This window comes from Muntiacus reevesi, chromosome 4 (genome assembly GCF_963930625.1).
Source record: "Muntiacus reevesi chromosome 4, mMunRee1.1, whole genome shotgun sequence".
In the NCBI taxonomy this organism is placed as follows: Eukaryota; Metazoa; Chordata; class Mammalia; order Artiodactyla; family Cervidae; genus Muntiacus; species Muntiacus reevesi.
This window is the reverse complement of record NC_089252.1, coordinates 2867569-2939183: the sequence shown is the minus strand read 5'-3', so window position 1 is coordinate 2939183 and position 71615 is coordinate 2867569. Positions and strand designations below refer to the sequence as shown.

Below are 71615 nucleotides of genomic sequence, written 5' to 3'. Positions count from 1 at the left end.
GTAAGAAAAGGAGTTGTCAGGATATGGATGAGTCAGTGTCATAATTAACAAGTCAAGACATTTTGTTGATGAGGAGAGCTGGGTACAACTCTTTTCTAGTGACTTTTTATTGCATAAAATAGACATAAAATTTTGTTACGTCTATTTTTAGTATTTTAGTCTATTTACGTCGATTCAAAGTACATTCACAGTGTTGAACAACCATCACCACACCACCATCCATCTCCAGAACATTCTTTCTTTTAAAACTAAAACTCTGTCCCCATCAACCACTCCCCACTCCCCTCCCTGCAGACCCGGGCCAGAACCCTTCTACTTTCTGTGTCTATGAATTCAACTCCTCTAGGGAACCTCCTGTAAGTGGGACCTCAAACTATCTGTCCTTTTACGTCAGGCTTACTTCATTGAGCATAGCATCTTCAAGGTCCATCCATGGTGTAGCATGTAACTAGGTGCAATTCTGCCTTCTTTATAAAAAACGTAGTGTTTATATATACAGATGGGCAAGAACTTTGCCAAATAAACCAATTAACCAAGTGACTATAATCTCAACAAAAACCATTCTAGAAAATTTATCTTCTCTTATCTGGCTGTCTTTGCTTGTCTTTGCCTCCTTAGAAGTTTCAGGAGAAATACAAAAGGAAGCTGCATCCTCTTACCAAACAGAAACCCATGCAGCGGAAACTACACAGAGCAAACCTGAGACTGAATTGAGGTTAACTACTCTCTGGTTAGTATTTTCATGGTTGACTGATGACTTATAACCAGACTATGTTCCCCTTAACATGGAGGAAGCATATTAAAAATCAGAAAATTAAAAATTAAAACCAATCAAAAGTAAGAGTGAAGTTGATATACCAGGCACCTGAGATGAGTTCATGAAGGCAGCCAGGCTTCTGGCTTGAAGGAAAACCACTGGTTAAGAGGGTCTGTCTTTCTGGGGTTGGAACCAGGGCTCCTGTGTGTTTCTGGGACCTCAGGGTGGCCGATATTCAGTTCTGGGACACATGGAGGTGTTTTGGTATGCCCTCCCAGTAGATAGAGAACCCATGGCATTCATTTTAACCTGGGGGCCAAGACGAAATTTTTGAGAGAGACAAGTGGTTGAATCTCTTATTGAGTCACTAACCTGTACTCACTGAGCCAGGGGAAGCTTCTGTTCTTTACAGCGGCATCCTGGTGATCGGGTCGAGTGGGGACATGGGGGAGTCATGTCAGATCGCTGAGACATCTTATACAATGAGCCATTTTAAAAATATTTCAGGTAGGCAGGCATCATTGAAAGCACATGATGACAGAAGTTAAAAAATTTTTAATTCTGGTTAATCAACAGTGCCTTCCTTCCTTCGTTCATTCCACATTCCCTACTCAAAGCCAAGTACTAGATTAAGTGCTCATTTAAAAAAGAATATTTACTACAGGGGAACTTACATTTTATGTCTTTTAATCCTCACAAGAGCCCCACAAAGTAGGCGCCACTATCATCCCATTTCACAGATGCTCAAGTTCAGAGTTGGTGACCGCACCCAGTTGGGAGGGCTGAAGAGCCCAGGGAGAAGGGGGGAAGGCAGCAGCCCCGATGGCGTCGCTAACCCACCCACCAGAGGATTCTAAGGTGGAGCTTCGTAGCCCCAACACAAAGAGGGGATACTATTCTTCACAAGATTTCCACGATCTAAAAAATGAGAAGTCCATTTTTCCTCCAAAAAGCATTATGTCCTAATACTCGTATCTAAGTGAAATTTCTCCTACACTCTCTCAAAAAGAAGAGATTTCAGTCTGTAATGGACTGCATTCCCAACAATAGTTTTACCAAACAAACAAAGCATCCATACAGTGTTCCTCACTGTATTTCGGAAGTGAAACTATCAACCTATAATTTAGGAAGAATTTACATGAATTACCTGATATACAAAGTGGGAATTCCATTTCAAGTTATTAGGAACAAGAAAAATGTGCAATCACTTGAAATTGTTTTAATAGTTTATTCATGCGGACAAATGTAAGTTCTTTTCTGACTATGTGTGTTCTTCCTCATCATACAGCTGCTGATGTAATCAATCTTATAAAAGTATACATTCCTTTAATACATTGTTTTAAAATAGCTGAAGGAAAAAAAATAAAATAAAATAGCTGAAGATATCAGAAATGTTATCCCAAACTGTATTAGTACTCTAGGAAAGGGGATCATTTCTAGAACCATTTGTTTTTTCCTCATTGATTTTCCTTTTTTTCTTTCAACTGTCCAAGTCATTTTATTTTTTTGTTATTATTGTTGAGGTACAGTTGATTTTGCAATATTGTGTTAATTTCTACTGTGCAGCAAAGTAATTCAGTTTTATATGACTCAGTGATAAAGAAGCCACCTGCCAATGCAGGAGATGCAGGAGACTTGGGTTCGATCCCTGGGGTAGGAAAATCCCCTCGAGAAAGAAAAGGCAACCCACTCCAGTAGTCTTGCCTAGAAAATCCCGTGGACAGGGGAGCCTGCAGGCTGCAGTCCATGGGATTGCAGAGAGTCGGACACGACTGAGCGACTGAGCTCACACACACATATATGTGTGTTTATATATTCTTTTTCATAGTATTGCCCATTATAGTTTATTCCGGAATGTTGGATACAGCTCCCTGTGCTATGCAACAGGACCTCGTTAGTTACCCATTCTACATGTGTAGTTTTGCATCTAGTAACCCCACCCTCATTGATTTTCAAACACTTGTTTCTCTTCATAAAATTCCACTGGTATAGTTGAGCCTAGCCAAATCTTGGATTTAAACCCTAAACTGCAAATGTTTAAGAAACACTTCCATTCAATACCTGATCTAGAGGTTTTCCACTTGTTGGGAAACATAGGCTCCACCCCCATCAGGCTCCTTGCCCATGTCCCCGGGCAGAGAAAGGATCAGATTCCCTGGGGCCACAGACCCTCTGGCTGCAGAACTTGTCAGCACTGGCTTCTCCCTGGCAAACTCCGAACTACCCAGCCCTGCCTCCTGCTGCCGGCCAGGCCTCCCCACGGTCCTGGGTTGGCAGAAACTTCTGGGGCATTTGAGCAACACAACGCACACTTTCTTCTTTATTTCCTACAGCTTAAGCCCTTTGGTTTCTAGAAAGCCTTTATTTAACATAAATACAGAAAAGATGTGTTACACTGTGAGTTACAATACAATACAATCATCCATTAAGTACCAAACTCTGTTCAAACAAGGTTCGTGGACAGACTGACAAATTTACAAAAGCAAGGAAATTCAGAGAGGAGGGGCCGCCATTCAGCGGGGGTCTCCCCGGTGTGCAGCCAAAGTAGGCCAACAGACAGCAGCTTGTGGCTTTCTCTTTTTCGCTCGAGGTTATCATACTTCAGCAAAGTGGGGTGGAGGTAGAAATAAAGCAGTCCTTAAAAATGAAACAGTTTTCTATATGTCATGTCTTTTTTCAAAAAAGTAAGTTATCCCATATTTTCTGGGCAGAAAAAAAAGTAAGTTATCCCATATTTACTGGGCAGAAAACAATATTCCACTTTTCAACCCCTCCCCTACACTTTTTTGAGTTTATTTTTGCAATTGAGCTTATCTAGTTGTTTATGCTGGGGCTTTTTAGATTGAAGCACAGAAATAACTTTTAGGCAAACTGATCATAAACTTCCATCCTAGGCCTTCTGTTCATTAGGACGCATCACTGAAGCATGGTTTTAGCAATATTTCTTATGGTAAAAGACATTTCTTTAGAACAACACAAAAAAAGTCTAATGGGAAAAAACAATACCTGTACTTGTAAAGTATTATATAGATAACTGTTAAATTTCATCTTATATTTTTATCTTATTTTTGAATGCAAAGATGTGCTTACATTTGATGAAATTTTCTTTCAATCCCAACACCACCAAAGGATTCCGAAAATTCAAGTCTGTGCTGGAAGCAGCTATAATGGAATCAATGTCTCTCTGCCCCATGACACATCATTGCGCTGTCTGACTTCACCCTTCCTTGCTGTGCAAAATTACAGGGAGGTTGATGGTGTGAACACACGACTTACTCATTTCAGTACTATTTTAGTCTTGATTAACCAACAGGGAATAAACACTGAACGTCTACACAAGGGACTGTAGAAAGTTTGGTCATCTAATACCCTGAGAAAAAATATAGAAACCAAGTAAAAAACAAAATTTTACTCAATAAACACTGCACGAAACACTTATTTCCAAAATGTGATGGGAATCGTATGTATTAGTCTGGTCCATGTTCAAATGGAGTCATAAAAACCTCATGACTGCTCTCTTTCGTGTATAAAGATACCTACCTTCGAACTCAAGAGTTAACAGGTATTTCTGTGTCTCTTTTTCTGTTTTGCATATAGGGTTATCGCCACCATTTATCTAAATTCCGTATATATGTGTTAGTATACTGTAATGTTCTTTATCTTTCTGGCTTACTTCACTCTGTATAATGGGCTCCAGTTTCATCCATCTCATTAGAACTGATTCAAATGAATTCTTTTTAACGGCTGAGTAATATTCCATGGTGTATATGTACCACAGCTTCCTTATCCATTCATCTGCTGATGGGCATCTAGGTTGCTTCCATGTCCTGGCTATTATAAACAGTGCTGCGATGAACATTGGGGAGAACGTGAGGGTGGGATGTTTTGAAAGAACAGCATGTATATTATCTATGGTGAAACGGACCACCAGCCCAGGTGGGATACATGAGTCAGGTGCTCGGGCCTGGTGCACTGGGAGGACCCTGAGGAGTCGGGTGGGGAGGGAGGTGGGAGGGGGGATCGGGATGGGGAATACATGTAACTATATGGCTGATTCATGTCAATGTATGACAAAACCCACTGAAATGTTGTAAAGTGATTGGCCTCCAACTAATAAAATAATATTAAAAAAAAAAAAAAAAAAAAAAAAGAGTTAACAGGTAGAGAACGCCATAGACAAGAAGGTAGGAACCATGAATTATAGATGATTCTTTACAAGTGAAAAAAATGAGAGTGTTTATTGTGGGATGTCTAATCTTCCAGCGACTGAGGAGGCATGTTGTTGTTTTGAGTCTGTGGTCCCCGTGCTAGCTGTGATCAGAACAGAAGACCATCATTCCTTCTGAAGTAGAAGTAGAGAGTTTGTCTATGGAATTACAATAATTACACATGCTACATTTTGTAAAGTTTATTCCATTTAGTTTAACTCTGCTCACAGTGGCAAAGTGAAATGAATCATAACTATTAACTCCCTGAAAAGTTGAAAACTCATAGCAAAGTGGTTATGCTTCTTTGTGGCGCAGTCATTTAGAAGCAGAATTGTTTTGAATTCATATAATGTGTTAAAGAATTGTGTGTCTACAAGTAGAACTCTTAAAATCCATTTGTCCCATGGACACAGGAAAGGTTTTCCTCCAGTTGTGTTGCTCTGCCCTGTTATGAAAGTTTAGGGCAGAATAATATCCTTGTTCTGGGCGCCCCCCCCCCCCCCCCCCCCCCCCCCCCCCCCCCCCCCCCCCCCGGTGACTGAATCCTCCTGCCAACACAGGAGACAGGTTTGATCCCTGGGTCAGGAAGATCCCCTGGAAACGGAAATGGCAACCCACTCCAGTATTCTGGCCTTAAAAAAAAAAAAACCCTTGGACAGAGGAGCCTGGTGGAGTACAGTCCAAGGGGTTCCTAAGAGTCAGACATGACATGAGTAACTGGGCACACATGTCCTTGTTGTATTCTCTATAAACTGGACACAGAGGAATTTTATTTTATTTATTTATTTGGAGACAAAGGAATTTTACTAAGAGTGGTTGATTCTTTCTCTAGACAAGATTTTCTTGCAAAATATGGCAGTCGGTGATGAGCTGCAAATTTGGAATAATTCCTGGTAGGGGTCAACTCTCTCCACCAGTGTCCATGCCACACATGATAATAACCTGAACACTCCTCAAAAAAGAAAAGAAACGGAAAGAAAGAATGATGGTCAACAAAGTTGAAGAGGCTAGTGGAACACAAGGAACAGCTGACTTTAAATCCACACACTACCAGTGAAACCTCATGCAAGCTGAGAGGCCCGGGACACCGGGACTGCAGAAGGAAGGTGGACTTCACCCAGGGCGCTGGTAGGCCACAGAGCACTTTCAACAACAGAAGGACACGATCAGACACGTTCCCAAAGACGACTGATCCAGTGGGAAGGAAGATTTAGTGGCAGAGAGATCCATTAAGAGCTAAGTTCTCCCCAAACTTGAAAATCAAAACCCCGAGGTTGGGCAGGAGATGGGGGTCCAGAAAGGGCACTGGGAAGGAGAGAGAAAGGCCTGCGGAGTGCTGTCTCGGGGTGGGAGAGGCCGCCTGGGGAAGACAGAAGGGCCGAAGGGGCCAGACCGCGCCCGCCGTCAGACTCAGAGGCCTGGGAGAGGCTGCCGGAGAGGCTGGCGGTGAGACCCTACGGGGAAGGGCGCTGGGGTCCAGGCCCAGGCCTCTCTATCTCTGCGGTCCTGAGTGTGTCTGACGGGACGCAGAGGTGTCGGAAGAAGTGACGACAGGACTCTGGAGGCTGAAGACACACGGCAAGGCCCCAGGCTGCTGGAACACCACCGTGTGTATGGCTCCCCGTGTGCGGCTCCCGGAGCGGACGCGACCCGTGAACACGGTCAGCGTCGTGCCGGCGTGGGAGCACCAGCCCGGCTCCGCCGGCCGCCCTGCGCCCCGCGCGCCCCGGGACCTCTTCTCCAAAGGCGCGTCCCGAGGCTCTGCACGTCCTGGCTGCTGCGCCGCCCGCCCCAGCGTTTGTCCTTCTGTCCTTCAGCCCCGAGACCCATCCTGACGCTCACTCTAGACCCTGCACCTCATTCTGTGGATGTCCCTGCTGCCTCCCTAGTGAAAATCCCCCCAAAATGTAGAATTGGAGCTGGATGTTTTCCTCCCACTAAGCTTTGGCCAAGCTCAGGGCCTGGATTCTTCTTCTCAACCACAGACTACAGGAAATTAAAAAAAAAAAAAGTTTAAAAGAAGATGAGGAAGAGAAGCAGGGATGCCTAAAGAAACCAGAAATAAAACATGTTGCTACATAAAGTTGTAAAAAAGTATTAAAAAACCTGTCTGCAATAATAATCTCCTCAAATGTCAAGACCAGGGGAGATAGATTTAAACAAACTTGCTGGGAGCCCCTGGCAGTCTGGGGGTTAGGACTCGATGCTCTCACTGCCCGGGTTCAGGTCCAGTTGCTGGTTGAGGAACTAAGCTCCTGCAAGCCACGCAGAGTGGCAAAAAAGGAAAGGAAAACACATGTCAAGATTTTTGTTTATTTTGGACAGAAAAAAGAAGCATTCATATATGTGTTCAAAATTTAGGAGTAGCAACTTGAAAGGGAATCAAAAGGAGGAAAATTTGCTAAAAACTAACAGATATTTGGAGAAATCATGATAAACAGAAAATACACAGAGTAAAAAGGGTTTGTATTAAGATTGAAAATAAATGAGAAGTGAGAGTCTAAGATCTAGCTATATGCTATATCATGAGAGACAACCATATAACAAAACGGAAGAATGGACATCCAGCAAGTATTAATAAAAATGAATTAAACGTAATAATAGAAACAGTAGATAAAATAGAATTTATGATGAGAACAAATAAAAGGGATAGTTCAAACTGGTAAAAGTAACAAGAGGATTAAAGTCATGGATATTTAGATACCTAACACTATAAAGCAAGTACTGAGAAATATCAAGAAAATAGACAAATCATCAGTTATATTAAAGGACTTAACACACATATAACAGCAATCACAGGGTGAAGAAACAAAAATAGTTGAGAATGACACAATTCATAAGGTTGAGCTAATATGGAATGTTGTAGCTAATGAAGGGAGAAGATACCCGCTTTCACATAGTTAGTTGTGAAGTCATAAAATGACTTCAGACAGTCATTTTAAAGAAGAGAAAAAAAAAGCCAGGGAAAACTACAGATAAATTCCAAATTGCAGAAATCATACATTTTTCTGAGCCATATGCAAATAACTTTGATGATACAGAGCTAGCCAACCACCTAGTATAAAAAAATAATTAAAAATTGAACAAAAATTTAAAATACTTTATATAACATAAATTTAAACATTTTTAAAAGAAAAACCAGTTGAAAATTACTAACTACTTAGAAAAAAAAAGAAATAACAGCTCTGCATATCAAAGTCTTAAATAGGAATGCATTTATTATAAACTACATGAACTAAGGTTTCAACTCAAGAAGCTGTTTAAAAAATGAAATAAAATCAATCTTAAAAAAGTAGAAGAAAAAGAGTAAAAGTCAAACAACTTAATGAGGTAGATAAAAATAATAGTAATAATTGAGTTCAACAAAAAAACTAAAAAATTTAACAGATAAACATTGGCAAGTCTAATCAAGAAACAGAGAAAATACACATAATCAACCATTTGGAATAAAAAATATGAAAATAATTTTAATTATTGAAGAATAATGTGTTTATATCAATAAACTTAACAATCCAAAAGAAAAAATTTTTAAGGAACGTAAGTTACCAAATTTGGCTTAAAGAATAAGTGGAAACCTTCAATAAATAAGTGATTACAGGAGAATATGGAAATAAAGTCAGATCTATTTTAAATGCATAAGATTAAATGATTTTAGGGAGTTGGCTCACTTAAAATTTTTAATTTTTAAATTGCAGAAATAAGAGATGCCCATTTGAAATAAAATATTCAAGCATAAGTAGGTATATATAGTAAAAAGATTAGCTCCCCACTCCCTCCTTTATCCAAACGCCAAAGCCTAGGATTAACCCTATTAACTGCAAACAAGCAAATATGTCTCTCACTATATATATGGTCTTGCCTGGCGGCTTAGATGGTAAAGACTCTGTCTGTAGTGCCAAAGACCCAGGTTCGATCCCTGCGTCAGGAAGATGGATATGTTTTTTACAAAAAAGAGATGTTGTAGCACATGTAGTTCCACACTTACTGTTTAACTTCAACCACATATCATGACATCATCCTTGTCATAACATACACACAGAATCCATCTGTATGGATGCACCACAGTGTACTGTGGAATACTTATGTTCAGTGCTCCCTGGCTTCAAAGATGTAAACATCCACAGACGGTCATTCAACAACCTGGAAAAATCTCTCCCACCAGACTGTTTGGGAAAAGTCTTCATGTGAAACAAGAGAACAGGTTCCTTCTTTTGGCTGCCCACAAGCACTGGGGGAATGATCAAGTCCAGGGTTCAGACTAATAGTGAAAACCAATTTGAAGTAAAAACTCTCCAGGTTAGCCTGACCATTTAAGAAATATACACATACCCGCCCAAACCCTGCCTTTTTTTCTGTATAAAGAATTGCTGATCATGTTTCTCCTTCAGGTCAGGACCAACCTCCACCTCCTGCTGGGAGGACTTAGGCAAGTTCTCCCCCCCAAGTGTCTACCATGATGCTCCAAGTTCAACCACTGACAAGTGTTCACTTAGTCCTTCTGTGTGTTCTTTCCCCGCATGTCATTCACTGAAGTGCAAACACCAAGAGAGTGTCCAGCCATGTCTTGATGAGCCATGATCCCTTTCTGAGGTCTTGGGCTGAGAACTAGAAACAATGAGATCCTTTCTTGAAAGGACACATGTGGAAAAAGAAGACATCAAACATGGAAGTGAGGCTGGGTCCAAACTGTGGGGATTCTACCAGCTGCCTATGGAAGGTCACGAACAGCAGAGCCACAGGCTCTAGGAACACTAAGAATAGGACCAATTTATCTGACTCTTTGTGACCCCATAGACTTAGCTCACCAGGCCCCTCTGTCCATGGGATTTTCCAGGCAAGAACACTGGAATGGATTGCCATTTCCTTCCCCAAGAAGACTGATTAGTTAAAGTTTCTTTACATTTTCTTTACAATATCCCCAGATTTATTAGAAGGGATATGAATCATGTGTGACCACTGCAGTATTATTCCTACTTCAGCTTTACATTCTCTTCTTTTACCATTTTGTTGGAGGGAATTCCCTGGCCATCCAGTTGTTAGGACTCTGTGCTTTCACTGCTGGGGCCTGAGTTCAATCCCAAGAAGGGGAATGAAGATAGTTCCTGGTAGCTGAGTGGCGCAGTCAAAAAAAAAAAAAACCCAAACAAACAGAAAAAAACATTTTATTGGAATCATCCAAAAGCCATGCTTCCCAGCTTCATATTGAAAATGTTAGGATGGTTTCAACAATTGGATATGAACATTCTAAAGAATGAAGGTAGATTTCTTCCTTAAGTATACCCCAAAATTAACTCAAAATGGATCATAGACGTAAATGTGAGTGCTGAAACTATAAAACTCTCAGAAGAAAATATGTATTAAATCATCATGAACTTGAGGATGGGCAGTCTTCTTAGATATGACACCACATACAAAAGCACATACAAAAGCAAAAACAGGCTAATTAGATCCAATCACAATGTCAACAGACACTGTCAAAAAAGTGAAAAGAACTCACAGAATGAGAGAAAATATTTGTAAATCATATATCATACTGATAAGGGACCTGTGTACGGTATATGTAAGGAAGGCTGACAACTCAGTAATTCAAAGACCAATAACCCTATCTTAAAATGGGCAAGGAATATGACTAGATATTTCTCCAAGGAAAGTATGCAAATGGCCAAGAAACTCAAGAAAAGATGCACAACCTCAGTAGACATTAGAGAAATGCCAATCAAACCCACAACAAGATACCATGCCATACCCACCATGAGAGCTAAAATGAAAAGACAGATAATAATAGCAAGTGTGGGCAAGGATGCGGTGAATTCGCACTGCTGGTGGGAATGTAAAACGATGCAGTCACTTTGGAAAACAGCCTGGCAGTCACTCCAAAGGTTAAACACAGAGTTACTATGACCCAGTCATTCCACGTGGATGCTCAAAGAGTCATTGCTCATAATAGCCAAAAGAGGGAACAGTCAAAGGTGTTCCATCGATGAGTGCATAAACAGTGTGTGATATAAAAACACAGTGAAACGCTATCCAGTCATGAAAAGGGAATGAAGCTGACATTCACACCATAGTCTGGATGTTCCTCTGAGCAGCGTATGATGCATGGGGGAGGCCAGGCACCAAAGGCCATATAGTGTACGATTCCACTCACGGAACATCTAGAATAGGCAAATCCATCGAAAGTGGATGAGGGGTTGCCAGGGGTGGGGGATTTGGGAGAAAAGGGGAGGGGATACTGATAGGTGTGGGGTGATTAACAGGTTTGGGTTCCAGACAGAGGTGACGGTTGCACTCCACTGTGTACATGACAAAATGTACCGAATGTACATTTAAATACTGCATGTACATGCAGTGTACAGCTTAAATAGCTGAGTTATGTGACATGTGAATTATATCTCAGTAAGGTTGCTAAAAAAATGTCAGGGTCATTATCAGTGGTCTTGGTCTCTTATGTACAAAAAGGGATTTAATGGCCTGATAAACAATGTATCTTCCTAGGTATTATATTATATTACAAGTCATTTTTTCTCATGTGCCCCACTTCCTTGATCTTCTGGTCATTTAGAGAAGGACCAATGTCACAGTTGTGAAGAGAGACAGCCTGGCACCTGAAGGAGAGAGATGGAAGGAATGGCCTCTTGCCCTGACTTTGCCATGACCAGCTGTGTGACCTTTGGCAAGTCACTTAACTTCTCTGGGCCTTAACTCATCTGAAAAATGAGAAGCCTGAACTAAATAAATTCACCCACATTAGAATTCTGTGATTCAGATTTAAAAGGGCATATGTAAATATAAACATAATTATGAAAGCAAACCATATTGTATTTGTTATTTTTTTAATATGTAACAACGTGTGAATCAGTGTTTGTCTTGTATGATGGGTTATATTAGTGTTTTACCCTGGTTTGTTTCTCAGTTCTTCCAGAACACAAGAATATTTAATTTTATTAAATATTTAACCCCTTACTATTATTATTTTATCAATAATTTAATTTTAATATTTAATCCCTTGAAAAATATTTTAAGTGTTGAATTGCGTGTATTAAAATGTGATAACTTGATTGAAATACAAGTCTGTTAAGTCTACAAATACAGATGCAAGACATTTGTGATTTTTCCAACCCTTGGGTCTTTTTAAAGTTGGAATTTTCTATAGCGAGTTAAGCTTTCTTTGTTTAAATGTGTTCTTGGTTTTCAGATTGATTATAGTCCTTGGCGCATAGCTTTGATTCTCACAATGTCTATGCATGTGCTAACTTAATTTACACAGACACAGAGAAAGAGGGACTCTTAGTACATCTTTCCCAATAAAAGGGAATAAGTAGAAAAATACTTCATCCTGCACTTTCATATGCAAAACCTGATTATATGCAATAGGTCTGCACTAATGACAAGACGAAAGCTGTGGTAAAATAATTTATGATATACATTCAGTCATGTTCCAATGAAGGAAGTAGTCAAATGGTGATGACTACTTTAAGTTTAAATTTCCAAACCAGGAAACTATGATCTCCATGAGGCAGAGAGAACCCTTTAACAGAAAAGATTTTTTTAATTGAAGTATTTTTAGTGTGTACGTTTGAAATGACATTATATCTCCATGAGCTTGAAACAAAAGTCATATATTTTAACCTTAGATACAAAAGAGGAAAAAGATATGTCCACATAACCAGTTTTCCTAATTAAAGACCAACTGATTTGGGGGGGGGGGGGGGGGGCGGTGGGGGGAAAGCCATGTATTAAATAAGTGAATGAAAATATAGTTGAAGATCTAAAAACTGTTAACCACAGCAAGAGTCTTGGTGGATTTGGGACTGGAGGACATCAAACATCTACCCACATGTGCCTCCATATGTTTGTTCATTAGAATGGGAAAACTGATCTGGAGGTCATAGAGGGCCTCAGAAGCAATGCATCCACAAGTGGCTTTTCCTCTAGGAGGAAAATAGCCCCTCGCAGCTTGAAGAGGCCAGATAAACACTGGTTACTTGGCTATCACTGTGTGCAGTTATAGGCAATCACTGGTCTAAAGACGTCCTTGTGTGTGCTAATTATTTCTGCAACTCAGAACACATAGAGATGGGATTAGGAAAGGAAGAAATGCACACGTGATGTCAGGAGGGCCATAGTTTTGCCTGGCTTCTTCATTGTCTTTGTTATTTAAATATCCTGTTGTGTAAGTATAAAGACAGGAAGTGAGTTATACAAAACCCTACAACGGCAGTGTTAAGTTTCAGATAAGCAGATCGCGCCCGGGGTTTGGGAAGCTGATATATATTTAGTTTCTTGAAAAATGCTAAAAAAGTACTGCATTTATCCCTGGGAACAGCATTTTCAATATTTCAAAAGAAGCTTTGACAGTCCTGCATAAGTATTCTCTGGTTAATAATTGCCGCTTGGGCCCGAAACAGCAGACTTTAATTATTTAGCTTCTGCTTTATTTCTGTTTCTTTCTGTTTTATTTGTGTTTCTTTGAAAACACTTAAATCTTGTCTTCAACAGTAGAGAGAGAGAAAGAGGTGGAATAAATGGGCAACACGAAATATACCGCGCATTGTTTCTGCCCCGGGGTTTCCATGCTGATCAGGCTCTCTGGGTGCACAAGGAGATCCCCTTACATCCACCCACCACTGGCGGCTTGCCGGCCAAAACAGCCGCCGTGTGGGAGCGTTTCCTCTGGTGCTCAGAACCCTCAACTCAACTCGAGAGAGAGGAGTGTTGAGAAAATCTTCTTCCTCTTTTAGGGTCAGAATCAGAAGAGCCCCCATCTGAGTCTTTTTCTGTTTGTTGGTTCGTTTTTCCATTTAAACGTCCTTGGCAGCATCTTGAATTACATTCCGATTTTCAAAATCTATACGTTTTCTTCAGTGGAGGAGTATGAAATAATTGTGGTTGAGAGAACAGAATTTAGCTTCTCCACTCTTGTCTCTGTAAGATAAACCGGATGAAGTATAGCAAGATGGCATGGGAGGGGGTGCACTGATTTTGTTAACACACAAAATGTAAACAGTGCTCTTAATTTATAAGATATAAAAGCAGCTCTTCTCATTGTCCCGAGTGAAACCCTGGACCCAGAGGAGGAAGTGGAGGGAATTGGAAAGGGAGGTTTTACGAGTTTCCCTTGGTTTCTGAGTTAGCACTCTGCTCCCCACCCCCTCCTTCCACCGGGTCATGAGATGAGGTTCATTTTCTGCTGCTGAAATGCTGCATGCAGTCTCATCCCAGGATGCTTTATCTCTGCAGCCAACTCAAGTGATGAATAACTGTGTGTCCCCGACTTTAACACCATGAATGTAACTTAAGCTTGAACAAACAACCTGTTTTCTTTCAAGTTTATCTTAGAAAGATCACAAAATTCTGATGAGATTGAAAAGAATGTAAAATCCAGCATCTGGGATAGGAGAGAATTGGATACGTTTTGCTGTCCTGGGTACAGGCTGACCGTTTGCCTTCAGCCAAGAATTAGTTTGTCAACAAGCTTTATTTAAGACCTACTACCTTTTAAAAGTCATTTTAAGATTTGAGGAAGAGATCCAAATGTCCTATTTCAAAACAAAAGCAACAACCTAATTTCTTGCCACTGGCTCCCCTGCCCTTTTCCTTTCCTTTTTGTGTTACTGGGTAGGAAGACTGTTATTTTGAAAGCCCTGTGCACATCTATGAACAAATCTTTTCAAGCAGCCATTTGTATGAAACGTAAACTTAATAAGCTTAAGGACAGCATTGTCCCATATTTGGCTTGAGAGCGGCCCACCCCCCTTCAAGTGGCATTAGTGAAGCCCAGCTTTAAAAGCTTAATGAGCAGGCACATAACCCGCAGTAGGTAGCCTTGTTAGAAACTACAATTTGGTACAAAGACTGCTTTTTTATTTATTTGATTTGCTGATTTCTCAGAATTAGGTAAGCTGTTGCTAGTCGTATTGATTTTATGCTAGAATCACTTGAAAACACTGGATAGCTGTGTTCCAGGCATCTTAGCTGGATCTCTGTTTCTGGGTTTTCTCAAACATTGGGGAAAAAAAACAAATCAATGGTCCTTTGGCCACTTGAAATCTTATCTTTATTTCGCTTATATAACATGAAGCTGCAGACAAACCCTGCAAACCCTGAACTATGTGAATGTGAATACAGATGTAGAGGCATTACATTTACAATTGGATTTTAATAAACACTCCCTTCTAGTTATGATTCCACTTTGATTACAGTTTGTTCTAGGATGCCTACCCTTAGTCTTAATGAGATAACAAACTTATCCTTTAAGTATTTATTTAATGGCCTTTAGGTTTGATACACAGACTATTCTTGTGTCTATTCACAGGCTTTGCAACAGAATAGTCGAGTTTATCCCTAAAACTGTCAGACTCCTCAGAAAATAATAACTCCTGACATTTGCAGAGTGAAAATAGAGGATTAAAGATCAGCTGTTAACTCCCAAATTGAGTATTCAGTGTTAAGAGTATTCAGCGATTCTTTTATCCATCTTATTTAACTTAAATTCTCTGCTAAAGTCAGAAGGACAGGTTGAGTCTTTCCCTTTGGGCCAGGGTAGAGGGGTGGGGTACGGGTAACATTAGGATGACGTTGCCAACTAGATTTTGGAGTAAAATCAAAGATTACAAGGATGGCTATCTGGAAAAGTGGTGGACTTGTAGTTCCACTGAAATGCCATTAAGACTTCAGAGAAGTTAATGATTAACTTTAAGAACTACAAGGCCCGAATCTCAGCCTAAGAAGTACAAAAGCTGAGACTCACCATGAAGTCTGGACCCCTCTCTACTGTCGGGCCCCAGCCTCTACATGGGAGCGCTGGGGGCTCGACTCCAAGGCAGCCATGTCCCAGGAAGCAAAGATCATCTTCTCTCTGTTCTGAGTAACACTGGGAAAGATGATTTTTCCTGCAAACCTCAGAGTGGTTGCCGGCTTTCATCAAATGCTCCCTAACATTCTTTGTCAGCAGATCTTTCACAATTATTTAATAGTTTTCACTCATGGCAACCTGTTAAGAGGCTACTTACACACACCAGATGACACGGCTAAAAACTGCCATTTACTTTTGCAACCGGAAAAAGCATTTTAAACTCTAAGGCTAGAAAGAGCTGCGTGCCTATTGTCTTGGCCACAAGAGGAGATATTTCTTTTGCTAGAGGTCCTTGCAATGCACTAAATGGCCCAGCTGACATTTCTCCTGCACAATAACGTCCCTTCCTTCCTTGAAAAAAAAAAAAATGATTTGCTGTGTTCGAAACACCTCCTTCCTACCCTTTTGACAGGTTTGAGGCATCTTTGACCGATTTCTCTGCTATAATGTACACAGTTGGTTCCAAAAGCTTAATTTTTCCTTGCTTACTGTCTCAGAGGGTATCACGGGTTTTTTTGGCACCTCTGTCCTGGGAACAAGAGCGCTCGAGGGGGCCTCCCCGGAGCTGCACGCCGTGGGGCAGGGTGCACACACCTCTCGCCCTGCCAGGACGGCAGCAACATGGAACACACATGGCACCCTGCACACGCCCCACACTCGCAGTCAGCACGGCGTTGTGGTCATTCTTCATACGCCCGTGTGCAGGCTCACAGGAAAAGTACACTTTAGCCATCAGGAACTGTGGTCATAACAAACTGCTTCTAAATGACTCCCAGGGCATTTCTTCTGTTATTTCAATAACAATGCCAATGATTTCTAAGAATCTGAACTCATATATTGCTTTATTATTAAAAATTTTTTTACATGTGCACACTGCTCTATTTCTCTCTCTATGGCCATGCTGGGTCTTTGTTGCCGCAGGCGGGCTTTCTCTGGTTGCCGAGAGGGGGGCTCCCTTCCAGTTGTGGTGTGCGGGCTTCTCTCCTTTCGGAGCACGGGCTCCGGGCACACGGGCATCGGTAGCTGCAGCTTGGGGGCTCAGTAGCTGTGACTGGCTGGCTCTAGGGCGTGTGGACTTCGGGGCTCAGCAGTTGTGGCCTCACAGGCCCTAGAGCAGGCGGCAAAGCCGTGTATTGTTAACAGCCTCTGAGAAGTGTCAGCTGCTTATAAGCTGACCTCTCAGAGTCACTTTTCCAGGCTTTGAGAGACACAGCTTTCATGGAAGCTGTCGCCAAGTGAGACCAGGTTATTAACCCGGAGACACACATGTGAACATGTTTGGACACAGACACCTCTTCTTGTAGGAAACATTCAGCCAGAGTTCTCTGAGCGCTGATTCATGGGCCGGGGGAGTCCTGTGGGGAGTGGGAGAAGCAGAGGTTCGGGTGGCTCCAGGCGCAGAGGAGCGGCTTTTGGAGCGCATCAGGCCCATGACCCGTCACATGAGTCGGAGGCCTTTCCCTTCACAGAGCTGCTCCTGAGCCAGGAGGAAACTGCGTTCGGCTTGGCTCAGGTGAGAGCTCCCGGTCAATAGTCTGGAGGGTTTTTCCCGTTTGTTTTGAAGGCAAGCAGATTCCTAGAATCTTACGCCTGGGAACACTGTGATAGGCCAAATCCTGGAGGCCACGTCATCCGTATAATGCTTACCAGAAATCCTTCTGAGCGTGCTCGAGATCCCCGAGAAATTAGAATGATTGACAGTGAGGCAAACAATTATTTCATAAGGACCGTTGTGACAGAAGCTGGCAAGGAGGATGGCATGTCCATTTTCTCCATCTATATTCTAATTTCTGTAGTGCGTATCTTACCAAAAAAAATTACCAACAGAAGAGATGGGGTCTTCCTTGTTACTAGAAAACTGGAGATGAATATTTGGCAAATGTTAGTAATTTTGGTCACCCTTTCTGCATCTTTCTTCTCCCCTACCCCAACTGATGACACCTGCTCTAATATCATGATCTGTCACCAAGACCAGGCAAAGAGTTCTCTAATGAGGCTTTCTTTTTTATAGATAGATCTCCAGGCATGTCAGTTTTACACCATCAAAATTCCTGAAATGCTTCCAGAGAAGCAGATATTTTCAAAGGGCTGACTTGAAAGAACCAATTTTGACCTGTGGGATGAGCATCTTATCAAGACAAACTTGGTCTTCATATCCAAGGGGACTTGCCTGAAAGAACCTATGTTAAATTTGGAAGAGGAATATTAAGTGGATTTTAGCATGTCTCTTTGGAGTAGGAAATGACAACCCACTCCAGTATTCTTGCTTGGAGAACTCCATGGACAGAGGAGCCTGGCGGTCTCCATGGGGTCGTAGAGACTCAGACATGACTGAAGCACAGCTCGTCTTGTACTGTGATCTCTGTTACCGGGAAACAAGCTCTAAGGGACGGGATGTTAAAGTCACTTTAGTGCTTTAAAATATAACTGGAAAACGGGGTTAAAAGCAATCTTTGGGCATGAGAAAAATTGCTGTCTTAAAAAAAATCCAATATCCAGAATTATATTGAATAAATACCAAAGGATACTCAGCTACTGTCAAGACTAATAGGCCAATGAATACCATTTTTAAAAAACATTGGGTGGTCTGTCATAGGGCACCAGACTCTCAGCCTCCAGGTCCTGTTGACTTGAGGTTGCTGGAGACAGCTAAGGGTTTTCACCTTAAATCAGATAGAAATGAAAAATTGACAAGCACACAGCAATATGCACACACATGATATAGAAGTGACAAGGCATGCAGAATTCAAGTTGATTTTGCAAGAAAAGTGCCCAGACATGTCACCAAAGTTGGACAAGAAAGATGATTTCTCAACTAGCATCACAGTTCCTATGTCAGGCTGTGATCAGTTTATATTTACCAAAGTAACAAAATAAATGATTAATTAACCCTTAGATGTTACTATATATTTTTTGTATTTGGAAAATCTTTGCAGATGGCTAACCTAAAAAAAAATCACAAATGCCTTTAAATGAAAATGCCCAGTTACCTCTTTATCAGAGGTTTATATCTTTCCATTTGTTTTCATATCCCTTGGAGACTGATCAGTGATGCTGCCACCAAAATACAATATATCATTAAAAAGGATTGCAAACACAAAGAACGAATACTAATAAGAAGAGCAAAACTCAGAAGCCTGTTCATCTGATTCTCAGGTGACTTTATAGGCAGTTTTCTTATTTTAGAAACCATGCTAAAGAACCATTTATTAATTAATTTGCTAACTCCTGAAACAAAATTCCCTGAGCAAGCGGCTGCCTGGCAGTATTGCTGAGAACACAGTTGTTATTCATCCACACAGGACAAGATGGATCGTCTATGCGAACAGGCTTCTCCCGGGGTCCCTGCTGCTGGATCTACCTCTTTACACACCAAGAAGACCCCGATGTGGGTTCTAGGACATCAATATCTTCACTAAAAGAGATTTACACCCTCCACGTTGTCACCGCCCACTGCAGGGTCTCTGCCGGCTAAGTGTCCCTGTGCCTTTAAAAGCGCAGCTGCGTCCTCCCCTCTCCAGTGTTTGCACTTTTACCTGTAATCTGATTGCAGGGAGGAAAGGAAAACCCAGGCGCCCCTCCCTAGCACCCCTCCCTGGCACCCTGTAACCACGACCGTCTGTTTGGTTAGTAATTCTACCTAGCTAGGACTTCTCCCTTCGCTGGGCTTGCAGCTCACTCCTCCACCGAGCTGCATCTCCATGGCAATGGAAAAATACGATGCTGGAGAGGACTGGGAGGGCCCGCAGCCCTCAAACCCTGCCCTCAGCTCCCGCCTGGCGGGAGGGGCTGGGCTGATGTATTTGTCGAGTTTAGGGGTGTTGGGATTCAGAGATCAAAGGAGGTCAAAAGGGGGCTGTTGGAATGGGAGACATTTATTGTGTTTAATATAATACAAATGTGTTAAGGAGAGAAACTAAAACCTTGAAAGTCATGTAGATTGTGGGGAGTAAACATAAACACCAGGTCTGAAAGTGGGCTCAAATGAACTGGCTGCTCGAAAGGCTGCCATATTTTAAAAATTTTAAACGGAGGGTAAATTAAGACTGTAACCATCTCAATGAAAACTGAAGATACAAATCTGTCAAAAACATTCGTTAAGATTTCTAACTCTGCTTCAGACCTGCTTTGTAATACCTTCTGGCTGTAAATGCCAGGATGACCCAGAGCACTTGAGAAATTTCTGGCTACACTTCCTAGCAACCTGTGTTTTGTTCTTAAGGACATTTGCTTCATACTATTAACTATACAGTTAACTTTGTGCCAGTTAAACAATGTGAATTTGACAAATTGTGGGCTGGGGGTGTGAGTGCCCGTTGGAGAAAGGGGCTTTGTGCCTGGGGGTCTCCATTAATGAAACAAGAAATAAGCCTCTAGTAAAACTGATATGATGGGGAATGACTTCTATTCAGTTAACTCAATTATTAGTGCTAATTGGGGCCAGGTGAAGCATGGATAATTGAAATTCACAGATAATCCAAAAACCTCTATTTAACCAATAACTTCAAACTTCTTGCCCATCAAACCAATTACTGGAGGACCTAACAAATAGGAAAAATGGATTAAATTGAATTTCACCTCCCCAAAGATTCCCACGATGATGTCTTTTTATTGATGAATTCAGGATAAGAGCCAAAGATTGACTATATTCCAGACTAAATTACAGACAGTCCTCGACAATTAAAAAGGAAAGGATTTTTATCCCCATAGTTTGTTTGTAAGTCAGCTATTTGAACCTCGGAATGCTGTTTCTCATGGAACAATGTTATTTATTCACTGTGGTTGGATTCCAAGGCAGTCCAGAGAGGCCAACTGGTAACCTAATGACACAGGAAATATATTTAGAATTCTAAGTCCCTTAATCAATCCCTTTTGAATCCTAAACCCTTAGCCTCCAACCCCTAAATCTCTCTGAGCCTTAAATCTAAGGGTTTTTTAAATTGAAGTAAAATTCACATAACATAAAATGAATCACTTTAAAGGGAACAGTTCAGTGGCCTTTACTGTGCTCCTGTGTTGTACAGCCCTCTCCTCTGTCTGCTTTCTGAACATTTTCATTGCCCCCCAAAGAAACCCCCTTTAAACCCATTATCAACCCCTCTGCACCCTCCCGGCCCCTCTGTCCCTGAAAACCACCGATCTACTTTCTGTCTCTGTGGATTTCCTGTTGCGGACATTTCATATAAATGCAATCATACATGTGGTCTTTTGTGTCTGGCCTCTTTCGCTAACGTAATATATTTAAGTTCATTCATGCAGTATCATGTGTCAGTACTTCATTCCTGTTTATTACCAAATAACATTCCATCGTATGGATGGGCCACATTTTATGGGTCCATTTACCAGCTGATGGAGACTCGGGTTGTTTCCACCTTGTGTCTGTGTGACGAAGGCCACCATCACCCCTGAGAACACATCCTGGATCCTCTGGTACCTGACCAATCAGGAGGTGGGGTGGAGAAGGATGGACAGAGCTTGGGCGGCTCTTTCGGGTGTGACCTGGGCTCCAATCGTCTGGGTCAGGTATCTGGGGCAGGCATGGCCCCTCCCACAAGGGCTATGTCGGCAGAGAACATTTCTCAAGACACGCCCACAGGGAGGGGTAGCTCGAGACAGGGACCACCACTGCGGAGGAAGGGCTGGGGAGGCAGGCAGGGCGTTCAGAAGAAGGGTACCTCTCTCAGGCTCAAGTAGTGGCCCGGAATGAAAACAGAAGCCCAGCAAGAAGTCTGCCAGATGCTCCTGGTCCTTTCCCGCTTTTCTGAAAACATGGGTGCCAGAAGAGATCTCCACGGCAACCACCGCATGTCACACTGAAGTCCACCCTGCGGATAATTCTGTCACTACCGGAGTATCCCCTGCCCACAAAACCCACGCAATCTCCTCCCCCTGAAGCTCCAATCCTTGGCATCAGGCCTCAATGCAGCTGTTTCCTTGTGAGGATGGGGGGCTGTCCGGGAACATTCCAGAACTCCAGATGCCGATCCTGTCTGCCTCCATGATGCCCATTTGGCATTTTCAATGATTAGTGCTGGTCAAAATAGAACCAATGAGCGCCTTAACTTCTGGTTGTCTCCAAAACGCAAAGCTCTGTGAAGGCAAAAGTCAGGTGGTCTCAGAGCCCTCCACACCTGACTTGGGGAAGGGAGCTGCCCACCCCCCCACACTCCCTCCCCACACCTCGTCCCCCTCCCGTGTCCACCAGCTCAGGATCAGCCTTTTCAGAGTCGCCTGCTTCTCTCCCGCCTGTGACCACGTGCTGTTTGTACAGCACACAGTAGCTTGTGGAATCTGTTCCTTCCCATCCCGTCCCAGACCTGCATGCTCTCCATGGCCAACCATTGTGGCTACAGCACTAAGATCTTCCACTGGGATGAAGAATGATGCTCTAGCCTTAGGTCTTTCATGGGATACTATTTGGCTGAATTCATCTGTGCTACTAAAGTCTCAGATTATCTCCCAGGACAGTACAGATATCTAAATGAGCATTTTTGACTTTGTAAAAGGGTTAGTCGCTCAGTCGTGTCCTACTCTTTTGTGACCCCATGGACTGCAGTCCTCCAGGCACCTCTATCCATGGGATTCTCCAGGCAAGAATACTGGAGTGCGTTGCCATGCCCTTTTCCAGGGGCTCTTCCCAAACCAAGGACTGGACCTGGGTCTTCTGCACTGCGGGCAGATTCTTTACCATCTGAGCCACCTGGGTAGCCTTTGTAAAGCCACACAAAAGCAAATTAAAATTTCATATGAAGCACCCCAAAGGAAGGTTTCTCAAGTGATATCTGCGGTGACACCTCGGCCATGGATTTTGCTTTGATCTCTGGCTCTCCCGTGAAAGGTCCCTGCTGAGGTACAGTCAGTTCAGTTCAGTTCAGTCGCTCAGTCGTGTCCGACTCTTTGCGACCCTATGGACTGCAGCATGCCAGGCCTCCCTGTCCATCACCAACACCCAGAGTTTGCTCAAACTCATGTCCATTGAGTCGGAGATACCATCCAACCATCTCATCCTCTGTCGTCCCCTTCTCCTCCTGCCTTCAATCTTTCCCAGCAGTAGGGTCTTTTCAAATGAGTCAACTCTTCGCATCAGGTGGCCAAAGTATTGGAGTTTCAGCTTCAACATCAGTACTGCCAATGAATATTCAGGACTGATTTCCTTTAGGATGGACTGGTTGGATCTCTTTGCAGTCCAAGGGCACAGTCAATGTGGCTTAAATGGCATTGCAGAAGGACCTGTCCAGAGCGGTGACTCTACTGCTTTCAACAGCAAGACACAAAGTCCGGGGACTCCCCAAGGACTTGGGGTCTTTACCAGGTGAAGCAGCACTTTTTGGGGCAGGGACACAGAAAATAAAAGTGTCCCCCTCTCACAGAGCCGGCCACCTGGGAGGGGAGATGCCGGTCCTGTGGAAGGTGATGCTGTCGGGAGGTGAGGGAGCAGGAGTGGTCCAGAGGCAGAGCCCTGCCATGTGGGAGAGCAGAGAGTGGGCATGGAGCCACTGGGGCAGGCCCCTCCCATCCTGGTGACTGCGGGCATTAATGCAAGTGGATCTGTGTCCCACCACACAGTGAGAGGGAGGCTGCCGTGGGGCAGGGCGGCCAGAAAGGGCTGGTTTCCCTGGTTGGGCAGCTGAGGGGAAAGCTCCATCAGTGGGTTCCTCTCTGTCCCTCTCTCTCTCCTCTTCTGCCCTAAGACCACTGTCCTCCCCATCCCGTGAGTTCTCTTCCTCAGTCAGTATAGAGCCAGAGTTCTTGTGTGCCAACTATGGCTGTTGTTCTTCTGGCTCTTTGCAACCCCGTGGACTGTGGCCTGCCAGCTTCCTCTGTCCATGGGATTCTCCAGTAAGAATATGGGACTGGGTTGTCATTTCCTTCTCCAGCCACCTATGGTGCTGTTTAGATATATACACACATATGTAGTGTCATTTCACTGAATCCTGAAATGTGCTAAGTAGGGCTATTTTCAACCTTCAGTCAACCAGCCAAAATCTGAAATATTGTCTGTTCACTTTCCCTTCTCCAGTCCTAACTTGTCAATAATGAAACTTGTTTATATGGGCTTCCCCAGTGGCTCAGTGGTAAAAGAATTTGCCTGAAATGCAAGAGATGCTCAGGAGACCTTGGTTCAATTCCTGGATTGGGAAGACCACCTGGGGACGGAAATGGCAACCCACTCCAGTATTCTTGCCTGGGAAATCTCATGGACAGAGAAGCCGGGAAGGCTACAGTCCATGGGATTGCAAAGAGTCAGACACAATTGAGTAACTAAACAACAAACAATTCTCACTTTGGTTCTGGCTCTGTGTGAACTTTTATGCAACATCAAGAAATAGCCATCTTTTAGGGTTGTCTTTATATCACACAAATATTTGAAAAATCAAGATGATTATAATAATGTGCAAAGGAGTATTTAAAGCAAATGCATTTAAAATGTGTGTGTGTGTGTGTGTGTGTGTGTGTGTGTGTGCAGATGAAGAGTATACTAAATGAATAAGTTACTCCTCTGTGGGGCAAAATTTAGCCACAATTTCTCCCTTTCATCTGATGCATTTTCTAGGAATTAGAAAATTATGTAGCAAGTAAGGTAGGAGTTGATAGGGAGTGAAGAAAACTGTTCCCAAAATAAATAGAGCTGACATTTTCAGCACACTGATAAGAACAGACAGTTTGACTTCTTACCGTTTCCTTATCTTTGTACTCTGAACACTGGGAGAGTGACGTCAGAGTCCCTGTTGGCAGAGGGAAAAGTTTTATTTGAAAACCCTGTAAAAAGTTGACATCTTCCACACACGCAGACCTACTGGATTCTGGTAAACTCCTGGAAATGGGCATTTTTGAATCTCATGGTAAGTGGCTTAGAAGTAAGCAGTTGAAATTTCTCCAAGAATGTAGTCTAGGTAATCTTCATTGGTACGAGCATCTGTGGTTTGTTTTCCTCCACTGATTTTATGTATGTATTTTTGGTCGTGCTGGGTCTTCACTGCTGCACAGGCTTTTCTCTAGTTGCAGGGAGTGGGGGCTACTCTCCTCACAGTGCGCAGGCTTCTCATTGGAGAGCACAGACTCCCGGGCGCAGGGGTTTCACAGCTGTGGTCGCTGGCTTCTCCAGCACAGCCTCAGTAGTTGTGGCACAGTGGCTTCGTTGTTCCAGAGCACATGGGACCTTCCTGGATCAGGGATCGAACCCATGTCTCCTGCATTGGCAGGCGGACTCTTTACCACCGAGCCACCAGGGAAACCTGCGTGTCTTCATTTTCTCTGAGGTTGGAGCAAGTCTTAGACCCAAGAGAGTCAGAGAGAAATAATGCCTACCGCGGAGGTTGGGAACGGAGCTCAGGTTTATCGACGGTGGAGCTGCGGAGGTGCTGCTTTTATTGATGTCACACACGGCTGCCAGCGCTGCAAAGTCAACTGAGTCAGAATCGCACCCTAGCTTCCTGAAGACCTTGCCAGCAAACCCCTGACTCCCCATGCCAGCCTGTCGGTGACTCCTGCCCCAGGATTTGTGGTCCTGGCTGACCCCGAACCCCTCCACTCAGCGAAAGGGGACCAAGGCTCCCCCCCCCAGGCACATCTCTCCCCGTTCTGCCTCTGTTTCCAAGTTCCAGAGTCCCCAGTGTTTCAGAAGGTCCCTGTGTCCCTGTTTCTCCTCACAGTTTCCTTCCTGTTGTGTGTTTCCTAGTCTTTGGTTGATTTGCCCTCATACTGTAACCTTGAAGGAATATTACCTTATAGGCTTGGGGCTGGAAGGGGCAGATGAGGACGCAGCTGAGGCGTCTGACAGGTGGTGTTCTTGCTCTTAAGCTAAGCAATAGGGGCATAAAGCCATTCTTTTATACTTGTTCACCTTTATGTGGCTCAGTGGTAAAAGAATCTGCTTGCAATGCAGGAGACACTCAGGAGATCTGGGTTTGACCCCTGGGTTGGGAAGATTCCCCTGGAGAAGGAAATGGCAACACATTCCAGTATTCTTGCCTGGAGAATCCCATGGACAGAGGAGTCTGGCAGGCTGCAGTCCATGGGGTCGCCAAGAATCGGACATGACTGAGTGACTAAACAACAAAAACAATAATATATATTACATTAATAGAAAATATAATAATATATTTTATAATATAAATGCATTTTATTTTATTATTTTCATATATTTATATATTAAGTATGTATTTTTGCATATAAGAAACAGCTCAGGGCAATTTAAAATTTTAAGGAATCCTAGATTTATTTAATGTCCTGTTTCCCCCCCACCCCCATATCCTAGGGTGTTCCCTGCATGGCTTGTCACTTTTACTCCTCAAAACTCAAGATGGAGAGTCAGAAAAGACAACCACCACAGGTGCAGATTCCTACGGTTTTGCTGTCTGTGTTTGCACGTGTAGCTCAGTGTGGGTCCCTGGCTGGCTTACACACGTCAGCACACATGTAAACTATGGTGAGTCTCGTGGAAACACCATTGCTGCCCGGCTCAGGGATCGGCAGATCTGGGGCTGCTTCAGGATTTGTTTTCCAGCAAGTTACTGGGGGAAGGCGGTGCTCTTGGTCGGTGGGTCATGCTTGGAGATCCGTGGGTCACCCCTGGAGAACCCCGGGTACAGTGGAAAGGCTACAGGTACAGACGAGCAGAGAGACTGCCAGGCATCTCTGAGGCCAGAGCAGGTGCAGGTGTGAAGAGGAGGTGACCGACCTCTGAACTCGAAACTTCTCACATGATTCAACAGACTTATGACTTAAAACATTTCTTCTGTATTTGAATTTTTCAGGCTGAGAATATATTGCTGGGGAAATGGCACTTTTCATTATAATTTTTTTCACAAACTCATATAATACTCGCCATCAAGGAGACTGATGACACCATCTGGGCTTGAGTCACGTTCCCCCCGCCCCCTCTTCCAGCTCTCAGGTCCGAGCAGATGACCTTGCTACATATTTCAAAAGCTGTAAGTGATGTGCCTACGTGAACTTGGTTTAGTCTTTAATAAATTCAAAAATACTTTAAAAAAAAAACTGATAGAATTTTTTTAAAGACACAGTAAGCCAATCAGGTACACCTTCTCTTGATACTCTTAATTGTTAACAGTTTGTCTGATAAGCGGGCAATAAAGGTAAATGAAACAACTAATATATGATTTTCTCTCTTACACAGCCCAGATCATTTTTCCCCCTGGTTTTGCTGGCCTTTTGCTTCTCTGCTCCTCCAGTGTTTATTACCATCAGCACCACTGTTCCCAGGACTGTCTTAGTAACACGGGGTCTAATCCTCCTCACCCACCAGGCTACAAAGTACACACATCACATGCTTAACTCCTCCTAGCTCTTTCAGGAAGCCTTCCCTGGGCCTCAGAAGGGTGCAGGACCCTAACACCACCCTCCCCCACCCAGCTCTTTCAGGAAGCCTGACCTGGGCCTTAGAAGGGTAAAGGACCTGGACAGCCCCCCGACCAAGGCCAAGGGAATTCATCACATGTGTCCATTTGTTTATCCTTTTACTCTTTCAAAGACACGGGTGAAACAGGTCAAGAGGTAGATACTTCTAGTTATAAAATACATAAATTGTGGGGATATAATATACAGCATGGTGGCCATAGTTAATAACACTGTGTTGTATATTCGAAACCTGTTAAGAAAATAAATCTTAAAAATTCTCATCACAAGAAAAAATTCTGTTAACTATGTTCGGTGACTGATGTTAACTAGGTTTACTGTGATGATCCTTTCACAGTATACACAGATATTGTGTTATATGCCTGAATCTAACATAACGCATGTCAATTATGGAAAAAAGTGCAAGGGTTAGTCATTCACTCCTGTTCAATTCTTTGCAACCCCATGGACTGTAGCCCACCAGGCACCTCTGTTCATTGGATTTTCCAGGCCAGAATACTGGAGTGGTTGCCCACTATTTCCTTCTCCAGGGGATCTTCCCGACCAGGGATCAAACCCACGTTTCTTGCATTGCAGGCAGATTCTTTAGCGTCTGAGCCTCAAGGGAAGCCCATGTCAATTATACTTCAGTACAATTTTTTTTAACTAAAAAAAAAAAATCCATAAACTTCCTGGCAGCACCTGGTGAACAGACCGTCAGTGAATGCTGTGGAGTAGCAGAATGTGACAAGTACAGCTTTGCAAAGCCCCCTCTGTTAACGGTAACATGTAGGACCACCAGCTTCCTCTCCTGGATCCCCACATGCTTGTGGGCCAAAGGGGGACAAATATCTACCTCACAACATCCACCCACATCCAAGATGAAGTTCTTGCGAGTTTAAATAACCGAAGCAGCTTTGGGCATTGGAGGCTGTGTGTGTGGAAGGGAGTCACTGAGAATCAGTTACTTACATATTTAGGGATGTGATCAGTATGAGGCAATGTTTTTGAATAGTTGAATGTGACTCCAGAAAACCTTTTTAAGAGAAAAACAAATGGTGTTGTGACGACCCCTAAGTTAAAGAGAAACCTGGATCTGGAAGGGAAGGGGACACATGCTTGTTTTCCTCTGGAGACACTGTGTGAACCCGCAACACGGGGGTGTGGTCCTAACACACTCTGGAAACCTCCCCCAGCCCCACCAGGGCAGGCCCCAGGTGTGTTTGTGGACCCAGCCCCATCTGAACACGGGAGCCATTCAAAACTCTGCAGGAGACAGTTACTGTCCACTGGCTCAACCGTCTTCTGAGGGTCCAACCCCACGACATCCAGGAGTCAGCGTGCCTTCCCAGCGGGTCTGGGCCCTGACCCATGGAGTAATAGGGGTCCTCCCTGGACACGGGGCGGGGGAGACACCCATCCCTTCTTGCAGGGTTTGGGCAGAAGGTGCGGAATCTCAGGCTCTGTTTCCATTTCAGGACCGGGTATCCAAGCGTTTTGTAACTTTATTCTGTCGAACAGAGCGTACCTTTAGCAGGAGAACTGGGAGGTACTGCAGTCCGGGAGCGATGTCTGGGGGCCTCTTGAGGATGTGAGCCCACTGTGTTTGTCATCTGTCCCACCTCGGGGAAGGGGGCCCAGCCCTGCTCCAGTCCCCGTCCTGCAGCCCTGAGACCCTCCCTGAGGCCTGGGGCTCGTCCTAACCTCATGACCCCTCTCTCCATGTACAAGGGTGTGGGAGCTGCCCACTACCCTCATCACAGCACAGACGGAAGGACCCCCCCAAATCTCCCATGATCCTAATCAAACGCCCCAGAGGGGGTGCAGGGTGAGGTCAGGGGTTCCCTCAGGAAAGAAAAAAAAAGAAAGCCAGGGAAACAGAACAAGTAATTTTCACAAGTGGCTCTCTTTGCTGCTTTCAATGACCACGTCTCAAACGTAAAGATTGCCAAAGAAGCAGGCAGTGTCGCTGCAGAAACAGGCATGTCTCCTTTTGTCTTAGATTGCATCCAGAACCAGGGACAGGAGACCCGCTTCCGCTGGAAACCACTTGGGGCCCCTCCTTATTGTATTCACTGGCTTCCCTTTCAACGCGATGCTCTTGCTGCTGAAAGAGCAAGCGGTTCGTCAACATGCACCTTGCATCCGTCTTGCCTTGCTCCTGTCTCAGTGAAAGAACAGGAAGGAAGCAGGTACGGAGATGCGTCGACCTCGGCGGAGAGGCAGAGCTGGTGTGGCCGCCAGTCGAGTCGCTCCGTGTTGTTCATTTTTCTCAGTACAGACCCAGCTGTGAATCTGATACTTCCCTTCCCCCACTTTTCCTTTTTCCCCTGTTTTATGAGGCTGTCATCTTCAGGGCACCACCCTCTTCTCACAACGGAGCGAAAGGAAGGCTGGGAGGAAAAAGGTTTCCTGGAAGTGATTACGAGGCTGCTGCAGAAATCAGGAGATACGATGGAAGGGAATTTTATTTTCTCTGTCTCTCTGCACTTGAGTCTCAAGTATGCCTCGTAAAACTATGCAATTAATCTGCCATGTACAGATTGGACAGAGTTCTAAACCTTAGAAAACACACTTCAGCAAAATTCAACATGCTTTCATTAAAAGCGTGAGAGGGAAGGTGATTTAAATTATTAAGAGTAGCTGCAGTGTATTTTTAGTGCTTGTGGCATCATGCATTGGTTTATGGACCCTAGTTGCCCTAACCCAGCTCTGTCTGCATTGCTTTTTTGTTTTTTCTTCCTGCACTATCTTGTCTTTTAGGCTGTTTCAAGAATGGAGCCTATATCTCCTCCAGGAATTCACCGAGACCAAACCTCTCTCTGCAACAGAACATGCCTCCTAGTACCTCTCCAAACATCTCTGAAACTGTTTACTTTGCTCAGTACCGACCTCTCTTCAGAAGGAATGATTTTCCTTCAGGAGCGAGGGCCCTTCATTTGCCTGGGAAATTGGAAACAGCGATGCATTGTCTAGTCATCCCATCCTCTCAGAGATACTGATAGAGATGGGTTTAAACCTTTACCACCCCTATTAATTATACACTTGAGATTTCAATGGCTGGTGAACAAAAATTTCACTACTACACTGTAATCAGGCAGAGGGAGACAGCGGGGTATAAGTTGTAAATTTATGTAAAGCTACATCCGGGAAGGAATCCCCAGCGTGTGTACAGAGGGGGATCAAGCTAGTTTGTGATAGTAGGTACCAACTGGGGAGCCTGGCACTGCCACCGAGCCTCTTGGGGGTGGATGGTGATGCGGTGGCATCACCAAGGTTCCCCTGAGGTTCGTCAGAGGTGGATGCCTCCCAGGCTGGGAGCTCCTTAGACATTAAATAGCAGTTTTTCAGAAACTTTTACTGTAATGGGTGATTCATCCTTACATTTGAGAGAACTGTGTGTGAGAGCAAACCAAATCCTGTCCATAATGTGTTTTTGTTGTTGTTGTTTAGTCGTTAAGTCGTGTCTGACTCTTCTGAGACTCCATGGACCGTAACCCTCCAGGCTCCTCTGTCCGTGGGCTTTTCCAGGCAAGAAGACTGGAGTAAGGTGCTATTTCCCTCTCCAGGGGATCCTCCTGACCCAGGGATCAAACCCTAGTCTCCCGGCTGGCTGGTGGAATCTCTACCACTGAGCCACCCAGGAAACCCCTCTAACGTGTTAAAGTTCAATCCTCAGGAAGATGTGTGATCTCAGGGCACAAAACATGTGTCCTCTGTTCTAGGCCCTCAGATCTCCCTGACCAGCGTCTCCCTTCCCCACCTGCTTCAGCAGATGTACCATTGATTCCTCTCTCCTACATGAATGAAATGTGCACAAAAAATATCTTCACCGTTTGCTTTATAGACACACTTGAAGCAGAAGATGTGTGTAGATACGCAGCATCTGCCCGCAGACATGAGGGTTGAGTTAACTGCATTTTCCTCTTCAGTTAGTGGCACAACTCCTACTGGGCAGGGTCTTTTCTTCATTTCAGCAATTAACTAATTAATGACCACAATTCCTTAAAAATTTTCACATTATTATATTAAGTAAATAATTCAGACTTACTTTTATTAAAAACAGCAACAACAAAAACAATTTGACTTGCAGTAGTATCAACAAGAAATACTTAGGGATAAATTTAACAACTGAAGTGTAAAACTTGGACACTGAAAACTATAAAACATTGTCAAAAATTATAGAAGACCTAATAAATTGAAAAACTCGTTATGTTCATGGATAGGAAGACTTGATAGTAAAGTGAAAGTACTCCTTACTTTCATCTGAGCAAACCCTAGTGTGTCTGTATTTGGAGGTGGGGCCTTTAGGGAGGTAATTAAGGTAAAATGAGGTCATGGGGTGGGACCCTGGTCTGGTCAGGCTGGTGTCCTTCTAAGAGGAGCAGGCGACACTGCACGCGCACTCACCAAGGCCACAGTGAGAAGGTGGTGGTGGCTGCAGCAGAGGGACCAGCTGGGGGTCCCTTCAGTCCGCACCTTGATATCCCGCTTTCAGTCTCCAGAATCGAGAGGAATGAATGCCTGCCTCTCGGCCCCCCAGGCCGTGGGGTTGGTTCCGGCCGCCGGCGCAGACCCACAGTGGGCTGGCTGTTCTCCTGCTGGGCACCCCGGGTCCTCTTGTCCTGTTTGGACGCCAGCTCCCACCTGCCACCTGGATGCAGGGTCTCCCACCCCCAAACCGGGCTGGGTGCGGCGTGTAGTTCAGACCATGTTCCACGGGGAGAGGCGGGCAGTGTCGTCCAGAAACAGGACTGGCGTGCTGCAGCATCTCCAGGCGCCCGGAGCAGGCAAGGGGCGAGCAAGCGCCACGACCCTGATGCTGCGTAGGCGCACGGGAAGCCCAGCGGCGCTCACGGACTAAAATGAAGCCGCAGGCGTCAGAAACGCGGATGCACAGTCATTACCGAACGCAACGTTTTGCAGTGAAAGGTTAGTTACAGGTAAGTGAGGAGCCCACATGGGGGCAACGGGAAGGACAGGACAGCTCAGAGATTGTGCTGCGCATTGGGAGGGACCTTCATTCTGTGACGTCTGCCCTTGTGGCCAAGGCTTCATGCCCCAAATCCATCAGTTGTATGTTTCCCTTTTAAGTGAAAATGACAGTGTAAAGACAATTCGTTTGTGGAACAAGAGCCCCAGATGAGAACTTTCCTCAGAATATTTTCCAAAAATCCTTAGAAAATGTGAATTTCGGGACTGATTTTTAGAATTTATAGAACTGGGAAGACGTTGGTGTTGCCTCCTCAAGGTTTAACTTTCTTTAGTGATGGCGGAATTTCAGGTACAGTCCTCTAGGTTCAGATTTCTGCTACCTGATCTCAGTGAATCATTTAATTTGTCTAAACCCAAGCCTCCTCGTTTGCAAAATGAGAAAACCGACTCATACCTGCTGTGTTCAACTTGGGAGGATTCTTACCACAATCAGTGTGGAAACGCACTGTAGGACACTCTGTAAATTGCATCCTGTTGGGAAACAGTGTCACAAAGTAGTATTGACCACTCTGAACAGGCAACCCCCTCCTTTAAGTGGTCACCAGCTATGGAACATTCAGGAAGAATAATAGGAGAACGTATTTTTATCTGTCGTCCTTCATTCTTTCCCAAAGATGAAAACAATAATGGGAGTTTATTTCATGAATAATGAAAAAGAAATGTGTCCTGGATATGTCGTTACTTAATGTTTTAAAGAGGGCTTCTCAGGTGGCTCAGTAGTAAAGAATCTGCCTGCCCATGCAAGAGACGCAGGTTCAATCCCTGGGTCAGGAAGATCCCTTGGAGAAAGGAAATGGCAGCCCACTCCAGTATTCTTGCCTGGAGAATCCCAAGGACAGAGGAGCCCTTGGGATCACAAAAGAGCTACGTGGGCTACAGTCTGTGGGGTCACAAATGAGCTGGATACAACTTAGTGACTAAACAACCACAGTGTTGTAAAGAAGACTGTCTTGGTCATAGTTGACATGAAAGAAGCTTGGTTAGAATCCCGCCTGTGCTGCTTCCTAGCTCTGGCATCTTGGGCACATTCCTGAGCCGCTCCGAGCGTGTTGCGTGTTTGTCAGAGTCCCTGTGGGGAGTGGATCAGATCATTCAAGAGCAGCCCCCTAACAGAATCCGCCTGGCGTCTGGCGCCCAGCCGGTGCCCAGTCTGCGATCTTGTTATCTTCTGCTTCTCAGGGCTGCACCTGTGCACGGCCTTCTCATCTTGCTCTCAAACTGCGATGCTAGATGTCAGGAAGGCGTCAGGCTTCCCAGAGCTGGCGTGTCGCCTTCTACACTCTCTAAAGCTTTGGCAGCATCAGGAAGCCAGAGATACACTTTAGCTTGAGTGATGGGTCAATTTCACTAACCTTGAAGGCTTGGGAAGACAACCTGCTGATTCATTGTGTTTGCAGAATACACAGACTTCTAGTGTTTTTGTGCCAAAGAGGATTTATTTAATATTTTATCATTTAATTAAATAAGTCGTGTTCATAGTCAATGTGTGTGTGTTCCAAATGATCCATTTATCTCCCTATACTTTCTGCGAGATCCCTTTCTTGAGGGAAATTGCTTGTGTGCAAGCAGCATTTCTAAGATGGCTTTTCCCTGGAGTTTGACTTGCAGATATTTGTGCCAGGAACTCAGGTTTCAGGTAGTGGGCGGGGAGGCTGCTCAGCCAATCGGAAGGCGGATCTGCCCAGGTTATTTGCAAATCCCAACCCACTTTCCTGCAGTGCCACCAGGCTGGTGAGCTATCTCCTTGGGGGATGTCACAGCTCTGGTTACGATTTCCTTTCACTCCTTAGCTGCTGGAGCGATCTGATGGGTGCATGCAGATCTCGGCACTACGAATGCATGCGGCACTCAGGTGGGTGGAGCTGTCAAAAGACTGTAAGGTCTTGCTCATTTTGCGATGGCACCTTAGGATGACTAGGAATAACAGTGCTTCCTCTGCAGTGGGGAGTGACTTTGCTCATTAACACACTGATTCATGGCTCCTTGTTTTCCTTTGGCTCAATGTGACATTGAGTGCATGCTCAGTCACTCAGTCGTGTCCGACTCTTTTCAACACCATGGACTGTAGCCTGCCAGGCTCCTCTGTCCATGGAATTTCCCAGGCATCAATACTGGAGTGGGTTGCCGTGCCCTCCTCCAGGGGATCTTCCCGAACCAGGGACTGAACCCACATCTCCCGTGGTTCCTGCATTGCAGGCGGATTCTTTACTGCTGAACCACCAGGGAAGCCCCAACATGACATGAGTATCTAGAAAAAGGGAAATGTGTGAGAATGCTTGTAAAGTAAAATCCGGTTTTGTAAAGGTAATGGCGTTCTAAAATTGGCAAAAGTGCAACTCAGGCCAGAAAAAAAATGAAATAAACCCAAAATGACTGAGCTCTTCTTAGCTTTTTAGAGTAGTAAAGATTTTCTTGATGTGCTCTCATATTGGTTCCATTATTTTAAAACGTTTTTCACACAGGAAGAAAGTTAATGCTTCATAGCTTCTATCTTATGATACGACCTGATCTTTGAAGGCCATTCCAGATGCTGGCCCTCACTGTACATTCAGGCATGTGGTTTAAAATGGGTCCTATATGGGCTTCCCAAGTGGCACAGTAGTAAAGAACCCGCCTGCCAATGCAGGCAACACGGGAGACTCGGGTTCGTTCCCTGGATCGGGAAGATCCCCTGGAGAAGGAAATGGCAACCCACTCCAGTACTCTTGCCTGGGAAGTCCCATGAACAGAGAAGCCTGGTGGGCTACAGTCCATGGGATGACAGAGTCAGACAGGACTTAGTGACTAAATAACAAAAACAGCATATAAGGATTCCTTCCAAAGTCCTAAAAAACAAAACAAACAAAGCCTTGCCAAGCAAGGGACCTGTATATTACCCAGGAACATTCCATAGATTTGGCCAGAATTCAGAGGGCGAAGCTCGCTGGGAGTGACCAAGCATAGTGAAATGCCGATGTTTGTATAAATGAAGCTGTTTGGAGGGAGAACCCAGAAGAAATTGCTCAAATGTAGCTCTAATTTATATCAGAGCCACCCGAGTGGGCAGCAGGCCAGACCAAGAAGGCTGCCTGGACTGCTTTCTCTGGGTGCCTTGAAGAACACGTGTCTATGTGAAGACGCCAGGGCGAAAAACCCATCAATCCCTTCCAGGTGGGAACATTCTCTAACCAAGCGAGGGGTCTGTGTGCACTCACGTGCCTTGGGGAGGACAGGGAGGATGGTGTGTGACAGAGAGGGTTTCTAAATACCGGCAGAGAAGCATCGGGCGGAGGGTGTGTGTTCTCCTTGAGGACTTCAGGAGTGGCTGGGGTGGCCACTGGTCTGAGAAATTAGTCTGGGGATGGGAGCTTCTTGGTACAGCTTGGAGCTGGTGTGACACAAAGTCCCACCGTGCCAGGAGAAAAGAGGGAGACCCTGCCTGAAGCCAAATTCACTGTAGCCAACGAGGAGCCAGCATAGCCCATCAGAGAACTGGACTGTCTCTAGCCAGCTGTCTCTCCTGGACATGACCTGTGTCCTTTCCCTGTCCTTTCGCCCACTCGAGAGTGACTCTCCTCCCCTTTGTCTCCAGGAGGAGACCTCTCTCTTCCTGCTCTCTGGCCTGACCTGCTTGCCTGCATGACGCTACTGCACATCTCTGTTGTGGCTTGTGTTCAGATGGCTCTTGGGTACCACGAACTGGAGGTGGCCAGTGACAGCCAATCCCTACCCAGGGCTGCCGATCCACAGGCTCCCGGGGTAGGAAGGAGCCACTTCTGTATCAGCTGCTGTCACAAAGGGCCACTGGCTGCACAGTGTGGAAAGTGGATGTCTGCATCCTAACTACCTTCTCCCGTGGACTCAGGACGGCACCCTTGGTCCCATCAGCCGGTCCTGTAGGGACCAGCCTGCACTGGTCTTCACAAGTGACACAGCATTTTAGTTTTGGTGTCGTTAGTTAATAAGGAAATTGAAGGGAGTGTTAAGATCTGCACACTGAGAGGGTCCTGTTTGTTTTGGCTTCAGAGCTTATTGGGGAATAGATGATTGACATTTTATAATACGGAGGGAGTCTGGACTAACAGGGCTCCTGGGGGAGCAGGGGGCGCTTATAGGTGACAGCCCCCTCCTGGGCTCCTTCCTCACTGTTTCACTTTCACACACTCTGTTCCCCTAGTGAGACTGGTGGCTGGGGGTCTGAGCAGATGGCCTCCAGCTGCAGGTCACGTATGCTCCTCTATGTTCTGCAGGCTTGGCAGGGCTAAGCCAGGTCAGGTGGCAGGCGATGGCAACTTCTAACAAGAACTAGCGTGAGGGACTCATCTGGAAGTCACTTTTAATTTGTCAGTTAAGATCAGTGCTCCTGTTTCATGATGACTTGATTGGTGAAAAGGTGTCAAGGCAAGCGGGTCTTGATGGTGCTAATAAATTCTTTTGCAAGGTGGGCATGGGGAGATTTTCCGTATCTGCCTAGTGGCCCAATTCTGTGCATGGTCCTCCCCATCACCATCTGGGTCCAGGCCCCGCCTCTGGCTTTGCATATTAGAATGAAAGCTGTCTGAGTCACCGGGGCTGCCGCATAGAGTGCCACAGCCTGGGGGCTTAACCACAGACGTTTGCCTCTCCCATTCTAGAGGCTGGACATCCGAGACGAGATGCTGGCAGTGTGGGTGTCTGGCGAGAGCCCCTTTCCTGGTTCACAGAAGCTACCGTCTCACTGTGTCTGCACATGGCAAAGAGAGCAAACTCTGGCCTCCTCCTACTCTCATAAGGGCAATCACCTCAGGTCCCACCCCCAAGATCCCATCACTCCCCAAAGGCCCCGAATTCAAACTCCATCACACAGGGGGTAGGATTTCAGTATACGACCTTGGGGGACACGATCCAGTCCATAGCACAAGTCAGGAGCCGGGGTGAAAGTCGGCTGCAGGACGCCCAGCCCTCCTATAAGCCAGCACATGGGTTATTTCCCCACAGCTTCCTAACAAGAGTGATGCCTTTGCCTGGGACACAGAACAGCTGGGGGATCAAATGAGAGGAAAAGGAGTGCAGTGAACATTGTATCACCTGAGATAAATGCACTTCCGTCAAGAAGTGCTGCTGAGCAGAGCTTTGCATGTTTGGAGGAGAGTCCTGCATGGGGGGAGGACCTAAACGGAAATACAGTTGCAACCGAGGCCTCTTCTGAATCCCTGGGGGATCTGGACCAGGATGAGGTCCTGATGGAGGCAGGGGCGTGGTTTCAAGAGGTCCTGATACAGGCAGGGGGCGGGGCTTCAAGAGATCCTAAAGGGATAGGGAGCGGGGCTTCAGAGAGGTCCTGATGGCAGGGGCGGGACTGAACCCAATCCGGGGAGAACAGGTGCCTCTTCTGCCTGAGGGGTGGGCGGCAGGTGTGTGTGGATGAGGTAGAACAGGTCTTTTGCAATTTCATAAGTCAATGGAGGTGAGTCAGGAGGCAGCTCCAGATGCTGCCACTGCCGCGGACGGACCTCTGGTCACAACCATCTATTACAGAAAAGTCACGGAGAAGGTGTACGACACAGCAGCGTGAAAGGACCAGCGTTTACACACCCAGCGATAAAAGATGCCTTTGGAGAATGTGGGGCAGCCCTGTCGTCGCTGTGCAAAATGTCTTTTTGTGAGATGGGCCTGGAAGTTGAAAGACAGCTGGTCTGAGTACGGCCCTGCTGGAAAAATGGTGCCAGAACAGTAATGCTAGATGTGTGTGTTGTTGAGGTTAAGGATTACTGCGTGATTGTAATTATAACCTAAAGTTTTGTATTTTGTTTTTTAATTGCTAAGTCATGTCTGACTCTTTTGTGATCCCATGGACCGTAGCCCGCCAGCCTCCTCTGTTCATGGGATTCTCCAGGCAAGAATACTAGAATGGGTTGCCATTTCCTCTTCCAGGGGATATTTCCAACCCAGGGATCGAAGTCAAGTCTCCTGCACTGGCAGGCGGATTCTTTACCACTGAGCCACCAGGGAAGCCACAGATAGGACAGAATCAATACACACTTGGGGTCACAAAGAGTCAGACACAACTGAGAGACTGAGCACACACTCAAGCTAGTTGGGAAAGAGAAGGATTCTTTGCTTACTATAACCAAAATGCTCTTGTTTAAGAGCGTCTGACCACATGATAGTTGTATTGGTCAGGGTTCTCCAGAGAAACGTTACAGAGACAGGGACAGAGATTAAGGAATTGGCTCATGAGATGGTGGGGCTGAGGTCTTCAGAATCTGTGCAGGCTGGCAGGCTGGAGACCAGCGGCTACTGCAGTCCTCAGGTTGAATTCAGGGCAGCAGGCTGCAGGCTCAGGAAGGGTTTCTGTGTTGAGAATTCTTTCTTTGGGAGACCTCTGTCTGTGCACTTAAACCCTTCAACTGATTAGATAGGTCCACCCAAAGCACAGAGGGTGATCCACTTTTTTCAAAGACTAGTGATTCAATGTTAATCACACCCAGAAAAGATCCCCTGGAGGAGGGCATGACAACCCCCTCTATTCTTCTTGCCTGGAGAATCCCATGGACAGGGGAGCCTGGCAAGCTACAGTCCATAGTGTCGCGTAGAGTCGAACACGACTGAAGTGACTTTACACGCATGCACGCACACCTAGAAAAACACCTTCACAGGAGCACGCACACCTAGAAAAACACCTTCACAGGAACACTTAGTCTGGTGTCTGACCAAACACCTGAACACAATAGCCTAGACAAAATTAACCACTGCAAATTCTAAAACAGCTCTTAAAAAACTTGGTCGGTTAACTGGACTCTCCACAATTCAGGGTCGAAAGGGCATTTTCATTACCTGTTTGCTTGTCTCAAAAGAAAAAAAAAAGTCACGCTGTGACTGGATGTGTTGACAACAACTTGAACTTTCTCATAATCACCTCATTTTGTGGGACTTGCCAAGGACACATAGGATTACGCAATGAAATGGTGACTGTAACTTTAGAGACTAAAATACATGCTTTTATTGCCTTCTTTTGTACTTAATTATGTGCAACAGAAGCATCCTGTGCCTGTAGAGACTTAATGAATAGTACCATCACTAATACATTTCCCTGCCCAAGAAAAGTCTCTGAAAAACCCAGAACTAGTTCGTTTCCCCCAAATGTCAGACTGCTTTTAGGGAACTATCAAAACAAAACAAAATACCCTGAAACCCCAAACTGAAAAAACTCCCAAATCTAACCAAATTGTTTTTATCTGCAAAAATTGTGTCAAAATGTTAAGCTGGCCAATTTTAAAATCCAGCCAAACTTTGGAACCAGGTCTGGGAGACTTTAATGGTTTCTGGAGTACCTTCTTGTCTTACCAAGGGGTTTACGCCTGGATGGTCGCTGAGTGCTAATGGAACCTGGAGGAGTAAGTCCTCCCCCACGAGATAGGGTTACACAGATAAGGATCAAAACAGAACCCTATCTGGGAACACTTTGGATTTACTCAAAGAGCCCCTCTTTGTCCTCAGAGGCTTTCTCACACACAAATCCTTTCCTATCAAGATAAGGAGCTGCCAGTAGGAATCGGGGCTGGTGGGAAGCTGTGGGTCCCTCAGAGGTACCCGAGAGGCTTAAGACCAAGGAGGAGTCTTGGGCTCGAAGACAGAATCTGCAGAAGCAGCAGAGGCATCAAGAATGGGTGACCGTCCCCAGGCTTACTGTAACTCTGGTTTGAAACTGCTTTGGCCTGGGAAAAGGGACGGTGGGGCTGGGGGTCTCTGGGTCCTCCTGGCCTCATCCCATTTTACGGACATTAACAAGCCAGGCTCCCACCACCCATGCCCAGTACACGCAAAATCTGAGATCACAAATCATGAACGTATTAAATACATAGAGCCAGTGACAGAATTTGAAACCATTACCTTACCCTTCTCTAAAAATGGTCCCCATCTCCAAGTTTTTATGCAGTTAAATCTTTTAAAGTGATCAGAAAGCATGTGACGGATTGCCCCTATGAACTCTGTGAAGGTCACAATTGCTTGAAACTATAACCGGAGGGGTGGGCGTCTTTCCTAAAAATCATCTGTTTTGTCACACATATACTTTTCTCCCTCTTTCAGCTTCCCTCCAGCCCTTCGCTGAATACAGGAAACAAAGAATCCTCTATGGTCTATCCCTGAATTTCACCACGCTTTTTTTTTTTTCAAATCCTGAAACTAAATTGGTTTCTAGCTACCTAATAATCAAAATTTATGTCTTAACCTGCGGCCGGCACTGTGTTAGGGTGTAGTGTGTGGAGAAGGGGAAAGTGCAGGGAAATTATAAGGTACAGTTTTTCTGTCTCTCGAAGGGCATGTAATATTCTAGTTTCAATTGGGAGATGGGGGAGGGGAGACACACACACACACACACCCCCACACTCCAGACAATTAGGGGCCTGAGTAAGAGAGCAGTAATTATGTGCTAAACTGTGTGGCACAGATTATTCGTCTTTTAAGGGATTTGGAGGAAAAAAGGACTCAGTGTGGGCGAAGGCCATTTGAAATAACTTCATCAGAGCCTCAGAGCAATTCTAAAATGCAAATAATAAACCAGTAAAAAGTGCTCTCCTTCATAGAATTTTTTTCCAAATAATAGGTTGGGAAATATTAAAATACATACAAATATGTGTGAAATCTCTCTAATTGGTATGTTATATTAGGATATAAACTACTTCAATAGTGTAATTTTTATAATTATTTATCATATATTGCATATGCTAGATGAATGAGAGCTATCTTTTCATAAATGCAACCTGATAATTTAATGATTATTGTTGAGAACAAATTTTGGTCTTTACTACTGAGGCAAAAATAAAGATGATATATTTTACTTTTCACTGAGGCAAAAATAAAGATTATATATTGCTGGTGTTGTCTAGTCTCTAAGTCGTGTCTGACACTTGAGATCCCATGGAGCCCACCAGGCTACTTTGTCCAGTGGGATTTCCCAGGTAAGAATATTGGCGTTGGTTGCCATTTCCTCCTCCAGGGGATCTTCCCAGCCTAGGGATCAAAGCCACATCCCCTGCATTGGCAGGAGGATTCTTTACCACTAAGCCACCTAGGAAGCCTTAAAGATTATATATATATATACACACATATGTATGTATATAGAATAAAAAGTGCTCTCCGAAGGGGCTGTGTTGGGGGAGGAGAGGGAATGCTAATGGTGGCATGGATGGTCACCCCTAACTGGAGCCAAGGGAAGGTCAGGCTCTGGTAAAGTAAGAAACTTCCTTTAGGTGGAGTTGGCTAGCACACTGCAGTGAGGACACTATGCTCCAGGATTGGAGACTGCAAGGTGTCTGCCAGTGTGCAAGCCGCGTTGTGAATCTCTTTCTTCTGCTTCTGGAGGCCGATTCTGCTTCTGGAGGCCGATTCGTCCCTTTCTAAAGCTGTTACAAAGGATCTGTTGAGCTCCTTAGGAGGGCTCACAACCAGCAGACTTAAAAATAGCCCTGCTTCTGGCAAGCTTCAGTGTGCTCACCCGGCCCTTCCTTCTCCACCGCCGCCAGCAGAGCCAGGATGCCACAGCAGGCTCCACGGCAGTTTTCTAGAAGAGGCATAGCCTCGAATCACTCAGTCCAGGCAAAGTGCTGAAATCATGAGCAGAAAACACAGAAATCCTCAGGCCCTAACACCTGGCTCCTGCATCGAGGGAGTCCTGGCTTCCAGACCCCCTCTTTCCCTCCTGCGCTGCCCACCAAAACTCTAATTGCTCTAGTAGCATACGCTTGATTTATTTCCCCCTCATTCTTTGTCTTTAACTTTTATTTTAAATTTAATTCCGCCATGGCGGCAGCCACGACCTGGTCGAATCTTCCAGGAGACCTGTCCGCCCTACCTGCCTGCACAAGAAGGCTCTTCACAAGGCCCAGTGGCTCCCACTTCCTGTAGAAGGTGGGATCTTGCCCAGGTCAGCCGTGCCGGGCTGAGGAGCATTTGTCTTCTGGTGGGCAGGGTGTGTCTAGGTCCTGACCCGCAGGGAGTCCCCCACATGAAGACTTCCGCATCCTGAGGCCGGGAACCTGCTCATCCTGCAGCTGGTGTTGTGGGCAAGTCCGCCTGATGGCAGGATAGAGGCTCAGAGCACAGGCTCCACAGTCAGGTTCCTGTGGCCCGTGCACTTGATCTCCCTGGGAAAAGAGGGTTGGTTGCCCGGGGAGATCCTGAAGACAATAATGCACGTGAGATTCTCAACACGTTGCACGTTTTCTCAGCAGGCAAAAGGGGGAGACGACCCTAGAGTCCATCATCAAACGATGGATGCACAGAATGTGTTGCAGTTTCACAATGGAATATCACTCAGCTATAAAAAGGACTAAAGTTCTGATGCCTGTTATGCCATGAATGGGCTTTGTTGAAAGTGCTCTGAATGAAAGAAGCCAGTCACAAAAGACAAGAAACCTCATGAGTGTGGGTCTCTGATACCCAAAAGAGGATGGAAGGCCAGTTTAAGGCTCTCGGGGGTGGGAGGTGGTGACTGGCGGAGGGACTGCTTTGCATGGTGACAAAGAAGTCCCAGAAACAGTCTGTGGTCGTTGCACAGCAGTGTGAATGGACCGAAGCCTGCTGAATTGTTCACCTTGAAACGGTTAATTTTGTGTCATGACAGTTTATCTCACTATAAAAAATTGAAGAAATCCGCATTGGGCAGGCTGTGTGGTGCGGGTTAAGTGCTCAGGAAACTCAAGCTTAAGGTATTTCTGAGGTCTGCAGCTCCTCGGGCCTCTGCTCATAACCATCATCACCTTTCCACCTTCCCCCACGAAGATCAAGAGCAGAGTCACAGGGGAAGCTACCAGCAGACCTATTTTTAAACCACTTCTCCATGAAACTCTCCACTGCGGCAGGCACCCTCCTTGTGCACGGAGCTGGGCGGGCAGGCTCCCTGCCCTCTTAGGAAGCCCAGTGGCGCTGCGGTCCTCGCGCTGCCCCCTCTCTCCCTCCCAGGACCTAGTCATCTGTTCTCCCCCAACTGGCTATTCCAAGGGCCACTGTGCCTGCCTCGGTCCCTCCCGCTTCTGCCTGCTGTGGGGTCAGCCTTGTGGACGTAGTGACCCTGCTCACCACTGTCAATGGATCCTCATTGTTCTACAAAGACCCCGAGGCCCCTGGGCCAGACTCACCTCCCTGAGGACCTGGCCGGGCGTTCTCAGGGCTTGCTTTCCACCCCTGACTCAGAACTCAGAACTTGGAATTTTATAGAGAATTGAGTTCCAATGCCTCGTTTCCCAAAGGCGGGAATTCTGTCCCAGAGGCATATGACCACTGCCGCTCCTTTGCGGGGGGGAGGGGGCAGACCCGTGGGTTGGCATGAGCTCCCCAGGGCCCTAGCAGTGGCACATTTGGTGCCAACTGGGCCAGTTCCCTAAGCTCCCCACTCTGGGTTTGTTGGCCTTCAACTTTAGGACTCCACCACAGATGATGTCTGGGGTCCCAGCTGCCAGGGCTGTTTCCCTCCTGAGCTGTGATTCTCATCCATCAACCTCTTCCCTAAAACAATCTGAGCTCCGGACAGAGAGACCAGCACAGCACATCTGATTTTGAGAAGAGAAAGCTGCCCCCACTCTCTGCCAGGCCAACAAATGCAGGGACCACACCTTCTGCACCTTCAGCCTTTCCCAAGCCCCTGCTGGCCACGCCCTCTTCCGTGGCTCCTCTGATGATGCCTGTAGCCACTGCAATGAACCCTGTCTCCCAAATTCCATGGGAGGTCTTGAATATGCTCCTACTTTTATTATAGCTTGATTCACTGTCTGTGCTCAGCCAAGCGTCTTGGGTCCAGAGATGGTAAAAGTTAAAAATCCTGCTTTCAGTCTTGCTTCCATGTCCTTCCAGACGCTCCTTTCTTTGTCTGTAAATGGGAACAGCCATTTGTTCTCTGAGCTATCTTGAGGATTAACTTAAGGAAAGTTGCAAGGAGGGCTGGACAGACCGAAGGAGGAAGACGGATATCGTTAGGGTGTTCTCACAGAGGTTTGCCTTTTCCCTGAAAACGTTTAGGTAAACAGGAAACCTTCAAGATAAAGCCATTCCTGCCTCTCACAGATGCAGCCGTGGGGGCTCGGAGAGTGGCGTCTGGGCCCGGCTGGTGTTAATTCCCAGCCCAGATAAGAACAAACTACCTTCAGACCCATAGATGGAGACTTGTACATCCATAAAAAGAGCTCTCTGCCCTCACCCCCACCCCCGAACCCAGGGGAAGGGACACGGAGGCAGTCACAGCAGAACGGAGAAGTCCTGGCCGCTGCAGACACGTGGACCAGAAACCCTGCACTGTGTCCAGACAGACATCACCGACTCAGCCAGAGACCTCACTCGCCTCCTGTCTGACTCAGTAGCCCTGAAATATTCCAGACAGTTGCCAAATGAAAACACTTTGGAGCTCTGTCCTCTGATTTAATGATTGAAATTGCCGTAAAACTTTTTGAACTCATTGTCCACCTATTTGCTGTCTGCTCCAGGAATGGAGGACTTCCCAGGTGGCTCAGTGGTAAGGAATCCACCTGTCAATGCAGGAGATGCGGGTTCGATCCCTGAGTCAGGAAGATCCCCTGGAGAAGGGAATGACAACCCGCTCCAGTATTCTTGCCTGGAGAATCCCAGGGACAGAGGAACCTGGTGGGCTCTGGTTCTTTGGGTCACAAAGTCTGACACGGTTCAGCACACACACACACCAGGATTGGAGCACTTTTCCCCCATCAAGATGGTGACATATACGGAAAGGAAAGATGTAGGCTATTCGGAGACCTGTTCCTCTTGTCTGCCAGCAGAGATAACCCTCTTTTCATCTCCTTCTACACCTTTCAGGTGTCAGGGCTCTTGTGCAAATGTTTTCTGGTTTAGTTAGAGAAGAGCATTTCTTTGAAAAAGAGGTCATCCTACTTTTTAAATGAAATCTTGTCAGCTCGTGTCTCCTACCTTGATATTATCTTTTAGCAATTTTCTTCTTTTTATTAAGGAATCTCAAGATGCAATTACTGGAGTAGGGGGATGCATTTGAGGAAGAAAATAACTTTGTTCTGTCCTTCAATATTTTTAATAAAACCAGCAAATACCTAACGTACTTGCTATGTGCCAGAAACTTTTGTGTGCTTACGTGCATGGAGTAGGATGTCTGATCCTTGTGGCTGGTAGATGAGAACCCAAGGCAAAGAGAGGTTGTGGGATTTGACCACAGTCACAAGTGCTGAAGAAATGATGCTTTCGAATTGTGGTGCTGGAGAAGACTCTTGAGAGTCCTTTGTACAGTCAGGAGATCAAACCAGTCAATCCAAAGGACATCAACCCTGAATACTCACTGGAAGGACTGATACTGAAGCTGAAACTCCAATACTTTGGCCCCCTGATACAGAGAGCCGACTGAAGGGAAAAGACCCTGATGCTGAGAAAGATTGAAGGCAGGAGGAAAAGGGGGCGACAGAGGATGAGATGGTTGGATGGCACCATCCACTCAATGGACATGAGTTTGAGCAAGCTCCAGGAGATAGTGAAGGACAGGGAAGCCTGGTGTGCTGCGGTCCATGGTGTCGAAAAGAGTCGGACACGACTGAGTGGCTGAACAACAGCAAGAAGCCTGCAGCCAGGATAAGAACTGGGCCGCCAGCTCTTACATCCCCACACAGTTTTATGGGAAGCTTGGAAAATGAGAATAAAGCAGGCCATCTGTAATCCCATGAGGTCTCATCATGGACGCCCTTCTTCACACATGCCTTGTTTACAGTGTGAAAATCATGACTCACATTCACCTCTGTGTCCTGAGGCCTCTGGGTCAGTATGTAGCTTGCATGCTAAATGAGGGCTGCCTGGTCATCTTGAAAACAACCCAGGTAATTTATTTAGCAATTCCCCATTGTTGGATATTCAGGTTGCTTCCAGTTTTTCACTAAGAGAGATAATGCTTCAACAAACAGCTTTGTGATGTGTATTTTCCCATTATTTCTAGAAATAATATTGGTAATAGAAAAAAATTACCAAAAGCCATAACAAAATGAAAAATGTATCAGAAAGATCAATCTAGTAGTTTTAAAGGGAAATTCCAATAAACCCAAGAAACAGGTAGTTTCAATTCTTTAAATAATCTCGGAGCAGGACGATTCATTTTAGAAGTACATGCTATATGAAAACGTTTCATAAAGAGATCAAAGTGAACAAACAAAAAACAGAAAGAGGGAACACTTTAGATCAATATCTCTTATGAAAATTAGTGCAAAAATTTTAATTTAACATAGGAGCCAAAGAAATCTGCAGTGTATTAAAAAGCAATGCACCATAACCAAGTAGGTTTTGGTCTCAGAAAGCAATAATATTTCAGTACATTTATATATTAAAGGAGATGAATGTTATGATCCTTTAGATAGACATCAAAATGACAATTAAAACTTCACAGCCATTTCTGATGAAGACCTTTTATTCATTAAAATTAGAAGTATTTCTAGAAGGTGATTGAAGACACAAGAGAGAGACAACAAGCCATAGTAGTGTTATCTTGATCTGGGGGAGGTTCAGTTATTATTACAAGAAAAAAATAATGTGAAAATACTGAAAATTAAAAGTTAATATTATCCTTTTGAATAGATTATATGGCTGTGGACTTAGGAAAGTCCAAAAATTTAGCCAAACTATAATAGTGTTTAGAGAAATGGCCATAAATTTATCTCTTTACATACATATGAACGTAAAATTCTATCATATTTTTATGTATAACGATTCACAAGAGCATTGAGGACTCTATCACAGCTGGTATTGAACACAATGAAAAATGTATATGCATTAAACTAAATGATTATACTGGAAAATACACTCCTGAAGAACATGAAGAGCTATAGCTTGTGCTCACATGAGAAAATTCAGTACATAGAGCAGTCCATTCTCCCAAAATTAACCTCTAACTGCAAGTTCAATCCAAATCTCATTTTTGTGTTGAAAAATCCAGTCAATTGGAAAGCGAGAATGTCCTGCAGCTTAGACAAGAGTGAGCACAAGAGATGCGGGCCTTGGGCGGCCCGACCCCAGCAGGTCAGCTGAGACAGACAGTTCCAGTGTGCAGAGAGACGGGTGATGTGGGGAAGAAAATGGACGGCATGGAAATAAACCCATGCCCAGCTTTAGGCTTAAAAGTGCACAATAAAGATTATATTTCAAATCAGAGGGATAACCCTTGATTGTTGTTTAGTCACTAAGTCATGTCTGACTCTTTTGTGACCCTATAGACTCTAGCCCACCAGGTTCTTCTGTCCATAGGATTTCCCAGGCAAGAATACTGGAGTGAGTTGCCATTTCCTTCTTCAGGGGATCTTCCTGACCCAGGGATCAAACTCGGATCTCCCACATTGCCGATAGATTCTTTACTGTCTGAGCTGGTGAGGGAAGCCCAAACTAGAAGCAATTACCTTAATTTGAGGGGTGGAGAAGATTTTATTGTTGTTCATTAACCAAGATGAAGATTATGAAAATATAAAGGAAAAAATAATTAATTTGGCCAAAGATATCTTAAAAAACAAATGGGAAAAAATGTGAAATTTATCCAGATAAAGTTTTAATCTCCCTAATATATGAAGGTCAAAAGGTCAAGAAAAACAAGGCAACTGGAGAGAGAGATATAAAACACTCTGATGACTAGCCCCTAGAAAGGGACAAACAACAGTGAGGTTTAAGGACAATCAAAGAAACACACGGTAAGAGAGGGGGATGTTAATTTTCACCTATCAGAATGACAAAGGTAGAATACTAATCCGACTCTTTGAGGAGCAGGTGAGGAAGTGGACCTATCCAGCTATTGACACCACATTTTGGGGAGGAAAACTAACAATAGCTATCATAATGTGATAGCTGAGTGACTAACTCTTTCACTCTTTCACGTTCATACCTCTTATAATGATGTGTCATTGTTGTTGTTGTTTAGTCTCCAAGTCGTGTCCATCTCTTTGCTACCCCATGGACGCATGGGGACCCCATGGAGCCTGCCAGGCTCCTCTGTTCATGGGATTCTCCAGGCAAGAAAAACTCCAGTATTCTTGGGCTTCCCTTGTGGCTCAGCTGGTAAAGAATCCGCCTGCAATGCAGGAGACCTGGGTTCAATCCTTGGGTTGGGAAGGGAGTCCCTGGAGAATGGAAAAGCTACCCACTCCAGTATTCTGGCCCGGAGAATTCTGTGGACTATACAGTTCACAGGGTCACTAAGAGTCCGACACAACTGAGCAACTTTCACTTCACAAACACTTCCAGGCAAGAATACTGGAGTAGGTTACCATTTCCTTCTCCAGGGGATCTTCTTGACCCAGGGATTGAATCCAGGTCTCCTGCTTGGCAGGCAGATTCTTTACTACTGAGCCACCTGGGAAGCCCTTTTAATGGTATCAGTTTACTCACAGTCGGGTCCGACAATTTGAGACCCCATGGACTGCAGCATGCCAGGCCTCCCTGTCCATCACCAACTCCCAGAGCTTGCTCAAACTCATGTCCATCAAGTCGATGATGCCATCCAACCATCTCATCCTCTGTTGTCCCCTTCTGCTCCTGCCTTCAGTCTTTCTCAACATGAGGGTCTTTTCTAACGAGTCAGTTTTTCACATCAGGTGGTCAATGTATTGGAGTTTCAGCTTCAGCGTTAGTCCTTCCAATGAATATTTAGAACTGATTTTCTTTAGGATGGACTGGTTGAATCTCCTTGAAGTTCAAGGGACTCTCAAGAGTCTTCTCCAACACCACAGTTCAAAAGTATCAGTTCTTTGGTGCTCAGCTTTCTTTATGGTCCAACTCTCATATCCATACATGACTATTGGAAAAACCATAGCTTTGACTATACGGACTTTGTCAGCAAAGTAATGTCTCTGCTTTTTAATACCGTGTCTAGGTTGGTCATAGCTTTAATTCCAAGGAGGAAGTGTCTTTTAATTTCATGGCTGCACTCACTGTCTGCAGTGGTTTTGGACCCCAAGAAAATAGTCTGTCACTGTTTCCATTGTTTCCCCATCTATTTGCCATGAAATGATGGGACCGAAGGCCATGATCTTAGTTTATTGAATGTTGAATTTTAAGCCAGCTTTTTCACTCTCCTCTTTCATGTTCATTAAGGAGGCTCTTTTGTTCCTCTTCGCTTTTTGCCATAAGGGTGGTGTCATCTGCACATCTGAGGTTATTGATATTTCTCAATATCAGAGATTGCAATCAAGTGCAATCTTGATTCCAGCTTGCACTTCATTCAGCCCAGCATTTCTCATGATGTACTCTGCATATAAGTTAAATAAGCAGAGTGGCAATATACAGCCTTGACGTACTCTTTTCCCATTTTGGAACCAGTCTATTGTTGCATGTCTGGTTCTAACTGTTGCTTCTTGACCTGCATACAGATTTCTCAGGAGGCAGGTAAGGAGGTCTGGCATTCCTATCTCTTATGATACAGTGCAAATATTTAAAAGTTAAGAGGAAAAGACCCAAAGAAATGAATGTTTTCTATAGCACAAGTGCATGCTGCGAAATTTCTTCCAAACGTGTGGGGCTAGTTTGCTGGGCCAGAGTTCCACTCTGACACATCTCTCCCTCCTCTTGTGGGGCTAGTCTCCAGGCTGGCCTTCCCCGGACACTGTGGAGCAGCAGCTCAGGGACAGAGTGAGTCTCTCCACCGGTGATTTACCTGGAATTCTTTCTTCTCTTTGCCTGCTCTCCACTCAAGCTCATGCTGACTTACAGCAAATACCTGGGGAGAAAACCCAAGAGTGACAAAAGTGAAGCTCCAGCCACTCAGTTTTGCTCTTTATTTGGGCCACTGCTAGTAAGGCTAGTGACAGGGACTGGCACCAAACAAGGGAAGCGGGCAAGTTCCGGCGTCCACAGACTCACCTGCAAGGGGGCCCACGGCCTCTTCCTCCCCATCCGTCAACCTCCCTGTCACGCCTCCTCCACACCTGCAACCCCGTGCACTGATTCCTCCTCCATTCCTTTCTCCCAGCTCTCGGAACACAATACAGCTTACTTTTTCTCTAGTCTATTGAGTATTGTCTTCACCGTCCTGTTAGGATGTTAAGACCCACGAGAGCAGGGATGTTTGTCTGTTTTGTTTACGGATGTAATCCAAGAGGCTAAAGCAGTGCCTGGCACAGAGTAGGTGCTTGCTGATTCTCTGTTGGATGAATGAACAGCTTCTTTTCTTCCCATTGTAGAGCGGCTGATGGCTAACAGGCTTTCCAAATGGCCACCCGTAACTCAAGGAAGTGATGTGAGCCCTTCAGTGGATGGTAGGTCTTGAGCACAAGGGAATCAGGTTGAAAAGATTAGCATCCTTCTTTGCTCAAAGTTTAGATTCCTGGGATCTCAAGATCGGGAGCCCATGTAACACAAACACAGATCAAAGTCTTCCTTGTGTTCTGCAGTCCCGCCAAGCACTCCCCGGCCTGGACTTAATCAAGTGCAGCGACAGAATTCACCAGGCCACAGAAAGCAAGCTTCAACTTAAAAGTCTTTCTTTTTTAAAATGTGAGCGTACATTGACCCAAAACCAGCCTCAAGGTGACTTCCATGGGTGTCCACATCCTGCTCCCCAGCTTCCACCCGAGAGCTTGTAAAATAAGTCAGACCTCCTTCCTCGAATGTGCCATCATTCCTCAGGCCTTTCCCTTGCCAGCAGACCATCTCCAGTCCTTCGGGTCGTGTGTTGTGTATCACCTTTGCCAAACTTCCTCCATCTTCGTCTCTGACCTCGGGAAAGGGTCCAGCTTGCGGAGACCACACCTCGTTCCAGGGAGAGAGCCCGGCGGACGTGCCCATGTCTGTGAACGCAGTCCCAGGGGACACCCCTTTCTAGTTTTGTCTGTAGCCTGTCTGTGGCTTCATGATAGACTTCACTCATTCTAAATGTGAAAGTAAACCATTTTCACAACAGCCCGTGCCTGAGCGCTAACGTGGAAAGGCTTCTTTTCTCAGTTTGGATGTCAGCGCGGTCTGGCTATGGAGGAGGTAGGTAGACCTGACATTCACAGTGGAAGTAATGCACAAGCCCGCCTGTGAAATGGATGAGGACTCCGAGACTGTGAGCCAGGTGTAAGAGCTCGAGTGAAAGAAGCTCAGGCTCTGACCCACGTGCCCCTTGGGAGGTCAGGGGCCTGGATCCATTTCTTTATCTTTAGTTGAGTTAATACCATGTGATGATATAAATTAAGGACTTAATTTACAGGTCCTCCAAATTATTGAACCATGTCTCATTCAATAAATAATAGTTTCAGTGATTTCATTTGACTTAAACAAGTGCCTGAGATAGGCATGTTGTTATTCAAAATATCTAATAACCTGTACAGGTAACAGTAAACCAGAATGATATGGAGACAAACAATGATGGCCCTGGACATGGCAACCACACTCCAGGTAAATGTCCATCAGCCTTCAAAATAGGGAGTACTACAAATGTACAAACAGGGAAATACCCTCAGAGAGCTACTCATGTCAAATGAATTTCTATATTCTTGAAGTATGAGGAGCTCTTGAGCCTTTGGGAGAGATGTAATTTCGTTCCCTGTCTGTGCATTGGATATTTGGGATGGCACACCACAAAGAAAATTTTCCACTTCCGATGCACCCATCTTTTAATCTGTGAAAAGGTTCAGTGTGAAGTCTGTGTTACAGCAGTCTTGAAGGAGTAGCATCACGTTTTCTAAACATGCATATGCCTTTTGATCTGCAGCATTACATAACGAAATCATGGTTGACCCTCCGTATTGTCACTGCTGACAGACACACCATTTCAGCTGAGTGGGACCTGGCTACTATGTAGACTGAACAGGAGAGGAATGAAGATGGTGGGGATGGAGGGAGGTGTTCCCGACACCACACTCATCTTACAGGGAGTGACCCAGAGGAGATGCTGAAGGTGTATCGCGCACCCCTGAATGTTCTGAGTATGAATGCAGAGTCTGTAGCTTGGGTCACACACACAGGTGTTAAAGTCATCGGCTTCAGGGCATCTGTTACTGAGATGCACAGAATCCATAAGCTGCACCATAATTCTAGTGATTCATGTTGAACCTACACCTACGCCTTTTTAAAATTTAAATGTACAAAATGTGCTGAGCCCCTAGGCATTTGTATTGAAATACATTTCCAGTCTCCTGACATGAATGCCCTCACTATTACTAATGGAAACAGACTGTGGGGTTTCTGTGTAATTTCCATTCATATTGTATTAAAATGTTCAAGATGCATTTTCTGTCAAAGAGAGTATCATTTCATAAAATTATTCACTATTCCCCCCTATGGAAATGTCAGACATTGCTAATGTAATCCTCAAAGAATTACCCAGAGTGTCTGTAGGCCAAAAGACGGATTTCCAATGCAGTAGCACAGGATGGCTTGTTCACTTTGTTCTTGGGGAAGCAGTGTGAGTTGTGAGTTTTCCCTCCATGTCTATGCGGGGTCACCCAGTGAGAGACTTCTTTTCCCTTTTTCTGCTTCTCTCAGTTTCCCTATGGCACAGAAACTGAAAACATCATAAAAATACAGAAGATGTGTTATTTCCTTGATTTTGTAACACTCTTCATGAGTGACTTTCACATAGAGAGGATCTGTAAATACACATTTGAGTCTAGAAAGGTGATCCTGATGAACCTATCGAGGGCGGCGGTGGAGACGCAGGCGTAGAGAAAAGACTGTGGACACAGTGGGGGAAGGAGAGGGTGGGACGCATTGAGAGAGTAGCACTGGCATATCCACCACCATGTGTAAAATTAGACAGCCAGTGGGAATTTGCTGTGTGATGCAGGGAACTCAACCGGTGCTCTGTGACAACCTGGACCGGTGGACGGGCTGGGAGCTGGGAGGGAGTTCAAGAGGGAGGGGTCATACTTATACCTTTGGCTGACTCATCGTGATGTATGGCAGAAACCAACACAATAAAAAAAAGGAGAACCAAACATAAATATTATCAATGTTTGAGATAAATAGAATACCAAAATACTTAAGGACAACTATTAACAGATTCACATGTAACTAACAGAATTAAACAAAAATTCTTTTTCTTAGAGCAGAAACAGATAATGACCTAAGTGCTTCAATCAAAAAACTTTGCTCTAAGCTCTAAGTGGGATAGGGAACCATGGCAAAAATTAAGCAGAAGTGAGGAAGTGGTATGTGGGGTTGGGTCGGTAGGGGTGGGACTCGAGACTGTTGCCTTTTATTTTAAGATCCTTTTATACTGCTTGATAAAAAAAAAAACACAAACACAGATATTGCTTTCATAAAAAGTAAACTATTTTTTAAAATGCACGTTCCTGGACCCTGCTATACAGTTTTAACTTAGGAAATCTAAAGAATATCCCAGGAATGTGCACTTTGACAAATGCCCCAGGTTTTTTTTTTTTTCTTCTTTGCATGTGTAAAAGGTTGTGCTTTAAGAACTATTGCTAAGTACATTGATACTGTTTTTGTTAATGTTGTTCAGTCGCTAACTCGTGTCTGATTCTTTGTGATCCCATTGATGGTAGCCCATCCACCAGTTCCTCAGTCCATGGGATTTTCCAGGCAAGAATACTAGAGTGGGCTGCCATTTCCTTCTCCAGGGAATCTTCCCAACCCAGGGATTGAACCTGCATCTCTTGCATATCCTGCATTCCCAGGCAGGTTCTTTACCACTAAGCCACCAGGGAAGCCTTTGACACCACTTACTTAACTCTATATTCAATGGAAATTTCCTTTCCATCTGTAGGGTACCACTGATCAATCAAGTCTGGGCTTTACTCCTCTTCTAACCTGTTCCTGTGCATCCATCCATCTGTCCACATTTTAAACATTCAGTTCAATTCAGTCACTCAGTCGTATCCAACTCCTTGTGACCCCATGGACTGCAACACGCCAGTTTCCTTGTCCATCACCAACTCCCAGAGCTTGCTCAAACTCAAGTCCATTGAGTTGGTGATGCCAGCCAATGATCTCATCCTCTGTCATCCCCTTCTCCTCCCACCTTCAATCTTTCCCAGCATCAGGGTCTTTTCCAATGAATCAGTTCTTTGCATCAGGTGGCCAAAGTATTGGAGTTTCAGCTTCAGCATCAGTCCTTCCAATGAATATTCAGGACTGATTTTCTTTAGGATTGACTGGTTGAGTCTCCTTGAAGTCTAAGGGACTCTCAAGAATCTTCTCCAGCACCACAGTTCAAAAGTATCAGTTCTTTTGCACTCAGCTTTCTTTATGGTCCACCTCTCACATCCATACATGACTACTGGAGAAACCATAGCTTTGACTATATGGACCTTTGTCAGCAAAGTAATGTCTCTGCTTTTTAACATGGTGTCTAAGTTGGTCATAACTTTTTTTCCAAGGAGCAAGTGTCTTTTAATGTCACGGCAGCAGTCACCATCTGCAGTGATTTTGCAGCCTGAGAAAATAAAGTCAGCCACTGTTTTCACTGTTTCCCCATCTATTTGCCATGAAGTGATGGGACTGGATGCCATGGTCTTAGTTTTTTGAATGTTGAGTTTTAAGCCAGCTTTTTCACTCTGTTCTTTCGCTTTCATCAAGAGACTCTTCAGTTCCTCTTCACTTTCTGCCATAAGGGTGTTATTCTGTGCATCTGAGGTTACTGATATTTCTCCATGCAATCTTGATTCCAGCTTGTGCTTCATCCAGTCTGGCATTTAGCATCATGTGCTCTGCATATTAGTTAAATAAGCAAGGTGACAATATACAGCCTTGATGTACTCCTTTCCCAATTTGGAACCAGTCCATCCAAACATTTAAACATTGGTGAAGGGGTCATATGAATCTTCAGATTTAGTATAAAGGAAAGACGCAAAGACTTGTCTTGAAGGGGCTCATGGACTTAAAAATAATTCATAGTTACCCATCTCATTTTGTCCTTTGATCTGTTACTAAACTGTAAATCATGCTCTGATTTAAACAAATAACAAAAAAGCAAAGCAAAACTGTCTCCAACTTTATTTTCATTATTTACTATTACTTTTGCCCGGGTGTCATTAGTGATTACAGTTAAGGAGTTACATTGAATTGTAATGAATTTAAGGCCTTATGGAAAAAGTAGCCAAGTCTGCCTTCTCTCTCTCTCTCACACACACACGCACACACACATGCACACAGAGGTATAGCTGTGGACATATCCACTCTAGTGAAAATTACCAGCCCTCCTCATTTGACCCATTTGGAATCAAATGGTTAGTGTTTTGAGGGATCCTAAGGACCCGATCCATCCTTTCACTGAGAAGGTCGAGAGGCTGTGTAAGCCACTTTCTCAGTCCAGTGACTACTCTGATAAACCACAACTTCTCACTTCAGTCACTTTTGCTTTCTCATCGTGGGATAGATAATTTAGTTTGTGCAAGAAATTTGTGCCAAATAGTTTACATAGTGTATCAATTTTAATGTTAAATTCAAGTGGCTAATAGTTAGATTCTAATGTTTAATGTTATGTTATTTAAATTTAATGTTAATGGCTAATGTTAAATTTAAGTGTTAAACAGTGGCTGACTTTTTTTTTGCATGTGAATTAACAAGAATATATCTTTTAATTAGAAAAGACAAAGCCTAAAATCTATTTTTAACAAGAATAATTAGCCTATCCATTAACACTTTGAAAAGCTTCTACATGAGGATTCATCTATGTCTAATAGAATTTTACTTCTGTCATTTACGTAATGACCTTTGTTTTCAAAGTAAGGTCTCATATATTAAATAGCTGTAAATGTATCTGAAGGCTTAGGACATATTCAGTTATACAGGTAATTTCCAAAGAGGCCTAAAATCTGCATTTCCCCCCAAATCAGGAATTTAAATGAAGTTGACCACAAAAGTAGACTTTAGTTGTAATTTTGGAAAAGATTTCTACTTTCTTAAAACATTGCTTTTTGGCAAGTTCTCCCAGCTCACAAAATGCAGCAGGAAATGTGTGGTCTGAATGCGTCTCCACTGGCTCTACTGTGGTATATATGTATTTTTTTCCTTTGTTATTAATACTGATTGAATTGTTATGAACTTTTTAAAAGAAGAAAAGGTGGCCTGTTTTGAAAACTACAAGTAAAACTCATTATGTCTGTTAAAAACCTCAATGTCTAATCTACCAAGCTTTCCCAGTGCACCCATCCATTCATCTGTATTTTCAGCATTTTTAACAATTCATAATAACAAGACAAATGGTCATACACCATGAAACATCCTGTCCTGATCTAGGTTCATGTCAGCGTTGAGTTGCCATTTGAAAGCCAAAGGCTGATCTTACTTTTAACCATCAAGTGAAATCACTACACGCAGTGGGCCATGTGCAGCCTCATACAGCAAGGCGTTACATGGGTGGATCTTGTTCTGCAAACAAATTCTATGGTTTTAAAAATCCCCACACTCAATGGAAAGAAGAATTGGTCACACTTCAGCCTTTTCAATAATGTCCACATACACAAATAGTCACATTCACAAGGGGCATCTTTAAGATAAACTCGTAGAAAGAGCCTCTGTGAGCACCCAGGAATGTGAAGGGGAGAATTATAATCAGCACAATCTCTCTTCTGTTGGGATGTTCATCTTCACTTTCTTTCCTAGTGATGGACACTGTGCCAGTCTCCATGGAGAGTGTCGTGGTATCTAGTCGAACATTCAAATTATGTCAGCTTAACCATCTAACATAGCAAATGCTTTCTCTGCTTCTTTTTGGAAGAGAGACGGTGGAAAGAGTGAAAGTAGATCTCTAATATTCCACCCAGATGTCAGAGAGACACCAGCTTAGGTGTACAAACCATGTGTCAGATTTCCCCGGACTCTGGACAGCAAGGCTGTCCCACATGCCCACCTCCCACCACCCCCACCTCCTTAGGACCCTCTAAGCAGTACCAGGTTCAGGTGAAGCTGGCCTCTACTAAGGGCAGCTGTGGGTACCTTGGATGGCATCCTCCAGAGATGAGTGCTTTAGACGCCCAGGTGATGGGGCAACTGGACCAAACACCTGACACCTTACCCACCCCTGCCCCGGGGCCCCCTGGTGACGCAGCCTCCCAGACCTTAAACCAGAGAGAGAAGCTCGTGGGGCAGACACTGCCTTCTGTTGTTTGTTTCCAGGCAGGGTGCTCAAAGGGCGACTTGGGTTTGTTTGTTTCAGTAAATCGATTCATTTTATTCTTAATAATTGTTCAGGGGAAAAAAGTGGTCACTCTCATGTGTATTTAACAAAATACATGATAACTAATAATGCAATTCTGTTTTTCTTTTCTGTTTTTATTTTTAAACAAAAATACATGCATATATGATGTGTAGATGCATGTGTGTGTGTGTGTGTGTGTGTGTGTGTGTGTTAGATTTCTGGGTAGCTACTTAAATTTTTTTTCCTGTGGTGGCAAGACACATAAATGTAAAAGGTGCCACTTTGCCATTTTTAAATGCAGGGTCAGTGACATTACATTCACAAGGTCATGCAGTCATCACCACTACTCTTTCCTAAACATTTCCATCACTGCAAAGGGCAAATTTGAACTTCATAAATACATAGTCCTGGACTCAATCAAGCAGACAGAAGAGTAAGAAGCAAGCTGTAAGGGGTGATCAAGGTGATGCATTTATTATGAACACAAAACTCTGGGGTTTTCGAACAAAGTGATGAAGCTTGCAGCTCAAAGCAAAACCCAGAATCGGACCTTGGGGTCCACATTCATCTGGACCACTGGCTTCTGAACTTACCCGTTTTTCTGAATTTGGCCTTGTTCTCCAGAGAGCTTCCTGTTCATTTGGCCGCACTGTCTGGGAGACCTTTGCTCATCCCCGCGTATGTAACTCCAGTGGCTCTTTACTTGCCCAGTGTTCGGTGTTTTGTTTTGCTCTGAAATGCCTTTTTATCCCAGAGAATATGATACATCGAATACAGAACAAGATTCAGTCCAGTGTTACAGCCACAGTGATGCATCATCTCAGGTCTTAAAAACCACGGCTGTTTCTGCCTTTGGAGGGGAGCAGCAGGCTTCTGCCGGGTGAGTGAGGGCTTGCGGGTTTGGTGGAGCCAGGAGAGGGGAGGGGGGACGCCCTAGTTCGAGTTGGGGCCAGTTCCTCTGAGCCTGTCACTTTTGCCAACCTTGTATGAGTCCACATTTGCAAGCCCCCTGATGTCTAGCCGTCACTCACTGGAAACAGAGAAGCTGCGGTGGGGGTTTCACTGTGGCCCCTGAATTCCCTGCTTCCACACACCGTCTGGTCGACCTGAGGCTGGTGGCATGGACAGATCTCTGAGAAGGACTCTGCTACCCTCCGTGGATCCGAATCTATGGTAACAGGAGGACATTACAGTGAATAACTGGGGGGAAAGAAAGGTATTCACATTTCCTTTTGTAAACTGTCAATGCATCAGGCTTCAAAACCATATTTTTAATGACGACATACTTTAACTGTATAAGCACTAGGGCGTCTCTCTTTAGGACTTGTGAGCTCCCAGGGTGTGCAATGGGAGGCATTTGGTTTCAGTTACTCACTAGGGAAAAATGCTGTGAGTCAGAGGAAAGGGTATGTGTGCATGTGCGTGTGTGTCTGTGTGTGCATGTGTGTGCATGTGCCTGTGTGCATATCTGTGCTTGTGTGTGCACGTGTATGTCTGTGCATGTGTGTGGGTGTGTCTGTGTGTCTCTGTGTGTGGGTGTGTGTCTGTGTGCATACGTGTTTGTGCATGTGTGTGCGTGTGCCTGTGTGCATACATGTGCTTGTGTGTGCGCGTGTGTGTCTGTGCATGTGTGTGTCTGTGTGGGTGTGTCTGTGTGTGTGGGTGTGTGTCTGTGTGCAAGTGTGTGTTTGTGCATGTGTGTGTGTCTGCGCAGGTGTGTGCATGTGTATGTCTGTGCATGAGTGTGCACGTGTATGTCTGTGCCTGAGTGTGCATGTGTGTGTCTGTGTACATGTGTGCATGTGTGTGTTTGTGTGCGTGTGTGCGTGTGTCTCTGTGTGTGTGTGCACATGTGTGTGCCCGCTGTGGGTGGGTGGAGGGCACTCTCATGGAGTTACTGCTGTCAGGGTTTGTATTTTACCGCACGGGGACACGTCTGGCCCAGCAGCTGGTGCTCAGGGCCAGCGTGTCTGAAGCTCGCCCACTGGGTCGTGGTCGGTGCTCTCTACAGCCGCGGTCCTTGCGTCCTGGCTGCCCCCAGGCTGGTTACCCCATTCCTTCCTCCCTCTAGGATGGGGAGATCTCCCGGTGTTGGTGTGTTTGGACCAGGGTCTGAGACCATGGATTTACTTGGGTGGAGCAGAGAGGATGCTGGCAGAGAGGAGGAAGGAAGACGGAGGCAGCGGGGCACCCCAGCCGTGCACCCCAGGCATGCGGTGAGACCCCCAGGGCTGCGTCCAGCCCCTTCCCTCCCATCCTGGCTGCCTGAAGAGCTTTCCCAACTGGGGACCAAGAGACCCAATCCTTTGAATGAGGCAGGGTCTAAATACAGACATTTTCTTTCACGCGTAGATACACACCCGATAGAGGAGCGGGACTTCTGACCTCAGGGTGAAAGGTGAGTTATGCGGAGAGGAAGGGGTGCTGCCCAGTCCTACCCAAATCTGCACAGACTCCTGTGTGCACTGCTTAGCTGATCCCAGCAGAGCCCCGGAGCCCAGGGTCACCACAGAAGGAAGGTCAGCTGGGCTGGGGGATCCAGAGGCCCTCCCTTCTGCATGCAAAAGCGATTTTGAGGACTTCCATCCCATATCTGGTCTTCCCAGGTGGCTCAGAGGTTAAAGCGCCTGCCTGCAATGCAGGTAGACCTGGGTTCGATCCCCAGGTCGGGAAGATTCCCTGGAGAAGGAAATGGCAACCCACTCCAGTATTCTTGCGTGGAGAATCCCATGGACAGAGGAGCCTGGAGGACTACAAGAGTCAGACATGACTGAGCGAGTTCACTTCACTTCATTCCTACATCACCTCAATTCCTGTTTCTTCGCTTTTAATTTAGAAAAAAAAGATACAACAAGCAATTCACTGCCACTGAGCTGGATCACATTTGTCTGTGTAGGAGCAGAGAGAGCCTGCACATTTTTAGATTAAAGAAAAGGAATCACCTAAATTCTCAGTGATGTGTAAACGCAATCGAGAAAAGAAGGGTGTGGAAAACTAGCAACCCACTCTGAAGGGGTCCAGGGACCGAAATTTTCCCTTGAATGTTTTCCCTTGATTTCCCTTAACTGTGAAGATAAAGAAGTAAAATAACCAAAGCAAACTGAAATCAATTTGATAATGCTTAAACTTTAGTTATATATTCTGGTTTCTCTTCTGTCTGCATTAAAACAATAGGGAAAATTCTATGCCTCTTAGAAACTAATTTGTCTGAGGTGATCGCTACCCTTGAATTGATACAAAACTCCTAAAAAACATACAAGATCGGTTAGCCCTTCTGGGGTCTTTCTGGTTGGAAGACGAATAAACAAAAGCATTTTGTTTCACTGACTTTACATTTTGCTCAGAGTCCCTTTTCTCTGTTTCCTTGAGTACATTTTCTGCTGAGATTCTGCAAACAGGCATCAGGATGACTCAGAATCCACTGAAGTGTATGAGCCTCACAGGTTCCAAGATTTAATTATGTGTTGTGTGGCGTTTGTAAAGGACACACGGTCTGTCCACACATCAGATACCCCCAGGCAGTGGCCACTTTCTCTCTCAATTTGTTCAGTGAGACATCAGGCTAGCCCCTGAGCGTGTCAGGATTACGAATGCAAGCACCTTTATATACTTGGTGTGTGTTGAACTCAGTCACTTTAGTCGTGTCCGACTCTTCGTGACCCCAGGGACGGTAACCTGCCAGGCTCCTCTGTCCATGGGATTCTCCAGGCAAGAATACTGGAGTAGGTTGCCATGCCCTCCTCCAGGAGATCTTCCTGACACAGGGATCAAACCTGAGGCTCCTGCAGCTCCTGCATCGCAGGTGGATTTCTTTACCACTGAGCCACCAGGCAAGCCCCATGTACTTGGTGTAGGAATGTGGAACTAAGGTTGGAATTTGGTAATTCCAGCAAGCGTCTTAGTGCTCCAATAGTTCCCACACTAAGGGCTCAGGGCACGATGTAAAAGTGTAATGGGGGATGCCCGCTATACACAGGTCCAGGGCTTGTGCTGGATCTGGGTCCAGGGAAGGGACCCAAAGATGTGCACACAGTTGGCCCTTGGCCGAACCCAAGATAGTGGCTGGTGGGAAGTGTTGAGCCCTGAACTGGAGAGCTCAGGCCTGGGGGTCTGTGGCTGCCACCAGGAAGAACCCAGACTCCAGAGGTAGACTCAGCCAAGATGGAAAAGGCCACTCACCACACCCCTCAGGGTCCGACCAAGGATACCCTGGGCTCCCGACAGCCTTCCGTCCTGAAAACTGGATTGTTGTCAGCGGGTTCGGGACTAAACTTGTAAAGGAAGGTGACAGCCTCAAAGATCCAGGGGAGCTGCGGAGTGAGACAGAAGAAGGGGTTCCTCCTGACCGCTCCTGCCGCAGTAACAGAAACGCTAGGCTCTGGGATGAGTTGGTGAATTCCTCCCCCGCCTGCTGTTCTGAGTCTATGAACTATGTCTTGCTTCCCTGCGCTCAGCGCTTAGAGAACCTGAGGTGTGGCCACTAGGAGGATTAGAGACATCCACGGACACATGGCGTCTAAGGATGTCAGGGCTGGCCTTGGTAACAATCCCGCCAGTAATGAAAGGGGCGATGGCAGTTGGTGGAGAGAAATTCCAAGTCAGTCAAGTGCCTGGCAAACAAAATGCACAATGTGAGCCCCTGTGGATGGAAGTGGAAGGCAGTCTCCAGGGGTTTCCAAAGTCTGAAAGGTGGAGAGAGGTCCAAGGGGTGGGAGGGATGACCACTGCCCCTCCACAGGCTGTCCCTTTAGGTGATCTGCCCACCGAAGCCAGTGTGGACACCGGGAACTAGCAATTGAGGTCTTTCTCATTCTACCTAGCAACATTTATTGTCCAAGTGACCCATCTCATTCTGGAATTAGATAGCAGAGACAGCAGTACACCCTTGCGAGTGAACTAAAAACCATTAAATTGAACACTTCAAGATGAAGAATTTCATGGAATATGAATTGTATTTCACTAAAAGAAGGTGAATCACCACAGGGCTGTTGAAAGTGATCTTAAAAATATTAAATGGTACACAGTTAAAAACGGAAGTCTTTTGAAAACTCCCTGGCAGTCCATCGATAGGACCTCAATGCCACTGCAGGGAGCACAGGTTGGATCTCTGTCAGGGAACTAAGATGTAACAATAGATCTCTCCAGGTCAATATATTTAAAAAATTCCTAATTTTTTAATAGGCACATAGCATCCTGCTGTACTATCATTTATGCAAGCAGCCCACTATCAGTGGGCATTTAAGTGTTTCTAAAATTTTGCCTTGTACCTACATCTCTATGCACTTATGAAAGTTGCAAGTGCATGTGGATGAAAGTAGAAGTGATGGACAAAGGACAGGTGCACTTAAATCTAAATGACTGTGTCACACTGCTTTCCAAAAGCTGTTCCCACAGGCCTGTAGTCAAGTGGTCCTTGAAGCTTCTCTGGAGGGCAAGGAGTCCCACCTAGAGAGCGTGAGGGATGAAGGGCTTGGGAGGGAAACCAGCAGCTCCAGTGGCTTAAACTAGGGCGGTGCTATTTTTATTTGTACATAAACTGCGATTCTGATATAAGCATTTTAAAAAATATTTATTGAAATTATAGATGATTTACAATTTGCATTGGCTTAAATTTTTATTGAAATACAGTTGTGATATATGGAGGTTTTGATAAAAGGGTTTCACTTAAAAAAGAAGAGATAAAGAAAGGTTTGAAAACTTTGAAGTAGGTAGTCCTACAGAGTCATGTTCCTTCTGGGTTCCAGAGTTACTTCACCTGCAGGGGCCCCTAGGCCTCCATGCCCTCGGTGATCCTGCCCCACTGACTAACCAATAGCATGATGCAGACACGGCGCTGGGAGATGTCCCAGGTGTATCTGAAGACGCTGCGGCTTCTGCCTTCACCCCTCTGATCACTCATTCTGGAAGGAGGTGTCAGTCTTGTGGATGGATGCAGAACCCTGTGAAGGCCTCCTGCCAGGAGGGACCAGCTTGCCCACCACATGAGCCAGCGACCTGGATGTGGCCTCCGGATGACTGCAGTTCCAACCAACACCTGATGCAATCTCTGGAGCAGCACTGAACCGGAACCACTGGCTTAGCTGGGCCTGAATTCTGATCCATAGAAACCATGTGAGATAATAAATGTTTGCATGGAAGTGTGAGTTGCTCAGTCATGTCCGACTCTTTTGTGACTCCATGGACTGTAGCCTGCCAGGCTCCTCTGTCCATGGGATTCTCCAGGCAAGAATACAGGAGTGGGTAGCCATTCCTTTCGCCAGGGGATCCTCCCCAACCAGGGATCGAAACCAAGTCTCCCACGTTGCAGGCAGATTCTTTACCATTTGAGCCACTGGGGAAGCCCAATAAATGTTTATTGTTGCTCAAAGCCTCTGAGTTTGGGGACATGTTGTTACACAGCAGTAGATAACTAATGCACCTGGGATTGTGAGCTTTGGTGTCTCAGGGTCTACACTTCTGGTTTGATAGCTGGATTTAAACCTTACTTCTGCTCCTTCCTCTTGGAAACTCTTGGTATTTCCTGCTAATTCAGGACACACTATCCCTTCCACAAGGAGGCTGCATTTGGATGAGTGTCCTGAAGATGACGAGTATCCATCCTGGTTAAGGACAGACTCAGTGACTTGGCCACTGAACACTAAATCCAAATTAAAATTAAACATAAATTCAGTCACTGTGATCTTTGAGACAAGCAATTTTTTGTTTGTTTTGGCTGTGCCCCGTGGCTAGAGGGATCTTAGTTCACCTACCAGGGATTGAACTCGGGCCTTCAGCTGTGAAAACGCAGAGTTCTAACCATGGGACCGCCAGGGAATTCCCCAAGACACCAATTTTTTGTACAAGGACAGAAGGACTCAGTTAGAAGCCAGATTCGATGGGTTTAAGTCAGCAGGGCTGAAGCAGGTAGAAGATTGTTCCCTTTAGGATGTTGGGAAGAAAAAGGAAGGTTCTTCTTTGTTCAAGACTTGGAGGTGGTGCTCGCTTTGTAAGAGGAAGAGGAACGAGGGCCTGGGATGAAACGAAAACCGTGATCTCTGGCAGATAACTGTTGGAGACAGGGGTGAAAAAGAGCAGGAAGTCCAACCCAGGCTTTAATCATTTCCTGGAACCAACAGGCAGAAAACTCTGCCTCCTTCACCTGGGACTGGAGATTCCAGAAACCTGAAAATGTGGGGGTTCAGGAGCTCCCCACTCCCAGTCACGTGGCTCTGAAACTTGAGCTGAGGATGAACTAAAGAAACGGCGAAGCCTCCAAGACAGCAGTGAGTCTGGTGCTGAGCTGCACGGGGAGCTCAGACCACACGTGGGGATGTAACGAATGCTCCAGGGGGGGTCCCTTCAAGGTGGCAACAGTCAAAGTTAAGAATGGAGGAAGGTCAAGGCTGGGGCTTTACGGGTGACGGCGAGAATCTCTCGGGAATCCAGGAGGTAAACCCAGTCCTGCAGGGCTTTGCGGCACTGCTGCAATGCTCGCACCTGGACAAAGGTGTCCTCAAGCAACAAGATACAAAGGGGCTAAAAATAACTCTGTGTGTACGGTTGGGGCAAGTTACAGACAATAAGACACAGGTTAAGATAGGAAAAACCCAACTGCCACTTCTGAAGACCCAGGAGCAAAAGCAGGGTCCTGCCTGTGCCCCCTGCACTCCACACCAGCAAAGGGTGTGCAGACCATCTAAACCACCCCTCCAGCCAGCCCCTGGACAGACACACCCCTGCCCGCATCCCATATAAGGAACCAGCTCGACCCCCCTCGGGAGCTAGCAAGGGGACTGTTAGCTATTCTCCCTCCCTCTGGCTGCAGCAGTGGCCCCTATAAAGCCTTGCCTGAATTTCTTGACTGGCCTCTAATCAATTTCTATTGATTAAAGAGGACAAGAGCCCTGATGGGGATGATGAGTGGGGACAGAAGCAGGCTGAGGCCTGGGGGTGACTTAGCAAAAGTAAGGGGGCTGAGAGGGAAAGACCAGGTCTGGCGCCCAAGGACCTCTGCAGTGGGAGCCCAGGGCCCGGAGGTGGGGGAGGACCGGGGCCCAGGGGCTGGGCCCACCAGTGACTTCCCTTAATCAAGAGCCAACGCCTTTTGTTCCCATCTGGAAGGTCCTCCAGCCCCGGGGAGGCCCCGGCTTGTTCACGACAGTGGCGTCTTTGTGCTTCTCTCTGAAATAAAACTTTTATCTTAAAAGAGAAAATGTGTCCAATGCAGTCTGTTATAATCACAGTATTCAGATCTTCCCCACTCTGGTGGGGAGCGCGAGGGGGCCGTGGGTTCACTGGGGCACAGGAGAAAAGTTCGTTCCCAATGCTGTTTCCCCCTCTGAATTTCTGTTCTAATGTATTGAAGATACACAGGAAATTTAATCTCAAAACTTGGCTTTGATTTTTTTCCCCCCAGCTAACCCCTTCAGTGTTGGGAAAGACCTGGCCATGGAGCCAGGGGAACTAAAGTTTTGGATTGGGTTCCCAAGGGTTTGGGGCAGCAGGACAGAGGGCGCAGAAATTCCGAGCCCCCAGGTGTGGCCCGCGTGGGTGAAGATGCTTCCGTGTGTCCCCCACTCGCTGGGGAGGAGCCTGCGCGCCGGCGGGGAGGAGCCTGACGCACAGGCCCTTTGTGTTCCCGCAGGGCCCCGCGCAGACTCTCCCGAGGCCCCGGGCTCCGTGGCAGGTCCCGGCAGGCCGCCTTGACCCGACTTGCACTAGAGCCTGGCAGCAGCCCGAGCCTCGCAGGCCCCGGCTGGGATGGCCGTGCACACGGTGTGTGCGCGGCTCCGCGCTCACCTGGTGCGGAGCGGGAAGCCGGCCCCGAGGGCCACGTGACGCCGTGCCAAAGTGACTCTGCTCGGTGGCGGGGGAGGGAAGGGGGGGCGGTTTGTGCCAGAAATAAAGGCGGCGTCTCCTCTAAGGACGAGGTCGCCCGCGCCGCGTGTGCAAACGCAAAAGCCTGCAAGGTCCCGGGCGCGGAAGGCAGGCTGCTCGGCGCGACCCAGGAATGAGGTCACCGCGGGGAGTGGCCGGGGGGCGGGAGGCGCGGCGGGAGGACCTGCCCCCCGGGACCCTGCACGCCTCGGCGGTCGAGCCCATGCGGGCCTGGGGTCCCCACCTCGCAGCGCCCCGGGCGGCCGCGCTGTGATGCGGGGAAGCCCGTCGGTGACCTGGGGACAGATGCCCGCGACCGCGCGGCCCGTGGGAACCATCTTGGGAAAGATATCAGCTCACCCCCCGCCCGTCCCCTCCCGGGGGGCCGGGCTGCCCTGGGTCAGCCCCCGGGCCGCGGGCGGGCTTGGGCTGCGGCTGCGGAGGGCGCGGAGGAGAGGCCTCCCCGCCCCCCCACCCCCGGCCCCGGGCGCCGCCCCCACTTCCCGGCTCCTGGCCGCGCGCCTTTGTCTCGGCAGGGCCCGCGGCGTCCCCTGCTGGCCGGTCTGGGCCGCGCCTCCTTGACCTGCTCCGGATCCTGCTCCGGTTTCTTGGGAGGACGCGGACACGCGGGTGGAGGTGGTTCCGCCTGCATCCGGATGCTACAAGCGAGTGCCCGCAGCCCCGCAGCGCCCGCAGGCCTCGCGGACCGACCGCAGGGCGCACAGACGGGGCGGGGTGGGTGGGCCGGGAGAACCCTGCTTAACCCCCCGCGCCTTTTCTTCAGGACCGAGGCCTGTGCTTGGGCCCACAAAGGCCTTCTAGAAAACGGACTCGTAACCTTTGCAAAGATGGGATCCAAGCTGCGCAGTCTTGGCTACTTGAAGACCTTTTAAGTCACTATACCAAAGAGCTTTAGCCTGGATTAAATGCAAAATGCCACTGCCTTACTTTTAAAAGCAATCACAAGGGCTAAGAGCAACTGCAGACTGTTTGTAAACCGTGTGAAACAGGCACTCGGAGAGCCCTCCCTCTCCCCTCCCCCCCACGCCCCCGTTTTATGCAAACGCTGTTTGCCGGATATTCTGGAACCCCAAATCCCAGGAACTCGCTTGTTCTGGGCGGCCACGGGGAACGCTGAGCTCACAGAAGGGGTTTTTAATCTCTGAAGGATTAGTCAGTGCGTGTCGTGGAAAAGCCGACTCCCTCCCAGCTCAGGGCGGCCCGAAGGGGTGGGCCGGGGCCTCGACCGCGGGTCCCCAGGCGGCGGCCCCTCCTCCCCGCAGCCCTCCTCTGCAGCCCCTGCCCGCAGCCCGCGCGCCATGGGTGACCCACCAGGAAACAGGGTTCTGCCGGAGAGATGGACTGCCATGCACCTGGCTTTCTAGAAGCAACAAATGAAAGTCTCTTACAGGAAAAAGGAAAAAAAGAAAGGTTAAGTCGTGAGGGAAAGGCAGAGAGCAGAATCCGCTTTTCCTGGAGACTTCTAAAACTCGAACTGGAGAGGCTTCAGCCCTTCCGGGACTTGCTGCAGTAGCCAGCAAGTAGAGATTTCCACACGGAAGAAAACATCCTTCCAAACGTTGCTCGTCCACCCGGGAGAGAGGCATCGCAAAGTCCCCGGCTTTAGTGGCAAAGGGCATTATGATTTATTTGTTCGTTTGAAAACTGTGTGCCTTTCCATTAGGACTCGTGGATGTAAACACCGATTCCCACATGAATTGAATCAGTCCACACCCCCTACCCCGCATGCTTCAGGGAACAATGGAGGGAGCTTGCTGACAAATTATGCCTGCATTTAATGCTCTGATTATCTGGTGAGTTAAACATATTAAAAACCTGGACCTGACTCATATTTAATCTGCACTTGTGCTTTCTCCTCCTTTTCTGTTTCTTCCCCAAAGATTAAAAGAAAAAAAGAATTCTGACTTGGGTCACTTGTGCCCTAAGTCTGAAACCAGCGCATGACCAGGGGGAACATGGAATGGGTGGGTGGCAGAAGTTTGTCACTGGGTATCATCGTTGGTGCTTTTTTTCCCCTTTAATAAAAGTATTCTGAGGAGTGACCATGAGTTAGTTGGGGCTTCCTCCTGCCCTGGCCCAGGCCGGAAAAGCCCCCAGGCAGCTGGGCAGCTCAGGGAACTTTACTGCTCTCAGCTAGGCTTCTGTTCACTGGAATGAAAGGGAATTATGCCAGGCGTGGACGAGTCATGTTTAATTCAAGTGAAATTCATTCACTCATTTGTTCTATAAATATTTATCGAGGGCCTGTTTTGCAGCCCCTCCTGAGAAGCCAGGGTTCCTTGGGCCGGTGGCGACCCCCACGTGGCTGCCCTGGGTGCTCAGCCTGGCTCCAGGGTGTTTCTATACAAATCTGCTCCCAGAGTTCTAGGGTGCTGTGTTGGTTTTGGTTTTGGTTTTGAAAATCAGACTCTGCTTGTTTAATCTAAGTTCTAACACTAAACCTAATCTATCTAAAATATGTTGGTGGCATTTAACAATAATGATCAATACAGCATATTGGTTGGATGGAAGGACTAGAAGATATTAGTGGCCTCTTTCCTTTTCGGGGCCTACATTTTCCAAGTAACCCGGGCTCATTAGTAAGCAAGGTTCCCTCTCCTCCCCCCTCGAGGGTGCCCTCATTCCTATAATGTAAACAGCTGCTAATAGCTCCTATTTCTCTTTGTTCAAACAAACAATAGTCTTTATAACTAAGAAGAAAATTAGTATTAGGTGGAAGCCTCATTTTCGGGTTCTTAAAGCGTTCCCCTTTTTTTCCCAGAAGAATAAAATCCAGCAGTTAGAAGAAAAATTCACATTTAAAGTTTGGAAAGTGACAAGAAAATTGTCCATCCTTAATGATGCATAGACACACTTATGATTGCATTTTAAATATTTTTCTTTTCTTCAGTTTCCTAACTGAAAAGTTGTAACTTGGGGGAACGAGGGTGGTCAAAGGTCTGGGGAGTGGCGGCCCCCTCCCAGATTTGGGGCAGTCTTGCCCTCTTTGTTCAAGCCCAGGCAAAGGCCCGATATCTAGGGGGCTGTATTTCTTTGCCAAATTAGGGGATTACACTTATTAATGTCTAAGGAGTGCTTGGAAATGAAAGATGAGCTAAAATATGCCCGAATCCCTTGATTCCTTTCCAACATAAAAGAAATCTCTTCCTGCTTGACCTCAGGGCTTAAAAACAGCAGGGTGTGATTTGAAATTTAAGTCCCTGGGAGGTGTAGGAGGACTTTGTAAACATTTTATGTTTTCCTATGAAATAGATTCAGTGGGGGGCTAAGTTTCCAGAGTAATCCACATAGTACATGTTGGTGGGGAAAACCTTAACCTGTGTGTTGTTGCATTTTTATATACATTTTACTCTGTGTTTTTAACTATTATTATTCTGGAAGGCCTTGGAACAAGACCAACAGACTGATCCTTTGTGAACCAGTGCTTTCAGAGTCGAAAAATCTTTACAGTTTATTATCACTTATTATCCTTGATATAACTTTTCTTCAGGTTTGTGGTGGAATTTGCTGTCCTCATTTTGTATGCTAATATACCCATAGAAGGAGCTTCCTGCATGGCTCAGTGGTAAAAAAATCTGCCTGCAGTGCAGGAGACCCAGGAGACTTGGGTTCATTCCCTGGGTCAGGAAGATGCCCTGGAGAAGGAAATGGCAACCTGCTGCAGTATTCTTGCCTGGAGATTCCCATGGACAGAGGAGTCTGGTGGGTTACAATCCATCAGGTTGCAAGAGTCGGACAGGACTTAGCAACTAAACAATAACAACAACAAAGCCACAGAGGAAAAATTACACTTTCATTTTAGTTGATTTGAAGATGGGAAGGCGTCATTGAGTTCAATATTTAAGGAGATAAGAGAAAAAGTGTTCAAGAGTCTCAGGATTGTTCCTGAATCCACATTTGGTGATAAATATTAGTAGGTAAAGGCAGTCTGCTGGGTCCTAGCTGGTTGGGCCTCCTTTCTTCCTGTCCAAGCTGAATCACAAGTGCCCTGAGGTTGCAGCTACCGCTTCTAGTGAATGAGCAGAGAATCACCAGGGGTGGTGTTTAAAAATCAGGGTCCTCTGTGCTCCATCCTGAACGCTTGTCTTCAGTAGGTCTGGGTAGGGGTCTTGGAAACTGTACTTCTGGCAAACATGGGGCTGATTCTGATGCAGAAAAAGTTCAAGACATTTGCCGGGAGAACTAATGGAAGAATTGAATTAGATTACTTTACAAATGAGAAACGAAAGTGATTTAGACTCTGTCTTGAAAAGCTGGAATTACCCCTACTTGAGTGTCATGAACTTTGATTTGGGAAATGTCTTCACAGTTCATTCAAGAATTCAGCAGACTTTGGAAGTTGCGCTGTCTGCCTGACTGTGCCAAGCCAGCGAAGTCGGGAGCGAGCTTCAGCCTCTCCTCCTCACCGCCCCCCCCCCCCTTAACTGTCGACTTAAATACACCCATGAGACTGCGTCCACAGAGCTGGAGACGCATCTACTCATGGGAGAGTTCTGCACACTCCAACCAGCACGTGATTTATCCTCCTTTCCACACTCCGCACACAAATGGTTCTTTCTGGTTTGTAGCCAAAGCTGTTAACTGTGGGCTCAGCCTTCACCTCCCGGTGACAGAAAGCCTTTACCAAACCCGTACCAAACCCGTGATCCTGTCCCTGAATGCCCCCTCTTCTGATACTAGACGGTGCTACTTGTTTAGAGCCTCCTGTGAGTTAGGCTTTCACACCTGTGGAGTGACTGTGTCATTTATTGTTCAAACGGAGACACCTTAGAGAGTAAACGGGACAATGTTAAAGGGATGTCAGGGCAGCAGGGACCATCTGGGGCAAACCAGGATGTACTGTCCCCTGAGTTAGACATCACAACTGCCAGGGGAGTGAGGATTGTGAGGTCATGAAGCCAGGGAGGGGCCGAGACCCTTAGTCCAGATCTGGGAGACTCTGAACTGGGTTGAATAGTGTCCCCACAAATTCCTGTCCATCCAGAACTTCAAAATGTAATCTAACTTGGAAATAAGGTCTTTGAAGATGTCACTAGGTAAGACCAGGTCATCCTGGTTTAGCGTGAGCCCTGTTTACAGTGACCAGTAGCCTTATAGGAAGGTCCAATGCTTTGGCTACCTGATGCAAAGAGCTGACTCACTGAAGAGACCTTGATGCCGGGAAAGAGTGAAGGCAGGAGGAGAAGAGGGCAGCAGAGGATGAGATGGTTGGATGGCATCACTGACTTGATGGACATGAGTTTGAGCAAGCTCTGGGAGATAGTGGAGGACAGAGGAGCCTGGTGTGCTGCAATCCGTGGGGTTGCAAAGGGTCGGACACGTCCTAGCAACTGAACAACAATGAACAACAACATCCTATGAGAAGAGAGGAGGGGACCTGGAGGCCAAGGAGGGGCCCGTGTGATGACGACGGGGGCTCGGCTGGGGCCGTGAGTCCAGAAGCCAAGGGGCTCCAAGGATCTGCCCAGCACAGGTTCTCCCTCAGCAAGGCGGAACTGGCTCTGCTGACACCTGCATCCTGGACTC

At 45.9% G+C, this 71615-nt stretch overlaps 1 long non-coding RNA gene and 1 other non-coding gene across 2 annotated transcripts; both read left to right on the top strand.

Annotated features, from left to right (window-relative positions):
• Positions 1-33934: 33934 nt before the first annotated feature.
• Positions 33935-63301, top strand: LOC136166140 (uncharacterized). Its single transcript, XR_010662857.1, has 4 exons — positions 33935-34025; positions 59284-59428; positions 59565-59610; positions 62957-63301. It is a non-coding gene; the product is annotated as an uncharacterized lncRNA (long non-coding RNA).
• Positions 59813-59885, top strand: TRNAC-GCA (transfer RNA cysteine (anticodon GCA)). The gene has a single exon. It is a non-coding gene; the product is annotated as a tRNA-Cys (tRNA).
• Positions 63302-71615: the final 8314 nt, after the last annotated feature.